We start from the raw sequence: 56,708 nt of genomic DNA on the forward strand, positions 1-56,708 counted from the left end.
TGCAGCAATGCCTTGTAATGTATACAGGTAGTCCTCGACTTACAATAATTCATTTAGTGACCATTCGAAGCTACAACGGGATTGGAAAAAGTGATCTAAGACCAAATTTCACACTTATGATCATTGCAGCATCACATGATTTACAGTCGGATGCTTGCTAATTGACTAACATTTATGACAGTTGCAGGGTCCCAAGCAAGGATGAAATGCTACCAGTTCTGCCCAGTTCACTGGAACCGGTAGTAAAAAAAAAAAAAGTTCCAATGATCGCGTGGCATAGCTGATTTTCACAGCTGATTATTATTATTATTATTATTATTATTATTATTATTATTATTATTATTATTATTATTATTATTTGCTTTTGTGAAAGCCTTTTTTACTACCTACTTGCTCAACTGGTAGTAAAAAAATGCTTTAATTTTTTTTAAAAAAAGGTTCCAACTATCAGCGGTTTGACAATGAGCTGTGCTGGGGGAAGTCAAAACCTTTTTCTATTTTTTTTTTTTACTTTTTAAAAGCATTTTCACTACCTATTAGCCCCAGCCGTGACTGTGTGAGGTTCCTGCTTGTTGCAGGGGCCATTTTGTGTGAAGTACAGCTGCTTCTGCATTGTGTGTGAGTCAGTTGTGTGGCTTTTGAGTTATATTTGTGTAAAGGGTGATAGTTGGTTTTTGAGCTCTTTGCGGCTCTGTGAGTTTCCTTCTTGCTGTTGCAGGGGCCATTTCGTCTGCTTTTGCATTGTGTGTGAGTCAGTTGTCTGCCTTTTTTGCTGTTTGTGTGTGAAGTGTGAAAGTTGGTATTTGAGCTCACCCGGTCACATGACCATGACCACCAAGCCATGCCCACCTAGTCACATGACCACCAAGTCATGACCACCTAACTCACCAAACCACGCCCACAGACCCAGTAAGGATTTCCTCACTGGTTCCAAGGCCATATAGTTTTATTAAATTAAATTTATTTATATATGATCCCTTCTGAACCAGCAAAGTCAATGGGGGAAACCAGATTCATTTAACAACCGTAATACTAATTTAAGAATTGCAATGATTCACTTAACAACACCAACTTTTGTGGTGGGAAAAGTTGTAAAATGGGGCAATAGCACTTAGACTTATATACTGCTTTACAATGCTTTATAGACATTCTCTGAGCGGTTTACAGAGTTAGCATATGGCCCCCAACAATCTGGGTCCTCATTTTACTGACCTCAGAAGGATGGAAGGCTGAGTCAACCTTGAGCCTCGTGAGATTCAAACTGCCAAATTTGCAGTCACCTGGCAATCAGCAGAGATAGACTGCAGTATAGCACTCTAACCACTGCACAACATAAATTTTGGGCTCAGTTCTGGTTATAAGTTGAGGACTAGCTGTACTCTGATTCTTTCATCAAAAAGCAAGATATAAATCTTTTAAAGGGGGCACAGTGACTCAGCAGTTGAAAACTCTGAGCTTATCAGCTGGAGAGATGACTGCCCAGTGTTCGGGACCCAAACACTGTGAAACAGACTGAGCTCCCCATTTCTTGCCTCAGTTCCTGCCAAACTAGCAGTGCAAAAGTATGCAAATGAGAGTAGATAAATAGGTACCACTTTGGTGGGAAAGTATCATCATTCCTTGCCCCTTAGTCAGAGGTGGTATGCTCCTGGTTCACACCAGTTCAGCCGAACTGGTAGTGGTGGTACAAGCTGGCACTCCGTGTATTTTTATGGTTCTGAGATCAGAGCTGGTATTCAGCCAGTTCGGATCAGTTTGCTTGAACCAGTAGTGTCAAACTGCAAGTGGGTCTGCCCACCCACCCACCAACCCCGGTTCGTGTAGCCTCGTTTTCAACACCGTGCACATGGGTGCATCAGGGGTGGGTTCTGGAAGTCACTACTGCCAGTTTGCTCATGGGCACCCTGTGCAGACATGTTTGAAGTGCATTGCGCATGCATGCATAGTCCAATGAAAATTGTTCTGTCCATGCACAGAAGCAAAAACCAAGATGGTGGCGCCTATGGCCAAACCAGCTGAACCGGACGAACCGGTCCCAACCAGTATGAACCCACCACTGGTGTGCATGCCATGCATGGGAGCAAAGCACATGCATGGAAAGCTGCACACATGTGCGGAAGGCACATGCACAATGCAAGCGTGGGCACACATTCTCACAGTTGTGAACCGGTGGTAAACCTAAGTGAATCCCACCACTGTCTGAGATGTAAAACAAAGGGGAGAGAGATTCATATGTTTATGGTTGCAATGAAAGCAGTTGTTTTCTAGAGTACTTCAAAGGAGCCCTGCGCTAGTGATTATGTGAAATGCAAAAAATCAGGTAGTAGTGGAATTTTTAAATCCCGGACACCGCAGCCAGAGCCTCCTTGTCAATCTGGCTGTAGTTCCTCTCCGCCGGGGAGAGGGTCTGGGAATAAAAAGCCACGGGGGCTTCTGAGCCATTTGGGAGGACATGGCTCAGAATTGCCCCCAGACCAACAAGGGAGGCGTCACATGCCAGAGTCAGCGGCAGCCTGTCACTATATTGGACTAGGACGGCCGCTGACATGAGCATGTCTTTGACAGCCACGAACGCATGCGCCTCGCGGCTGCCCCACCACCACACCGCGGATCGGTCAAGCAACCGATGAAGTGGCTCGGCTAGTGATGCCTTATGAGGTAAAAATGGCACGTAAAAGTTTAAGAGCCCCAGGAATGCCTGAAGCTCCGCCTTGGAGGCAGGCATGGGGGCGTTCCGGATGGCAGCAACCTTGGCAGGGGTAGGGTGGATGCCCTGGGCATCGACCAGGAAACCCAGGAATTCCACCCTTGGCACAGCAAAATCACATTTGCTGGGCTTCAATTTGAGACCCACGCCCCTGAAACGGTCGAGGACCTTCCATAAGACTTCGATGATCCCTGAGCGGCTGTTTGCAGTGATCAGGACGTCATCGAAGTACGGAACCACGCAAGGGAGCCCATGGAACAGGCGCTCCATGAGGCTCTGGAAGATCCCCAGGGCTACGGACACACCAAAATGGAGGAGGCGACAACGGAAAGCCCCTCGGTGGGTGACAATAGTTTGCACAGCCGCCGAATCATCATCCATCAGGAGCTGCTGGTAGGCCTGCGCCATATCCAGTTTGGCGAAAATACAGCCCTGCCCCAGAGAATGGAGCAGGTGGTGCACTACAGGGACTGGATAAGGGTTTGCCTGAAGGGCGAGGTTGATGGTCGACTTATAGTCGGCGCAGAGGCGAATAGACCCGTCGGCCTTGACGGGGACCACAATAGGGGTCTCCCATCTGGAGTGGTCGACGGGTTCTAGCATGCCCTGCGCCAACAATTTGTCCAACTCGGCATCTACCTTAGCCCTCAAGGCAAAAGGCACCCTGCGGGCCTTCAGCCTGATGGGAGCAACCTGGGGGTCGAGGTTAAGCGAAATGGGGGTGCCCTTATATCTCCCCAGTTCCCCACTAAACACATCTGCATAGGAAGCCAGAAGGCTTGCTATGTCAGGGAGGGTGTCAGAGACGAGATGCACCCCTTGCAGGGATAGGCCCAGGGCAGGGAACCAGTCTAAGCCCAGGAGGGCTGGAAGGGGCTTTTCCACTATTAGTGCAGACAAACGTCCAGTAAAATCCCCGTACCCCACCCTCATGGCATAACATCCCAAGGTGGGAATTATAGTCCCCTGGTAGTCCTGCAGGGTAGTGTCCGGGGGAGACAGCTAGCTCTTCTTGATGCCAGGGCAGAGGCGGGTGAAATCAGCCCATGATAGGAGGGAACAGGAAGACCCGGAGTCGACCTCCATGAGGCAGGGAGACCCCTCGATCAGGACGGAGACTCGGATCCTCGGTGCACCTGCGGCCGCATTGTAGACCGACTCTGCAGGGGTGGCAGGAAGGTTCGGCTCCATGGCGTAGCAGGCGTCTTGCGGTTTCTGCTGTCGGCGGGGCTATGGAACGGCTGGCTGCGACGACCAGCTGGAAGTCTGACCGATGACACTGGGGCGCTGTGGCAGCGGCAAAGTCACCCTGCATACCTGCGCAAGGTGCCCTTTCCTCTGGCAGCGGCAGCAGACTGAGGCCTTGAAGGGGCACTCAGCACGGCTGTGGTCTCCACCACAACCTAGGCAGGCGACCGAGGTCTGACGGGGATGTTGTTGCTGAGGCCGGTGCCTGGGAGTAGATGCAAGGCGGGCCACAAGTTCCTCTTCTTCCTGGTCAGTCAGGGGAACCAGGTCATCAATCAGGCAAGTGCGGACAGGAGGTGGAGGAATCTGAAGGCGAAACATCTCTGCCGTCGACTGCTCGGATAGCTCGGCCGCCCTAGCCTCAGCAATCGCCTCATTTAATGTCACCTCAGGCCAGGCTAGGAGGCGCCTCTTGAGGCAAGGGTCTTTGACGCCACATACGAATTGCTCGACCAGCGAGTCATCCAGGTCGAGGAATTCACAAGGAATTGCGGCAGTTTGCAAGGACTGGAGGAATTGGCTGACTGACTCCTCCGGCTTCTGAACGCACTGACGGAACGGGGTCGGCGCGTAGTGGTTCTGCAGTTTGGTAATTAGAGTATCCCAGTCCAAAGAGTGGACAGGCAACGGCGCAGCAAGTGCTCGAGCGGCATTAAACATCGCCGGGCCGCAGCAACTAAGAAAAAAACTACATTTTTCGTCCATTGGGATGTTGTGATTCCCATTTGTGATTAGAAAACACTCGAACCGCTCCAGGAACCCGGCCCAAGACTCGCCGGCGGTTCCAAATGGAGCGAACGGTGACATGGATGCCATGGCCGTAACGATTGCTGAAAATGAAGGTTGTGAGGGGGAAAAAAAATCTTTCCCTTCACGAGGTAGCCGCTTGTCGAGGTGGTGTGTCCGTGGCCTCAGAATCCCATCCTCGTCGCCAGTGTAAAAGATTGGCCGAAGGATGAGGCAGGACGCAATCTGAGGCAACTAACAGCCAACTTTATTACAGGCAAACAGTAACATATATACAGCAGTGAGTTCAGCACTTTTCCTGCCTGACAGCTATTTATACGGAGCTGTCAGGCAGGGCAACCAATCAGAGGTTCCTGACAGCCCGCGCTTAGCCAAGCCGCGTCTTAGCCAATCAGGCGCGGCTTGGCTGTTGCTGGCTGCCAGGACACAACACCCAACAATCTGGCTCCTCATTTTACTCACCTAGGAAGGATGGAAGGCTGAGTCAACCTTGAGCCTGGTGAGATTCAAACAACCCAATTGCAGTCAGCTGGCAGTCAGCAGAAGTATGCTGCAGCATTGCATTCTAACCACTGTGCAACTTCGGCTCTAGGTAGGCGCAGTGATTAGAATGGGTAGGCCCATGTGGAGGGAATTACAATAAACTAAAGAGTGGATGAACAGGGTGTCAATGACTGAGTGAAGAGCCTCCCTGTCCAGGAAAGGGCATAGCTGGTGACCAGACTTGGAGGAAGGAGATGAACCAACACAAGACTCTGCCACCCACCCAACTCCATACATCAGTCCAAAATGGTTGATTATATCAAAAGCCACTGAGATGTCAAGATCAAGAATAGATGTGGTACCTCCATCTTGTTTCTGCCAGATCATCTAAGAATGTGACCAATGTTGTTTCTATTCAGTATCCTTGTCTGAATCTTGACTGAATAGGATCCAGATAATCTGTTTCATCCAGGGCCCTCCATAGTTGCAGCGTCATCATCTTCTCCACCTCCTTCCCTTTATAGGGGTACTGAATGACAAGTATTCAGAATGGTGAGGTCCAAGATGGCTTATTGAGGAAGGAACAACCAACCAGCACTCCTGTGAAATGGCTGGGAATACCCCCTACATCAAAGATGAACTGATCATCACTTAGATCTGCCTACATATCATCTACCAGGCCACCTTGGCCAGCCAGGAAGGAGATGAATCTAACTTGAAGTTGGTGCTGGGAAGCACACAGCCTGGCCTGGAGGGAGGATCAAGGATGGAGGTAGAATGGAGTCCCTGCACAACCATTTAAGTGCTAGGACTGACCATCCTCTAAATTCCTAAGAGATTATCTACCATACTTTTCAGATTATAAAACACATTCCCCCCCTCTCCTAAAAGAGGATGGAAATGTTGGTGCGTCATATACACTGAATATACAGCCATTTTTGGCCTCCGGAAACACCGCCCTGCACATCCTCTTTTCACCAAAAACAGGCTTGTTTTTTTTCAAAAATGGGGCGTACAGAGGGTTTGAGAGGCCTGCAGAGTGCTCCTAGGAGTTGGGGAGGGCAGAAGCATGACGCCAGGGGAGGCGAAAAACAGGCCCGTTTTTTGCAAAAATACTGGCATTTTTGCCCTCCCCAGCCCCCAGGAGCACTCTGCAAGCCTCCCAAACCCTTTGTGCGAAAAACAGGCAAAAACAGGCCCATTTTTGCACACACACACACCCCCGAATGCTGTTTCTGAAGTCACTTTTTTCAGAAGCTGTTGTAACTTCAGTCACTAAACAAACAGTTTGTATAAATTTAATCACTTTTGCCCTCAATCTCCCACTTTCGGGGGGGGGGGGAAGGCTGCCAATACAGGCTGGCACTCCATGTATTTTTATGGCTTAATGGTTAAAATATCTACAGACCCCTCGCATCCTGGACATAAATTGTTTCAACTTGTACCCTTAAAACGAGGCTATAGGGCACTGGACACCAGAACAATTAATTAGAAACAAGGATTTTTTTCCCGAATGCCATCACTCTGCTAAACAACTAATTTCCACAATACTGTCAAATTATCTACTAAGACTGAATTACTATTCTTCTTCTCTTCCTTACTAGTAACCATCTCTTCCAACTTATTACTATAACCATGTTGCTTGTATCTTTCAATTTATATTATATTATTTGTTTCCTAGTACAATTTGATGGCTTATTACTAACCTTGACTATCACTAAGTGTTGTATCTTATAATTCTTGATGAATGTATTCTATTTTCTTTATGTACACTGAGAGCATAGGCACCAAAGACAAATTCCTTGTGTCCAATCACACTTGGCCAAAAAAGAATTCCATTCTATTCTATTCTATTCTATCCTATCCTATCCTTATAGAACAATTAGTCAGTGGAACAACTTGCTTCCAGAAGTTGTGTACAGGATTGCTTGTCTGAGCAGGGGGTTGGATTAGAAGACCTCCAAGGTCCCTTCCCACGCTGTTGTTCTGAGTTTATTACTGCGATCTCTACCACAAGAATCTAGCCAGCCCAAGGTCAAACTAAATTGGTGGTAGGAAAGGGTCAACAAAATGCTTTGTTATTGGAATGCCACCTAGTGGTTATTTTAGAGTTATATTTTTATATATACACTTGATTAGTTTTCTATATTATGTTGCTTATATGCCCTTTTTTTATTGGAAGCCAGGATCATTTGGAGTCAGGCTGCATCCAAATTGATTAAATCAATCAATAAATTTGGCTGATGAACAGGTGTGCTTGTAAGTCATCCGTGTAGGAGCTTAATCTGTTATTCTATTCAGCACACACTTGTTGTGTGGCATTTTGGCAAGCATTGTTTTTTTGTGAAATCAATTTATACCATAGGTAGAAGATTTCCACCTTCTTCAAAGAAAGTTCCTTGAATCAGGATGAGGGGAAATTAATGTCCGAATTTTGGGGTGATTGAATGACTGAAGGAGAAGATAGGAAAAAAAAAACAAAGTAAAGTTAGACAAGAAGGGTGGCTCAGTGGCTAAGACACTGAGCTTGTCAATCAGAAAAGTTGGCACTTTTGGCGGTTCGAATCCCTAGTGCCGCGTAACGGAGTGAGTACCCGTTACTTGTCCCAGCTTCTGCAAATCTAGAAGCTCGAAAGCATGTAAAAATGCAAATAGAAAAATAGGAACTGCGTTTGGTGGGGAGGTAACAGAGTTCTGTGCGCCTTCGGTGTTTAGTCATGCCAGTCATATGATCACGGAGAACAGCGCTGGCTCTCCAGCTTTGAAACGGAGATGAGAACCGCCCCCTAGAGTTGGGAATGACTAGCACATATGTGCAAAGGGAACCTTTAACCTTTACCCCCCCCCAAAAAAAAAACAAGAAGGAAAGTTGTGTATGTTTGACAGCAGGAGAGAGTCCCAGATCACTATCCAAGTAAATTAAGGCATCCAAGCACACAGACACACAATCAAGTGTTCTTACTGAGAATTAAAACAGCTCAGCTTGAATAGTTTAGAGTCCTCTATCATGACTCCATACCCAGCACAGATAATGGTATCAAGCTTTGTTGCTCTCCATGTGTTAAGCAAGATCAATTCAATTTCCTTCCCAAAATACCTCTGCAGAAGAAACTTGAAAAGCAGAACTTTCCTTAACATTGTATTTCCTGAGAAATTCAATGCCCTAAAGAGATTTGAGGCGAAAAAGGGGTTAATATACATAAATTACAGAATGAAGCAACTGGGAGGCTCTAACTTTTTTCACTTCCTCTTTCGGTTTCTTGCATACACAGCAAAACTCAGCAGAAATTCCAACGGGGAAAGGTTTTCGGGAAGAGGAGAAGGAAATTGGGCAGGAGAGGAAAAGAGACTTGGGAGCTAGAGTGTCTTGGAGTCTCAACTGCAGTTTAGAGCTTTGTTATTGAAAGTGATCAAAGCAGCAGAACAAGATCTTGGAAAGAGTTGAAAAGAAGGAATCTTGAAACACTTCTCCGTTCACTTTTTCAAGATCTTCCATCCAGTCTTGAGATGGATGTTGGATGTTACCTCCAACGGATTGGGTTCCAAAGTGCCCCTGCCACCCCTTCTTTGGAGACCCTCAAGTGCCTCCACCGTTGCCACCTCTTCTCCGTACCCTTTGAGAGCCTCAGCATCCACTGTCAAGAGCCTATCCGTCTGGAATTGCCTCGCTTGTATGAGAAGATTGTCCAAAACCAGCGGGGTGGTTTTTGTTATGAACTGAATGGACTTTTCCAGTGGCTGTTGAGAGAGTTAGGATTTCACACCCAAATCTTAGCCGCCCGTGTCTGCAACCGCTTCACGCAGTGCTATGGTCCTCCGTTGGACCACTTGGTTATTTTGGTAGACTTGGACGGACGGCAGTTCCTGTGTGATGTTGGGTTCGGAGAAGGTTTCCTGGAACCGTTAGAGCTGAAGCCAGAGGTGGAACAAATTCAAGGAGGAGGCATATTTTGGTTGAGCCTGGAAGGAGCCACCTGGTTCCTGGAACATCGGGAAATTTCTGGAGAGAGGGGGAGATTCCTCTATAAATTCACTCTAGAAGAAAAGAAACTGGAAGATTTTTATGACATGTGTCTTTACCACCAGACTTCACCCTGTTCCATCTTCGCCTGCAAATCCTTCTGTTCATTGCACAAAGCAGCTGGAGGACGTTTAACCTACATGGGTCACCGGCTCATTTCCACCATGGGAAAGGAGCGTACGGAAACGGTCTTGCAGGATTCCGAGATCCCAACCGTTCTCTTTGATAAATTTGGGATCAAACTGAAGAACTTTGAACCCAAGGATGAAAAAATCCTGCCACCTCCTCAACAAGATTAACTAGTGGGATAGGATCTCTTTTAGATTGTAATGAAATATGGAATTGGGCAGGTTGATCTATTAAGGATCTATGGCTATCTCTTTAGATTAATTCCTGTGGAAAACCAAGGGTGATCACTTTTATGTTTTAATGAAATATGGAATTGGGCAGGTTGATCTACTAAGGATCTATGGCTATCTCTTTAACTAGATTAATTCCTGGGGAAAGCCAAGGGTGATCACTTTTATGTTTTAATGAAATATGGAATTGGGCAGGTTGATCTATTAAGGATCTATGGCTATCTCTTTAACTAGATTAATTCCTGGGGAAAGCCAAGGGTGATCACTTTTATGTTTTAATAAAATACGGAATTGGGCAGGTTGATCTATTAAGGATCTATGGCTAAGGATTTGAACCCAAGGATGAAAAAATCCTGCCACCTCCTCAACAAGATTAACTGGTGGGATAAGATCTCTTTTAGATTGTAATGAAATATGGAATTGGGCAGGTTGATCTATTAAGGATCTATGGCTATCTCTTTAACTAGATTAATTCCTGGGGGAAGCCATGCGTGATCACTTTTATGTTTTAATGAAATATGGAATTGGACGGGCTGATCTATTAAGGATCTATTAAAGATAATGCCCAAGATCATGCTTGTGATCCTATAAAGGTTAAAAGACACTTCAACTGATTTAAGTTTGGATATCCTGCTGATTAGCACATCAGTGTTGCAGTATCTGCATGTGATTTTGCCAGTATTTGTACACTTATCAATGATTGCTACATAAAAGATGGACCAAGATGCATTGGTAGTCTGTCAGTCTATGCTTCTGTTCAGCTTTGAGAGAGGTGGGGGGGGAGGGAGAGGGAGAAACAGAAGGGCTTCAAAATCTTCATGCAAGCAGCTATGCAGATCCACACACGTTGGGAGAAAGGTCCGTCTGACGTTCCTTGCAAATTGAAAATCTTTCCAAATCTTTGTGCAAAGAGTGCTGCAGATTAGCATACGGTGTATCTGTGTAGCCCGGCCATCCTTGCAAATGAAAAGATCTCGTCCAAAAGTCCTTTTTCTGCCACCCATAAACTTCCCCCCCAGTCTGGCCAAAAGCCAGTGCCACATGCCAAGGCCAATAGCCACAATCATCTCCCTTGTCTCCTTCCTTCCTAACTACGTACCTACTTTCCTTCTTTTTTTCCTTTTCTACCTACCAACTTCTTATCTTCCTATCCTGCCTTTCTTTCCTTCCTTATTCCTTCCTCCCTTCCTAGCTACCTACTTTATTTCTTCCTTTCCTACCTACCTACTTATCTTCCTATCTTCTTCCTTCTTTCCTTTCCTTCCTCCCTTTCTACCTATCTACCTACTTTCCTTCTTTCTCTCTTCCTTCCTCCTTTCTTTCATACCTATCTTCCTATTTTCTTCCTTCCTTCCTTATTCCTTCCTATCTAACTACCTACTTTCCTTTTCTTCCTTCCTACCTTCCTTCCCTACCTACCTGCTTATCGTCCTTCCTTCTTCCTTCCTTCCTACATATGAGGAACGGTTGCAGGAACTGGGTATGTTTAGCTTAAGAGAAAGAAGGACTAGGGGAGACATGATAGCATTGTTCCAATATCTCAGGGGTTGCCACAAAGAAGAGGGAGTCAAACTATTCTCCAAGGCACCTGAGGGTAGAACAAGAAGCAATGGGTGGAAACTAATCAAGGAGAGAAGCAACTTAGAACTGAGGAGAAATTTCCTGACAGTTAGAACAATTAATCAGTGGAACAGAAGTTGCCTCCAGAAGTTGTGAATGCCCCAACACTGGAAGTCTTTAAGAAGATGTTGCATAGCCATTTGCCTGAAATGGTATAGGGTTTCCTGCCTAGGCAGGGGGTTGGACTAGAAGACCTCCAAGGTCCCTTCCAAATCTACTATTGTATTGTATTGTATTGTATTGTATATGTACCTAGCTTTTTCCATTCTTTTCTTTTGTCTTTTTCATTTTTTCTTTCCTTCCTACCTATCTTCTTTCTTTCTTTCTCTTCTTTTCCTTCCTTTTCTTTTCCTTCCTTTCCAACTTTCCTTCCTTCCTTTCCTTCCTACATATCTACCTGTTTTTCCTTTTTCTTCTTTCTTTCTTTCTCTTCCTACCTACCTACCTTTTCTTTCTTTTCCTTCCTTTCCAACTTTCCTTCCTTCCTTCCTACATATATACCTACCTATATTTTTCCATTTTCTTCTTTGTTTCTTTCTTTCTCTTCCTACCTACCTTTTCTTTCTTTCTCTTCTTTTCCTTCCTTTTCTTTTCCTTCCTTTCCAACTTTCCTTCCTTCCTTTCCTTCCTACATATCTTCTGCCTACCTACATTTTTTCCTTTTTCTTCTTTCTTTCTCTTTCCTTCCTACCTACCTACATTTTCTTTTTCTTTCTTCCTTTTCCTTCCTTTCCAACTTTCCTTCCTTCCTACATATCTACCTACCTATCTTTTTTTCTTCTTTCCTTCCTTCCTTCCTTCTTTCCTTTCTCTCTTTCCTTCCTTCCTTCCTTCTTTCCTTTCTCTCTTTCCTTCCTTCCTTCTTTCCCGCAGGTGAGCTTTTAGGGGTGCAGCGCTTGCCAGCCACGCTTCCCAACAACTCCCCCCCCCCTGCACCCCCACCTCCCCCGCGCACTCCTATCCAGTCCCCTCCTACTCCTGGGAAAGGAGGAGCCGAGCGCGGATGGCGCGCATGCCCACCTCACCCCGGAAGACTTTTGAGCTGCGTGGTTCCCCTGTCCTTGCGTTCTTGGCGCCGCCGTCGAGCAGGTGAGAGTCGGTTGGGTTTCCCCTTAGCCCTACAGCCTCTTTCTCCCCAAATCTCCTCTCCCTCGGGGCCTTTTCTGCCCCGCCGCTCCCCTTCCTGCCAGCGGGGCGGAATCAGGGCTTCTCCCGGAGCAGAGACAGGGAAAGCGCAACGCATTAGCGGTGTGTGTTTGCATTGAACAACATCAACAACAATGGCAATTTAGATTCATTGGGCAAGCATCCCGTATTGTTATTGCAAGGGGTCTCCAACTTTGGCCACTTTAAGACTTGCGGACTTCAACTCCCAGAATTCCCCAGTTTGGGGAATTCTGGGAGTTGAAGTCCGCAAGTTTTAAAGTGGTCAAAGTTGGAGACCCCTTTGGATTGGATAGTAAGTGGCCTCTTCTCAAGTCCTCCCCAAATGTTCTGCCAGTTTGGGAAGACTGGAAGTGTGGGTTGGCACCCAAAGAAGGTTGTCTAGTTTAATGGAAAAGAAGGACCAGGGGTGACATGACAACTGCAGAAAAAGCCATTGCTACCAATCTGCCTGACATTAAGGACTGCAGGAGTCAGAAAGAGGGTGATGAAAATATCTACAGATCCCTCGCATCCTGGACTTAAATTGTTTCTACTTCTACTCTCATAACGGTGCTATAGAGCACTGCGCACCAAGACAACTAGACACAAGAATAGTTTTTTCCCTCTGAACACTCTGCTAAACACATAATTCCCCCGTCCCTGTCAAACTAAGCCTGCACTACTATTAATCTTCTTATCGTTCCTATCAACCATCTCCTCCCACTTGGACTGCAACTTTGTGGCTTGTATCCTTACGATTTATATTGATAGTGTTTCCTGATTGCTTATTTGTACCCTATGACTATCATTAAGTGTTGTACCTTGGGATTCTTGATGAATGTATCTTGTCTTTTTATGTACACTGAGAGCCTATGCACCAAAGACAAATTCCTCGTGTGTCCGGTCACACTTGGCCAATAAAGAATTCTATTCTATGATAGCAGTCTTCCAATATCTCAGGGGCTGCAACAAAGAAGAGGGAGTCAAGCTATTCTTCAAAGCACCCCAGGGTAGGACGAGAAGCAATGGATGGAAATTAATCAAGGAGAGAAGCAACTTAGAACTGAGGAGAAATTTCCTGACAGTTAGAACAATTAATCAGTGGAACAGCTTGCCTCTAAAGTTGTGAATGCTCCAACACTGGAAGTCTTTAAGAAGATGTTGGATAGCCATTTGTCTGAAGTGTGGTATAGGGTTTCTTGCCTAAGCAGCGGGTTGGACTAGAAGACCTCCAAGGTCCCTTCCAACTCTGTTATTCTATTCTATATAATTCGGTAAGGGAGAGGGGGGAGGATTAATTGCCTGAAAAGGGAATAGAGGAGAGTCACAAGTTTGGAGTGGGCCCATGATGAGAGGTTGGCAATGGATCCACATTCCCGTTTTGGAAAGAAAAAGAAATAAACATCATAAACCTTTGTGAGGCTTGTCAGTTGCAGTCTGGGTTAGAAAAGGAAGGAAGGGAAGGGAAGAGGGGGAGGAAAGGAAGGAAGGAAGGAAGGAAGGAAGGAAGGAAGGAAGGAAGGAAGGAAGGAAGGAAGGAAGGAAGGAAATATGTGTGTGCATAAACAGCTCTACACAAACAGTATGAGTGTGTGTAAACACACACATACAAAATCACACATACAATATACACACATACTAATAAACACACATATATACAGACACCTAAACAAATACACATAAACATCTGTAGACCTATATATGTTTATGTGCAAAATGTTCATACACCAAATAGAACTCTAGTAATTAAATATTTAGTTTATTGATTACTGATCAAATTGAGGATAATATCTAATCGTGTTTCCCAATCTTGGCAATTTTTAGATGTGTGGTCTTCCCAGAATCCCCTTGTCGGTCAGCATTGTGATTTCCAAACAAGGGTTTACGTTTTAGTGTTTGGGCCCAGGCAGTTGTGGCTTAGTCAATTAATCATAGTTTCCGTGTGTACCTATTGGGTGGCTCTCCAATTACTCGATCATGGCTCTGTGAGCCTAAACTAGAATGGTCTGTTAAGGGGTCTTATAAGGGGCTAGAGCAGCGATGGCTAACCTTTTTGCCGTTGCGTGCCAAAAGTGCACTCACACCCATAATGCAATGTGTGCATGACACACACACATGTGCTCCCCACCCCATGCTTCCCTGCAGCCTCCTGGGAACAAAAACAGACCGCGGGATGGGGGGCGCACTACACGCACCCTGTGTCCTGTTTTGGGCCTGGTAGGTCCTAGCTATCTGCGGGATCTCATCCTGCCCCATACATCCCTGCGACCAATTCGCTCTCACAGAGAGGGACTCCTCCGGGTGCCGTCCACCAGGCAGTGTCAGAGGGCGGCGCCCAGGAGTAGGGCCTTCTCTGAACGACCGATCTCCGCTCCTTCCGCACGAAACTCAAGACCCACCTGTTCCAACTAGCCGGCCTGGCTTAACTAGAACCTTCTAACCTCCCTGGCAATTTTAATATTTTAATATTTTTAACACAAATCTTGGGGTTTTAAATTGTCTTAACTGTTTTAATTTATTGCTATTTATTTTAACCTAGTGGCTCTCACTTGTATTTGACTGTTAAATATTGATGTCACCTCCTCCATGCCACACTTGTATTTTTGATTTAATTGTACGTTGCCCCGAGTCCCTTTGCGGAGAGGGGGTGACTGATAAATCGAAACAAATAAATAAATAATAAATAGGTCTCCCTGCGGCCTCCTAGGAGCAAAACCAAGCCACAAGGGGGGGGCCTCCCCCTTCCCCTTCCCACCTCATGTTGGGCCTGGTAGGCCCCCCTGCAGCATCCTGGGACCAAAAATGGGCCATGCAGGGGCCACGCTGCACACCCCCATGCCCTGTTTCAGGCATGGTAGGCCTCCTTGCGGCCTCCTGGACAAAAAATGGGCCATGGGGAGAGCCACTCCCACAGGTGACGCCCCCCGCGCCCATGCGTCTCCTGCATGCACAGCAGAAACCCAAAAATCAGCTGGATCAGCGGAAGGTATGCATTCATGCACGGTGGAGCTGAGCTGGTGAGATGGCTCGCGTGCCTTCGCCATCACAGAGCTAGAGTGTAACAGTATCAAGAAGGTGGTACAAATGTTTAAAACAGTTTTTCATTAAACTGTAATTTTTAATCCACAGTCTCCTCCATGGCTTCCATCGTTCCCCCGGCGGCTTCCCCAGGCTCAGCGGTCCTCGTGACTTGCCACGGCGCTTTCGTGATCCGCTCTGATTTGGGTTATTTCCTTCAAACGGCTGACTTCAGCTCAGGACAAGATCTCAAAATACAGCCCCTCCACCCTGCTTGCTGCGGAAAAGACCACTATGTAGGAGACCCCAGCGGTCCAGCCATCTATCTCCTCCACGGGGACTCCTTCTGCCAAGTGCCGGACCTGAACTCCGAGCCGCCCTCGGACGTCTTCCCGTTGCACCCCAGCTGCCGCGGAGCAGACCATTACACGTTCTGCGAGGGATGTTTTTTCATCTTCTTCCTGTCGCGAGGGGTGGTCCTGTGTGTGGCTGATCTGGCCACGGGGTCCTTGATTAAGGAGATCCACTTGGAACCCACCCTCCGCAATGGGCTGTACTACTACGGTGCTGATTCTGCCCATCTGGCTTGCTTCAGGATGGACGAGGAGCAGCGGCTTTGCGGCACCCGTTTTGCCACCACTGCAGGACCCAAGGAGGAGTCCTTCGCAATTCACCCGGATGTGGTCTCGTTCCTCCCAGGCGGGCTGTCCGTCACCCACGGCGCTGCCTTCGGTCAGTGGCAGTGCCTCAAGCTTCTCTCCAACGCAACCGACCTGCCCATGCCCAGCAGCAATGAAATATCCCGCAAGGTCGGCTACGCTAAGTTGGAACTTGGGATAAAAGCTCACGTCGACCCGTCGGTGAATCCAGAATCCCTGGCGATGTCTCTGCTCCAGCGCCACTTTGCACTCCCCACAAACTACGGAGGGCTGGGACTTCAGACCAAACAAGAAGAATGGGAAGACGCAGTGGAGGAGGAAGAGCCTCTCCGGGTGATCCTGCAGCCCAGGCAGAAGCTTTACTGGTGGCATTACTGCCTGGGGTTGGGCAAGACGCCCGTCTTGTATTGCCGGTCACTGAAGATCACCCGCAATCCTTCACCCCCTACAAACATACCTTTGCCAAGGGCCGAGGTTTGAAGCCAGACTTCAGGACGGAAGCTTTTAACAGGGCTAAAAAGAAATAAATAAACGAATATATTTATGTACTCCCTCTTCTTGTTATCTTTCAATCGCAAGAAAAACTCCTTGTTGGGCAACTGAAGTTGTGAAGGTGCTGAAGAAGAGGTGGGGGGTTTACAACAGGTCGTTGTGTAGTTGCGGCCATTGCGACATCCCTGGCGTCATGTAAAGAGTGTTCCCAACTTGCAACAGCACTATAAAAAAGTGACATGTGACCCTTTTTTTGCACTTAACGGCCATCGCAAATCATACCCACATGATCAAAATTCATACACTTGGCAACTGACTCGTAACTGTTGCAGTGTCCCGGGGTCACGTGATTGCCTTTTTGTGTCAAAGGGGGAAGCCGGAATCACTTAACAACTGCATTCCTAATTTTAACAACTGCAGATTCACTTAACGACTGTGGTAAGAAAGGTCGTAAAGTGGGGCAAAATCACTTAGCAGTGGAAATTTGGGGCTCATTAGTTTCAAGTCAAGGACTACCCGTATGTGCGATTTAAGAGCTGGACAACTGGCTTGCAGTGACAATATTGCAAGCATTCCAGCCATGTGATGCCCCTTTGCAAACTTCCACTACCGGCTTCTACCAAGCAAAGTCATTGGGGAAGCCAGCAGATCATAGATGATGATCACGTGAGTACGGGAACTGCATGAGATTTACCTAATGACAGGAACTGGGACTGCCACAACTGTTGTTAAGTTGGCGGTCATGGGATGTTACATTTTACGAATATGTCACGTAGCGATGGAATTCCTGGTCCCAATTACCATCATTAAGCAATGATTACCGTATTTTTCAGACTATAACGCTCAGGACCATAAGCCGCGCCTAGCTTTTGCAGAGGAAATCAAGAAAATATCTGCCTCTGCCTCCCAGCATCCATCCGGTATTCATCTGACACATTCACCTCGACCCGTTCGCTGCCGCCTCTTCGCAGCGGCCCTTTTGCTACCACCATAGCTCATTCACTGCTGCTGCGGCCCATTCTACCAACAGCTGATCAGCACCGCACCAACACACACACTGCAATATTTGCTGTTTATGGGGGGAAGGGGAGGACAGATAGTTACCGTATTTTTCGGAGTATAAGACGCACCAAGGTTTTGAAGAGGCAAAATTTTTAAAAAACGTTTTTGCACTCTGCAGGCCTTCTAGAGGCTCTGCACGGCCATTTTGGTGAAGGGGCAAGGTTTCAGGAGGCAAAAAATGCTGTATTCAGTGTATAAGATGCACCCAGACTTTCAGCCTCTTGGGGGGAAAAGGTGTGTCTTATACTCTGAAAAATACGGTATCTAGGGGTCTGTAATGGAGTAAGACTGCTCAAGGGATGAGGAGATAGATTAGCTTAGTCAAGGCACGCAAGTCTCCTAATAAGGATAATTAGGTAACTATTTCCTCTGTCCAGAAGGACAGCAAGTTAGAACTCTCTAGCTTGGGGAGGGGGGAAAAAAACCTCAATCGCTTTACATCAAGAGAAACTATCTTAGATGTTTGCCGATTTTTGGGTTTGTTCACATGAAATGGGACAACTCCCCGTGGTCAACTCAACTCAGCCAATTTGCCACGGCAGAACTCGCCAGGGGGAAGGGAGGGCAATTCCACAATTTAAAATAATTTTTGTCATGCACATTTCGTTTTGTATCCTTTCCTTAATATTTCCATCGCTCCTTCAATATTAGTGTAGCTTCTGCCCCACAGTGAGTTTGTCCTACAGCAAGTTGGTCATGCCAATTCCTAGACCAGTGATGGCTAACCTTTTCCGGACCAAGTGCCCAAAGAGTGCAGGTGCAAATGCGCTAGAACTCCCAAAATGCTGTGCATGTGCGGCCCACGCGCATGCGCCCTGCCTCTTCGTGCGTATTCACACCCTTCGCACGTGCCCCAGCCCCACACATGCGTACATGCCTCCCACCCACCCCGTGCGTGCACGCGTATCCCTCTGTATGCGCCCTGCGCATCCGCGCCAGAGACCCAATGACTAGGTTTGCCATAACGTTTCAAGGCCCTTCCTTGTTCATAGAATCTAAAAAAGCACAGAATCCTGAGATTAGCTTTGCCTATGAGTTGTGGACATGAAAAACGCTTCGGTGGACATGAGAGGTTTTGTGATTTTCCACATTTCCAATTTGACCAACACAAAGAGGGTTGTCCTTCACACGACGAAGTTGTAAAAAAAAAAAAGGTACCGTATTTTCGGGAGTATAAAACGTACTTTTTTCCCTCAGAAAAGGGTGAAAATCTGGGTGTGTCTTAGACACTGAATACAGCAGTTTTGGCCTACCGAAGTAAGTAAGTAAGTAAACTTTTATTTATAAACCGCATCCTTTCCTAAACAGGACTCGGGGCGGTGTACAGACATATTAAAAACCATATAGATACAAAATATAAATGTGCATAAATATATAAACATATAAACATATAAATGGAGGAGGTAGAATGTGCTGTACAAAATTTAAATTAAAATACAAATATAATTAAAATTCCCTTAAAAATTACACAGTAAGATGTTTGCCAGGAGGTTAAAAATGGGACTATACATAAGTCAAGCCAGCTAATTGGAACAGGTGGGTCTTAAGCTTCTGTCGGAAGGAGCGGAGGTCATTAGTAGTTCTAATATCGGGAGGGAGGTCATTCCATAGGGTTGGGCCCATCACAGAGAAGGCTCTACTCCTAGGCGCCGCCCTCTGGCTCAGCTTGGCGGATGGCACCTGGAGGAGTCCCTCCCTGTGAGAGCGGATTGGTTGTGAGGATGTATGAGGTAAGATGCGATCCCGCAGATAACTAGGTCCCATGCCATGGAGCGCTTTGAAGATAGTAACCAACACCTTGAAACGCACCCAAAAAACCACAGGCAGCCAGTGCAGCTCGCGCAGGAGAGGTGTTATATGGGAGTATCTTGTCCCTCCCATGATGGCCCACGCGGCCGCATTCTGAACTAGCTGTAGTCTTCGGGTGCATCTCAAGGGGAGCCCCATGTAGAGAGCATTGCAGTAGTCCAGGCGAGACGTCACCAGCGCATGAGTGACTGTGTGTAAGGCATCCCGATCCAACAGGGGGCGCAATTGGCGCACCAGGCGAACCTGGTGGAACGCCCCCCTCGCCACGGCTGCCACATGGTCATCCATCGACAGCCGGGCATCAAGGAGGATGCCCAAATTGCGCACCCGTTCCACGGGGGGCAGTTGTTCGCCCCCTATGGCCAGCGATGGCATCCACTGGTTGAACCGGGGCGCCGGTAGCCACAGCCACTCAGTCTTGGAGGGGTTGAGTCTGAGTCTGTTGTCCCCCATCCAGACCCGGACGGCTTCCAAACACCGGGACATCATTTCGACGGCCTCGTTGGGGTGGTTTGGGGTGGAAATGTACAGCTGCGTGTCATCAGCGTACAGATGGTATCTAACCCCAAAACCACGGATGATCTCACCCAGCAGCTTCATGTATGTGTTGAACAGGAGGGGCGAGAGGACCGACCCCTGTAGCACCCCACAAGTGAGTGGCCTCAGGGTCGACCTCTGCTCCCCTGCCAACACACACTGCATCCGGTCGGAGAGGTAGGAACAGAACCACCGCAAAACGGTGCCCCCCACTCCCACCTCCTCCAGCCGGCGCAATAAGATACCATGGTCGATGGTATCGAAAGCCGCTGATAGATCTAATAGGACCAGGATAGAGGAACAACCCCTATCTCTGGCCCTCCAGAGATCATCTACCAATGCGACCAAGGCCGTCTCCGTGCTGTGACCGGGTCGGAAGCCGGACTGGCGCGGGTCTAGATAGTCAGTTTCCTCCAGGTGACGTGGGAACTGTTGTGCCACCACACTCTCTACAACCTTCGCTAAAAAGGGAAGGTTGGAGACGGGACGTAAATTAGCTAGCTCCACCGGATCCAGGGAAGGCCTCTTGAGCAGGGGCCTCACCACCGCCTCTTTCAAGGCGGCCGGCAATGACCCCTCCTCAAGTGAAGCGTTCACCAGACCCAGGAGCCAGCCTCGTGTAACCTCCCAGGATGCCAGTACAAGCCAGGAGGGACACGGGTCCAATAAACATGTGGTGGCTCGCAGTCGCCCACGCAACCTGTCCAAATCCTCGGGGGCAACAGAGTCAAACTCCTCCCAGCATGGTGTCTCAGGACTTGCTTCTGACGTCTCCCCTGGTCCGCTGAAGGGGGCCCACCCACTCCGGATCTGAGCGATTTTGTCCTGCAGATATTCCCCAAACTCCTCTGCTCTACCCTGCAAAGGGGCTTCCCGCAGCCTCTGAGATAAGAGGGAGCGAGTCACCCGAAACAGGGTGGCAGGGCGGTTATCTGCGGACGCAATGAGAGCGGCACAGTATCTACGTTTGGCCGCTCTCAGTGCCACAAGGTAGGTCCGTAAATAGGCTCTTACCTGTGTTCGGTCAGATTCGGAGCGTGAGGACCTCCACCTGCTTTCTAGCCGTCCCTTTGCAAAAATGGAAGTGCAGAGGGTTTGGGAGGCTTGCAAAGTGCTCCTGAGGGCTGGGGAGAGCTGTTTTTGCACCACCACCCCAGCTCCCAGGAGCACTCTACAAGCCTTCCAAAGCTCTGCATGCCCCCCCCCTTTTTTTTTTTGGCAAAATACCAGGCGTGCAGAGGGTTTAGGAAGCCTGTAGAGTGCAAAAACTGTTTTTTTTATTTATCTCTTCAAAATCATGCTGAGTCTTATACTCCGGTGCGGCTTATAGTCTGAAAAATACGGTAATTCAGAGTGCTGTGATTTTTTTTTCAAGGAGTTGTCATCAAAACATCAGTTAGGAAACAGAATAATATGGAAACAACGTTAGTCCCAAAATAACTCTCCTCTACTACAGGTAGTCCTTAACTTACAACTATTTGTTTAGTGACCATTTGAAGTTACAACGGCATTGAAAAAAAGTGACTTATGACTGTTTTTCACATGGCTACATGAAGTCCTCAAGTTACAACAGTTCATTGAGTGACCGCTCAAAGTTACAGCAGCATTGAAAAATGTGACTTACAGGCGCTTTTCATAGTTACAACCTTTGCTGTCTCCCAAGTGATGGTCACTTTTTGAGCCAGATTCACTTAACAACCGTGTTACTTAACAACGGCAGTGATTCACTTAATAATTGTATCAAAAAAGGTTGTGAAATGGGGGGGCAAAAATCAACAAATGTCTCACTTAACAGAAAATTTGGCCTGTTGTAAGTCAAGGGTTATCTTATTGCAGCATTCCTCCTGGTCACGTGATTCAAATTTGGGTGCTTGGCAACGGGTTCATATTTATGATGGTTGTGGTGTCCTTGTGGGGATCATGTGACCATCATTTCCAAGTTTCTGAGAAGCAAAGTCAGTTGGGAAAACCAGATTCACTTAACAGCCGGTTACTAACTTAACAACTGCAGGGATTCACTTAACAGTGGCAAGAAAACTTAAGAACTGTCTCGCTTAGCAACAGAAATTTTTGGCTCAATTATGGTCGCATGTCGGGAACTACCTGCATTACATAACTTCGGCTTTCCTCAACCTGAGGCCCTCTAGCAGCAACAGCATACCAATTCTAAGATATTATTCTGACCGAGGCTTCCCAAGAGCACGAAGCAAACTCCATGTCCAGACAAAAACCCTTTTATTAATTTACTGTGAATTCTGCTCATTCACATCTAGCAAAGTCTTTCAAGGGAGGATTTACAGTCATAGTCCTTCTCTGGCTTGGAGAGCTGACAGGATGATATCTGCAAAACTTGGAAAGGAGTCTCTGAGAATCAGGAACCAATTAAGCGAACTAATTGTCTCCTGCCAACTCCACTCCCCTTTTGCTCCTCATTTTTTTCCTCTGGGAGGGGCCATTCATGGTCCACCTATGGCCTTACTCCCAAGTCGACCCCTGTTCTTTAACTGTTCCCTTCGCCTGGCAACTCTGCACACGCGCACACTGGGAACAGGCTCCAGCTGTTCTTCTGCCTCACTGATGTCTGGCTCTGAAGGCAGCTGATAACTGGCATACAGCTCTGGCCCTCATCTCTTCCTCTGACACATCAGAGCCTTCCCCAGACCCCAGGACCCGTCCATGTTCTTCCCCAACCTCCTCACTGTCCGAATCTGGCAAGTCGAATCTGGCAGACCACAACAAGATACTTCGATAAACACACAATACTGTTTTCACAAAACAAAATTTATTTTTAGCTTTCAAAAAATAGTTGGGAGGAACAGTGCAATATTTTTTTCCCTCTCTCTGTCCTACAAAAGTATAATTTTAAATATATATATATATATTTTAATAAAAATTAACCCTATTATTTATAAGAGACTGTATAAGAACTGAGCCCCCACAAAACGTACTTGAATTGCGTGTGGGAAATTTAAAAATCTCTGCATAAAATTGATTTTGGCACCCTACTCAAAAGATACAAAATAGGATTTATGCAGTCGGTGTTGGAGGTTCAGATTTTTCTTCGAACCATTTGACTTGGATGACTGATTCCCATCCTTTTTCGAACAGCAAAATGGATAACTGCACCTTTAGACACTGAATACATTTGGAGGTTGAAAGCTATTGTAGAAGTATAAAACAGGTTTTTTTTTATCAAGCCAGAAACCTAATCTGCAATGCGTGTTAATAATAAACTGGACTCCAATCAAACTGGGTGAATGCTGAGAATACATAACGGTGGTCCTTTAGCTAAGCCTAAAATAGAGGTTCTGTGTAAGCATCTCTACCAATAAAGGAGAAGAGTGATAGCTCAGGGTTAAAGTAAGAGGTTCTTGATGCTCCCTGAGCTTGGTTGTTATCTTGTAGACATTTCACTACCCAACTAGGTAACATCATCAGCACTAACACCAGTGACCTAGTTTGGGTAGCAAAACAACTGCAAGAAAACATCCAAGCTCAAGAGAGCACCAAGGACCCCTCAACTCTCTACCCTTTTAAAGCAAAAGCTTACAAAAGTCGTGATTTTTTTTTTATCACAGAATTCGCTGATTTGGTTAAAACAGAGCCAAGACTGGATGTTGGGAATTGGACCTCTAAGAGTGAGAAATCCTGCAAGGAATTTCTCCTCGCAAAGGACCAATTTATTTGGAGTCATTCCATCTCAAAAGTCTTCCGCTCTCCCGTAGCTTAGGTCTGCCATACTGCGTGTAGGGAGTCAACTTCCTGCAAGCAACTTCACATTTCCAGAATGGAGCGAGAGAGAGAGAGAGAGAGCGCTCCGATTATTGAAGAGAAGAAAATCTGATGGAAAGGTGAGATTCATCTGATATTAAGGAAACGGGGGGGGGGGGGGGGGGAAACAACAACAACAGTGCCGTCTTCATTCCTGAAGAATTTTCTCCACAAAGGCCATGCCAATCATTTGAAGTTCAATATCTAAAGGCACCTCGTTTTGGCAACAGGACACAGAAGGAATCGCCCACCAGCTGGCTCAGAAAGTAAAACTGAGAATGGCCTCTGAGAGCTTATTCAGGTCTTGACAGCAAGGCTCTCTGATGAGCACGAAGTCCACTTTTCTGTCTTGTCCCTCAAAAATCTCCAAAAGCTTGCTCCTCAGCCACTCCGTCTCCTCCGTGGAGCGGAGTTTCTCCTTCTCAACCGGGCTGTCCTGCCAACCTCTACTGTAGTCCCCTCCTGAACCTGAAGGGGGCCTCCTGTCCCGGAGGTGAAGGACCTCCGTCTGCGAGATAGGATGGGATGGCGTGAACAGCGGGGCAGGCTTGCCGTTGAAAGAGTGGCAGTCAGAATACTTGGTTCTGCAATGGGAAAAGAGAGAGAGAGAAAAAGCAGAAAAATTCAAATGGTGTCCTGGTTTTGCAAGAAATGGATTGGGATGACTTTTTTTTTTTATCATTCTCTATTTGAAGTAGCAATTTGCTTATTTTAAAACCAACTGTTTTCATTGGAGGGTGTTAGATTGATGGCAGACTCCGGCTTCCTTCCCCCACTTGCTCTCTGCCCTCCACCCATCCGTCTCTTTAGCAATAGCACTTAGACTTATATACCTCTTCACGGTGCTTTTACAGCCCTCTCTAAGCAGTTTACAAAGTCAGCCTATTGCCCCCAACAATCTGGGTCCTCATTTTACCCACCTCGGAAGGATGGAAGGCTGAGTCAACTTTGAGCCTGGTGAGATTTAAATGATCAAACTGCAGTCAGCCAGTGATCAGCAGAAGTAGCCTGCAGTACTGCACTCTAACCACTGCGCCACCTGGCTCTTGGTTATCATATTGATATATTTATTCTTGTTTTGTTCCTTTGTCGTTGTTTATTGTTCTAATCTTTTACTTCTGTTTATCCAGCTATTCCTTTTTCTACCTTTTTATTGTCGTAAGCTGCCTAGAGTAGATAGCGAGTTAGGCGGCAAATAGATTTGACAAAATAAATTTTAAAAAGAAGTTTTCACCCAATAAGATAAACCAGTGGGGTTTATGCACCACTGGGGATATATCAGGGTAATCTAAAAGAATTTAAGATTGCTTGCCAAATTACCAGATTAACAGAGTTGGAAGGGACCTTTGTGGTCTTCTAGTCCAACCCCCAGCCCGAGCAAGAGACCCTACACCATTTCTGACAGATGGCAGTCCAATCTCTTCTTGAAAGCCTCCAGTGATGAAGCTCCCACAACTTCTGAAGGCAACTTCTGTTCCATTGATTTTCATTAAAAGTTATCCTCAATTAACATTTCTCAGATATACCGTATTTTTCAGAGTATAAGACACAAAAAGAAGGGTGAAAATTTGGGTGCTTATACTCTGATTATAGCATTTCTGGCCTCCCGAAACCCGCCCCTTTGCAAAAATGGCCGTGCATAGCTTTTAAGAGGCTTCCAGAGTGCTGCTGGGGAGGGCAAAAATGAGCGAAGAACGGGCCATTTTTGGCTCGTTTTTACCGCTCCAGCCATCAGGACCACTCTACAAACCACCTAAAGGCTATTCATGCCCCCCCTTTTTTTTTACAAAAAGCGGGCCCGTTTTCACGAAAAATGGCCCGTGTTTGGGAGGTCTGCAGAGTGCAAAAACTTTTTTTTTTTAATTTGCCTCTTCAAAATCTTGGTGCGTCTTGTACTCTGAAAAATACGGTAATAAAGAGAGCAACGGAATTCCGTAATGGAAGTTGGGTGCTTTGGACTGAGCAATAATTGGAAGGTGAGAGATACAAAGGATTGATGACAAAGGATTGGTTGTGGCAACTAAAAAATCAGGCTCTTCCCACTCCTGGCCACAAGATGGAGCTCTGACACTGTTCATCAACGTAGCTCCCAAAGCCAGAAGTCCTTCAAAATGGTTGCAACCAAGAATTCCAGGAACTGTAATTTCCGTAGAATTAGAAAAAGGTCAAAGGTGGCAATTGGGAAATGTCTGGCAGCCGCCACCATCCGGTCCCCTGGCATGTTTTGCTATCCTGCCATTCCAGATCTGTTTCTCAGCACCAGGCTGTAAGTCTTTAGAGTTAAGGCACAACTATCATGGTAGCAACCAAGAGTAGCCTATATTCTGACCCAGGCTTCCTGGGAGCATGAAGCAAACTCCTGGTCCCGACGAAAACCCCTTTTTATTCATTTACTGTGAATTCTGCTCATTCGCATCCAGCAAAGTCTTTCAAGGGAGGATTCACAGTCGCAGACCTTCCATTCCAGGAATGGAACATTTGTGTTGGTTTGGACAATTTTTAAAAAAAGAAAAAATAGTCCTTGAATAATATGGGAACATTTCAAGAAAAAGTAAATAAGGAATTTTCCAATAATCCCAAACTCTGTCTTCTTGTTTTCCACCACAGCTATATTTCAATCTGTTCTGACCTACGCCTCCCAAGAGCATGAACAAACTCCTTGTCCCGACAAAAAACCTTTTATTAATTTACTGTAAATTCTGCTCATTCTCTTCCAGCAAAGTTTTTCAATGGAGTATTTACAGTCACAGACCTTATCTGGCTTAGAGAACTGACAGGCCGATATCTGCAAAACCTGGCAAGGAGTCTAAGAAAGTCACGAACCAATTAAACGAGACTAATTGTCTCCTGCAAACTCCACTCCCCTTTCGCTCCTCTTTTATTTCCTTTGGGAGGGGCCATTCATTGTCCACCTGTGGCCTTCCTCCCAAGTCGACCCCTGTTCTTTAGCTGTTCCCTTCATCTGGAAACTGTGCATGCGCACACTGGGAAGAGGCTCCAGCTGTTCCTCTGCCTCACTGATGCCCGACTCTGAAGGCAGCTGATAACTGGCATACGGCTCTGGCACCATCTCTGCCTCCGACACAGAGCCCTCATCAGAGCCTTCCCCAGACTCCAAGACTGGCCCATGTTCCTTCTCAACCCCCTCACTGTCCGAATCTGCTGCCAGCTCCACTGGTGGGCCACAACAGCCTATGACTCTCAGTTGCTATCAAAAGCTAAGCCTGGTTAATACTTAGATTATGAAGGGAATGTCCTGCTTCAGAGAAATTGCTGACCCAAAGCTGACTAAAGGCCATTTCATCGGCCACCCCAAGATTGAAAGCTAGACCAGGAAGTTGAAATTCGTCATGAACAAACCGCTTCCTTGTGGCTGTCGAAGAAACCATAGAAACCACAAAGGAAATTTTAGCTTTAGCCTCAGCCAATGGCAGACTTAACCATTGCATAGAGGAACAGGAAAAAGTCCCAGATTATGAAGTTGGACAGAAACTACGTGGGCATTCCTCGCCAAGAAACCTGAAATAATTTTTGAAAGATTTAAAATTGATTCTTTTTTTTTAAAAAAAGTTTTATTTTCACAGGAGTTAAATCTGAATTCGATATCGATTTAGGTTCTGGAGATTGATTGCTAAAGTATATACAATATTACTTAAGATGAAATCTGGTAGATGAATGTGTAAAAAAAACCTCTACGGTAAAACGGGCGAAACATTTTGAGTATAATGCTAGATAAATGGGAGAACGTATGCACTAATGGATTAAAATTTGCTTTGAATCATAGTTTGAAAGAAACATGCCTTACCATAAAACCCCCAAGACTTAAATTCAAGGAGCCAAGATAACGCACTGGTTAAAACACAGTATTGCAGGTGAACTCTGCCGACTGCCAGGAGTTCGATCCTGACTGGCTCCAGGCTGACTCAGCCTTCCGTCTGTCCGAGGTCCGTAAAATGAGGACCCAGATTGTTGGGGGCAAGGGGATGACTCTGTAAACCGCTTAGAGAGGGGCTGTAAAGCACTACGAAGTGGTATATAAATCTAAGTGTTATTGCTATTAAATCACCCAGAATGGAACTATTTTTATTTCCATCCATCTATAAGACGTTGGTTTTTAAATCTAATGTTTTGACCCAGGCTTCTTTAACAAGCAAGAAGCGAAGTCTTGGTCTCGGCAAAACCCCTTTTATATACACGACTGTGAATTCCTTTCATTTATAGTCCACGAGGCTTGGCAAACAGTCTTTCAGAGAGTTGTTTATCAAATACGAACCTTATCTCGTTTGGCGAGCTGCCAAATAATTAGTTCCAAAGGCAAAACTTGGCACAGAACTTTTCTCTCTTGACACGACCAAATGAATGAATTGTTTCCTGCAAAAGCCTCCTCCCCATTAACTCTCTTTCGTTTCCTGTGGGGGGGACCAATCACCTCCAACATGTGGCTTTACTCCCAAGTCGACCCTGATTTCTGAGTTGTTCTTGTTTTCTTGAAGCTCTGCGCATGCGCACCCTGGGAACAGGCTCCAGCTGTTCTTCTGCCTCGCTGCTGTCTAGGTCCCTCTCTGCCTCCGACGCAGAACCCTCCTCTGAGCTTTCTTCAACCCCCAGGCCTGGCCCATGTTCCTCCCCAATCTCCTCACTGCTGCCAGCTCCGCAGGCTGCCGGCGGCCACAACATCTAAACCTAACCCAGCCAGAGTAACTCAAGGGATACACTTGTTAGAAGAGGATCAGAAATACTCACCTTGTTTTTTTCTTCAGGAACTCTGCTAAGGTCGGGCCACTCCGTCCTAAGGGGTCATCCGGCACCATAAATATGTTCCCCACGAAGGTGTACTGCAACAAGCTGCACAACAGAAAACCAGAGAAAAGGGTTCACATGTTCTGCAAAGCCACAGTCTGTTTCGCAAGCTCAAATGGGTCAGGTCCACCGATGGCGCCAAGGTCCAAAGGATGGCTTGCGAGCCACTCAACACACTAAACCAGCGGTCACCAACTGGTGGTCCATGAGAAAATTTTGGTGGTCCTCGGAAAAATTATTTGCATTTTTTTCATATTGCGCTAAATCAGGGGTCCTCAAACTACGCCCCCTGTGCTGGATACGTGCAATGGATGCTTGTGTTGCTGCAGAGAGTCTCCCCCTTTGGGGTCTTTTTGTGTGGGGGAAGAAATTCTGACTCAGGAGCTGCTTCAGTCTCCTGGTGTGGGGCTTTGGATGAAGGCTGGAGGGAAGCTCCACTGATGGCAAAGAGCCGGAGGGCCTTGTTCCAGTGGGACTGCATCATGGCCTGGAACTGGCTGAGCATCTCAGCCCGCTGAGCCTCCAGGCGCCGGCACCTGGCACTCCTGCAGGTCTTCCCTCTGCTTGAAAGGCCTATGCTTATAGTCCTCATTGAGGTGCTTCTGCTGAGCCTCCTTCTCGGTCAGATCCAACTTGAACTGAGCTGTTTTGCCAACTCTTTCTCATGGTGGCTGCTTAGCTCCAACAACTGCTTCCTATTGGGATCCTAAGGAGCCCAGGCAGGTGAGGATTGGCTGGGAGGGGAGGGCCGGATAGAGGCCAGCGAGGCGCCCCTCGACGTGAGTGACATCGAGTTCACCACACCCATTCAGTCACATGACCATCTACCCACGCCCACCCAGGCAGTCATTAGGTAGATCATATTATTGGTCCGTGGGATTTAAAATTATGAATTTAGTGGCCCCTGAGGTCCAAAAGATTGGGGACTAAGCCACAAACAAGTAAACCAGCTTAGATTTCCTGCAATTTGCAAATGCAACCAGAAAGGAAGATTTTTAAAGAAAAAAAATTATCCACTGGACTTTCCTCCCCCCCCCCCCCCAAGGATTTAGCTGAGGTATTAGCTTAGCACTGCTGAGAAACACTGCATTCTAGCCTCCTTACGATCTTGAATAGCCGAGGCTAAATGTATACGCATAGGTTCTCCTGCTTGAGCAGGGGGCTAGACTAGAAGACCTCTAGGGGTCCCTTCCAGCTTACTCTAAAAATGTTAATTTTTCGGCAACCTCCTGAAAGCAGCCATTTTAGGAGCAATAACACACATTCAGAGGTAGCCAATTTTCACAGAACTCCTCAGCGCCTGAAGATTAAGCCCTAAAATTCAGTCACTGGATTTCAACAGCAGAGTTTTCTCTGCTTTACATTCCAGATTAAGAGGGGCCCTGAGAGCAGTTATGGGCCCTGGGAGCGGTTATGGGGGCCGTTCCCATCGCCAAAAGGGCCGTGCGGGTGGTCCGCAACTTACGACCATAATTGAGCCACAAATTTCCGTCGCCGAGCAAGACAGTTTTTAAGCTGGATTCTGCCCCATTTTACGTCCTTTCTTGCCACGGTTATTAAGTGAACCACTGCAGTTGTTAAAGTTAGTGACACAGTTGTTAAGTGGAACAGGGAGTCTGGCCTCCCTGTTAGCTTGTTTTGTCAGAAGGTCGCAAAAGGGGATCGTGTGCAACTGTCATAAATATGAATCAGTTGCCAAGCATCTGGATTTTGATCCCTTAACCAGGGGGGGAATCAATGGTAATAGTTATGTCATTTTTCTTTCAGTACTATTGTACCTCTGATCGGTCACTAAGTGAACTCTTGTAAGTTGAGGACTAACTGTAATGTATGGAGTTGGTTTGGCCTCTTTTTCCTCCTTGAAATTGAATAACTGTGCCCATCCCTATCAAAAAACAAACCACTGAAAACACTCCCCTCGGGGCTTATTAGGGACCCGGTGGCTCAGTGGCTAAGACACTGAGCTTGTCGATCAGAAAGGTCAGCAGTTCAGCGGTTCAAATCCCTAGTGCTGCATAATGGAATGAGCTCCCGTTACTTGTCCCAGCTTCTGCCAACCTAGCAGTTCAAAAGCATGTAAAAATGCAAGTAGAAAAATAGGAGCCACCTTTGGTGGGAAGGTAACAGCGTTCTGTGTGCCTTCAATGTTTAGTCATGCAGGCCACATGACCACGGAGACGTCTTCGGACAGCGCTGGCTCTTTGGCTTTGAAACGGAGATGAGCACTGCCCCCTACAGTTGGGAACGACTAGCACATATGTGTGAGGGGAAATTTTATCTTTACCTTTAAGGGCTTATTTCTGGGAAGGAAATGGTGGGCGTATCAGGGGGAATATGCAGGTTGACTGAGGTAAGGAGCAGCTACTTAAGTGTGAGGGATGAAACAAGAAAATCAAGAATGGCTGATTGTTGAATGACTCATCATTTTAACAACCCCATAATCTCTTGTGGGGTGGAGTCTGGCCAACTGAAGCTGAGTTATGTACTGGCCGGATGCCCTTCCTGTCACCGATGACTGGTTGTTGAATCAATGTGGACTGACTACGTCTTAACCACAACTCATTCAGAGACTGTTCAAAGTTATGACAGCGCTAAATAAGCGGCACTCACAACCTGTCCTGCATGCTGCTAAGACACTGAGCTTGTCGATCAGAAAGGTCGGCAGTTCAGCGGTTTGAATCCCTAGTCCAGGTCTCCTGTGTGAGCAGGGAGCTGGACTAGATGACCGCCAAGGTCCCTTCCAATTCTGTCACTGTTTACTGTTCCGGCCATCCCAGCACTACTTGAGAGAGGACTCTGTTGGGATCACCAGAGTACCAGGTGCGTAGGTGCGCTTGGAGAAAGATCTGCCTTGTGTGGGAAAGGAGATATGTATGAGCGAGGGAGTGAAGCAGCTGTCAAGCTCCACTGGTCAAGGAGAAAGAGGTTTGGACTTCACCAAACCAGGGCAGGCCAGTCGAAAGAGGAAGCAGATCCCAAGGGCTTCACGCTCCAGGAAGAAATGTTGAGCAGCTACAGCCAGCCAGGCAGCTGTGAGACACCTTTCTTCTCCAGACCCCAGCATAAAATGAGGAACCATCTGTCAATCCTGAAGTGGTCATAGCTGAGGCCATCTTGGAGGTGTCACACCACAGGGGGTGGGGGGGAGATACCATATTTTGGGAGTATAAAACGCACTGGAGTATGAGACGCACCAAGATTTTGAAGAGGTAAATTCAAAAAAAAAAAGTTTTTGCACTCTGCAGGCCTCCCAAACCCTCTGCACGCCTCATTTTTTTGTGAAAAACAGGGCATGTAGAGAATTTGAGAGGCCTGCAAAGCGCACCTGGGGGCTGGGGGAGGCAAAAATGAGAAACAAAAGCATTTGTATATGCTTTGGGAGGCTTGTAGAATGCTCCTGGGGGCTGAGGGTCAAAAACGAGCAAAAAACGGCCCGTTTTTTTGCAAAAAAACCCAAAACAAAACCGCATGGAGAACTTTGGGAGGCTCTTAGAGTGCTCCTGGGGTCTCTGGGGGCACAATTTTCGCTCATTTTTGCCCTCCCCAGCCCCTAGGAGCACTTTGAAGGCCTCCCAAAACATCTGCATGTCCATTTTTGCAAAGGGGGCGGGGTTTCGGGAGGCCAAAAATGCTGTACTCAGTGTATAAGACGCGCCCAGATTTTCACCCTCTTCTTTTGGCCAAAAAGGTGCATCTTATAACTCCAAAAAATACGGTAGATACCCTGTTTCCCCAAAAATAAGACCTCCCCGGATAATAAGCCCAATCAGACTTTTGAATGCATGAACTAAAATAAGCCATCCCCTGAAAATAAGTCCTCCCCAAAAATATTCCAACAGAGAGCAGCAGACATGAGGTAGCCACCTTCACCTCCACCTGCACTTCAAAAATAATAAGACATCCCTGAAAATAAGGCCAAGTGCTTATTTCAGGGTTCAAAAGAAAATAAGACCCTGTCTTATTTTGGGGGGAAACACGGTATTTGGATGATATTTGTAGCCAAAATAATAAAGCTTATCCTGTGGGAACCAAGGACAGTCCCCACAGCTGGCTGGCCAGAGGAGGGGCAAAGTAACTAAGCAACCGACCATCTCCTCGATTGGGCAGCGTGACCAGTGACTTGTGGGGTTGGGGGGGAGGAGGGGAAACCTTTAATTAGTGAAAGCTGCGAGTTTGTTTAGAGTCACCTTTCACTAGTGCCAATATCATCATCATCTTTTAACAAGCCTTTGCAAAATTCGAATGCTTGGTGACTGACATATTTATGACAATTGCAGTGTCCTCTCGCTCACATGATCATTTTTTTTGCAGAGTCAAGGGGGGGGGGGAGCCAGATTCACTTAAACACCATAACCTGGCAACCGCACTGATTCACTTAACTGTGACAAGAAACGTCGTAAAACAGGGCAGAGGTCTCTTAGCAATTGCCTTGCTCAGCAATAGAAATTTGGGGCTCAACTGTGGTCATAGGTCGAAGACTAGCTGTACATAAAGCCACACGGCTGGGAGGGAACCCAGAGGTCTTCTAGTCCAACCCACTGCTCAAAATAGGAGACCTTTTACCAGTGAGGGCTAACCTTTCTCTCCTCGCGTGCCGCCCCTGTGCATGCATAGGTGGTATTTTGCCTGTTCCCCCCAGTTCGGGCAAACCGGTAGTTGTGCCAGCGGGAGGCTCCGCTCACCTGCCCAGACATCAACACGGACTCTCTGCACATGCGCAGAAGCACGCACTCCCAGTTCCAAACCAGTAACAAAGGTAAGAGAAAACTATTACTGATGCACGCGTGTCTCCCACATGCGCGGCAGAGACCCGAAATCAGCTGGCCGGAGGGAGGCCCCCCCACGCGCATGCCTGGTAGAGCAGAGCTGGGCAACAGCTCAGGTGCCCTCAGGTTGACCATCACGGCCAAATATCGCCCAAATCAACTGATTACCCAGTCTATTTTTAAAAACCTCCAGTGATGAAGTACCCACAATTCCAGAACAGGAAGCAGGTCATTGATTGTTTTTCTCCTTTAAGGCCTCCCAGGAGAAACGCAGGAAGATGAAAACTAACTGTCTGCCTGTGGTTTTCTATCACTTCTCAAAAGAAACCCCCACCCAAAAACCTTGGAAATTTCAAATGTAGAAATAAAAGGACTTCCGCAAGAAACTCAAGACCCACCTGTTCCAATTAGCCGGCCTGGCCCATTTATAGTCCTATTCTTTAATCCTCCTGGCAGTTATTTTAATTTTGGGGTAGATTTTGGGGTAGATTTTAATGTTGTTTCTAATTTTATCATTACTGTACAGTTTGTATAACGCCTCCTCTATGTATATGTATGTATATGGTGTTTTAACTCTGACTGTACACCGCCCCGAGTCCCTTCGGGGAGAGGGAGTGGTTTATAAATCTAAATAAATAAATAAATAAATTCCTGGAACTGGCCTCGTTAACATCTTCAGTTCTCAATGAGTGGCATGAGAACCAGTGGGAAGGCATTGAAATGTGCCATTTCCCTCAGACCACACCAGATAGTTATGTCAAATGCCTTTTTCTTCAAAACTGACTCTCGAGGACAAATCTTCAGCTTCCTTGACTCCCTCAACCGAGTCTCACTCTATTTCTCCCCACCTCATTCAAGAAAGGAAAACCCAGCACTGTCTAGAATGGGGAGGGTGGAACAATGGCCCCTTTACGACGTGTGGACTTCAACTCCCAGAATTCCTGAGCCGGCATGCTGGTTCAGGAATTCTGGGTGTTGAAGTCCACACGTCATAAAGGGGCCCCGTTTCCCCCCCCCCACCTCAAATCTAGAAACTCCTTTAAAAAAAGGGGGGGGTGATTGCCTCTTTCTCCACCCCACTGAGCTCCCAAATTTAAGAATCTATCTTCACCTCTCTTTGATGATCTTGATCCATCTCTTGGATTCTTTGGCAAGGTCCCGGAACTGGTCGTTGGTGACAATCACCCCGTTGGTCTGCTCCGCTAGATTCAGCATCATTCTGCAGTCCAATGAAAAACATGTAAAAGGAGAGCCACAGAGAAATTTTGCCTCTCCTGTGTCAAAGGTCTCAAGCTTCCTTTGAGGAGTGGTCCACATCCATCATGGATACTTGCCCCATTGCAAAAGATCCGGAAGGGCAAAGGTCTTGCCTAGGAAACACTTGTTCGTTTTTAGGGGGCCCCCAGTCCCCAGGAGCACTCTACAAGCCTCCCAAAGCACTTAGACTTACCGTGTTTTTCAGAGTATAAGACGCACCCTTTTCCCTCAAAAAAGAGGGTGAAAATCTGGGTGCGTCTTATACACTGAATACAGAATTTTTGGCCAACTTAAACCCCACCTCCTTTGCAAAAATGGATGTGCAGAGGATTTGGGTGGCTTGCAAAGTGTTCCTGAGGGCTGGAGAGAGCAAAAACGAGCAAAAAACAGGCCGTTTTTGCTTGTTTTTGTCCCCCCCATCCCACAGGAACACTCTAAGAGCCTCCCAAAGCTTTGCATGCCATTTTATGTGTAAAAAACGAGGCGTAAAGAGGGTTTGGGAGGCCTGCAGAGTGCAAAAACTTTTTTTAAAAAAATTACCTCTTCAAAATCATGGTGTGTCTTATACTCTGATGCATTTTATAGTCCGAAAAATATGGTACTTAGTGATGGAGTTGATGCTATTGTAAAAGATTAGTGATATTGTTTATGTACCAAGAAACCCCAACCCCTTTGCAAAAATGGATGTGCATTGCCTTTAGGAGGCTTCCAGAGTGCTTCTGAGGGCTGGGGAGGGCAACAATGAGCAAAAAACGTGCCCTTTTTTGCTCGTTTCTGCCCCTCCCCCAACCCCCAGGAGCACTCTACAAGCCTCCGAAAGCTCTGCATGCCCGGTTTGTTTTGCAAAAAAACGAGGAGTGTGTAGGGTTTGGGAGGCCTGCAGAGTGCAAAAACTTTTTAAAAAAAATTTACTTCAAAATCTCTTCAAAATCATGACGCATCTTATACTCCGGTGCGTCTTATAGTCCGAAAAATACAGTAAGTTATGCTTCTTTCAACTAGTTCAACTAGACAGTTAGTACACACTAAACTAAACCACAATAGAGCTTAGCAAGATATGGGCTCTACCACAAGCAAACACAAGTTAGCTTCCAACTTCTTTTCAAAGGCACTGTAGGAAGTTAGCCTCCACCCCTCTCCGAGGAAAATGAGATATTTTAGGAAATATTAAAAGGGCAGAATATTTCCCATAAAAGGGAGGCACAAATTCACACACACACACACACCCTTTGTCAATGGACCATTAAGACCTGGGTCAGTGTATTCTTCATCACAAAGATCTACCTCTTTCAGGCAAAGCCATGGTAGGAATTGCACAAAGCCCTTTCATTACATCATCACCCAGCAAGGCTCAACCAAACATGGGATTCAATAAACAACCTACAAAGTTATCCCTGCGTGGCTCCATGGGATTCTGACAACCAAGCAGAATACTAGCTCAAATTCAAAAGCCCAGAGAGGGCATAAAACCCAGGGACTCTCAACATCTCTTCCCCTTTTTTTGCCCAGGACCACAAACCATGCGGTCCTCTTCATCATTAAACCACCTTTCCAAACAGCAAATCATTCTATTTCCAGTATCTTTCTCCCCACTTGGAACTAAACGCAGAAGGGCATTTCTTCCAACAGACCTTTAGAGTTAGAAGAGGCCGTCAAAGCCAAAAAAAAAAAAAATACAAACTCTGCACAAAATTCCAAATTTATATTTCTAAGATTATTTGCGGGGCAGGAGGGACATAAAGCACTGGTACTCATCGTTAATTGGTTCCAGGAGGCACGGTGAGAATCAAAAATGCTGATTGCCAAACAAATTATTTTCCCATAAGGAATAATGTACCTCGGTTACATTAATAACGTACCTCGATTCTAATTTACATGAAAGCTGGGGCGATGACCACTGAAGTAAAGACAAGGATAGAGAAAGCTCGAACAGCATTCTTTAAAATGAAAAAGTCATGACATAAACCTAAGGCTGAAAATCAGGCTTGTCGGATGCTACATCTTTTCTATCCTGTTCTACAGACTGGAGAATTGGTCTCTTGACACAAAACCACTTAAAGAGACTAGAAGCATTTAAAAATGTGGATTTACAGGTGGTTGTTACGTATAAGCTGGGCTGACAAAATCAGAAAGGAGGAGGTGATAAGTCGCCTGGGAAAGTCAAGGGAAAATCATCAAAATCATTAAAAAGCGGAAGTTGGAATATTTGGGGCATGTGATGTGACACCCGGAAAAACACACCATACTTCACTCCAGGGAAATACTGAAGGCAAATGAGGACCAGGCAGAATAAGAATATCACGGCATCAAAATCTAAGGGACCGGTTTGGACAAAACTCAGCAGCACTTTTTCATGCGGCTGTCGATAAAAATAGAATCGCCAACATGATTGTCAATGTCCGATGACAGAAATGGCAGAAGAAGGAGAAGGAGAGGAGGAGGAGAAGGAGGAGGAAAAAGAAGAAGAGGGGGAGGGGGAAGGGGAAGAAGGAGAAGGAGAAGAAGAAGAAGAGGAGGAGGAGGAAGAGGAGGAAAAAATAATAATAATGTAGTGAGTCACAAGGCAGCCAACATCGACAAGATCTAGCTTGTGCATTGAGTACCAAACAAACAACGAGTACCAGGACAAAAATGTCCATGTCAAAATGCATGGAGTACCAAATCGGATGAGTTTCAAAGCAGTTGAGTACCAAAGTACCACTTAGTAAACTTAATACGGTATTTAACTGCAATAAATCCTGCTGTCTGTTTTAATGCCTGCAACAGGTTTCTGTTTCTTAGTACAACAGGGAATTTGACTCCAACATTACATTTGCATTATGTGTGTAATTGGTTGGCAGAATCATTTCCTGCTTCTGTTCGGTGTCTAAGGCTCATGTGACCTAAAAAAAAAAATGAACAAAGCCATTCACTGCCTTGAAACTGGGAAAGCCCCGGGGGAAATCCCATTACCAGGCCCTGTAAAAGAATGACTTCATTATCACCCATCAGTCTGCTCAGAAAATGTTGAAATAACTGGGCAATTCTCAAAAAAGAACACCCCCCCCCCCCAAAAAAAAAGCTATCTTTGCCTGTTCATCTCAATTTCCCCAAATTTGGCCACAAGCAATATTTCCTACCCAAAGAAGCGATTTGAAATGTTTTCAAGGTGGAACAAATACCTTAGGGCGCTGATGGTCTCTGGACTTGTTTTCTTGCAAACGTTTCATTAACCAAACTAGGTAACCTCATCAGTGCTATTGATCCATTCCTTACGAGAACTGATGAGGTTACCTAGTTTGGGTAAGAAAAACATCTGCAGGAAAACTGCCAAGTTTGGAGAAGACCAAAGACCCTTCATTTCAACCCTAAGCTACAGACAAGATACAGTCTTTTTTATTTTACTGCATTCAGTTCTGGTCGCCACGATGTGGAAAAGATGTGGAGACTCTAGAAAGAGTGCAGAGAAGAGCAACAAAGATGATTAGGGGACTGGAGACTAAAACATATGAAGAACGGTTGCAGGAACTGGGTATGTTTAGCTTAAGAGAAAGAAGGACTAGGGGAGACATGATAGCAGTCTTCCAATATCTCAGGGGTTGCCACAAAGAAGAGGGAGTCAAGCTATTCTCCAAGGCACCTGAGGGTAGAACAAGAAGCAATGGGTGGAAACTAATCAAGAAGAGAAGCAACTTAGAACTGAGGAGAAATTTCCTGACAGTGAGAACAATTAATCAGTGGAACAGCTTGTCTCCAGAAGTGGTGAATGCCCCAACACTGGAAGTCTTTAAGAAGATGTTGGATAGCCATTTGCCTGAAATGGTATAGGGTTTCCTGCCTAGGCAGGGGGTTGGACTAGAAGACCTCCAAGGTCCCTTCCAACTCTACTATTGTATTGTATTGTATATTGTATTGTATTGTATTGTATTGTATTATGATTAATGTTTACGAAAAATTAATCCCTTTATTCTTAGCCAAGAAATAAAAAGACGCTTGCTCCTGGGGAGGAAAGCTATGGCAAATCTAGACAGCATACTAAAAAGGCAGAGACATCACCCTGCCAACAAAAGTGCGTATAGTCAAAGCTATGGTTTTCCCAGTTGCAATGTAAGGCTGTGAAGGTTGGATCACAAGAAAGGCTGAGCGCCAAAGAACTGAGGCCTTTGAACTGTGGTGCTGGAGAAGACTCCTGCGAGTCCCTTGGACTGCAAGGCCATCAAACCGGTCAGTCCTAGAGGAGATCAACCCTGACTGCTCTTTAGAAGGACAGATCCTGAAGATGAAACTCAAGTACTTAATAGCCACCTAATAAGAAGGAAGGACTCACTGGAGAAGAGCCTAATGCTGGGAAAGATGGAGGGCAAAAGAAGAAAGGGACAACAGAGAATGAGGTGGCTGGATGGAGCCACCGAAGCAGTAGGCATGAGCTTAAATGGACTCCCGAGGATGGTAGAGGATGGGAAGGTCTGGAGGAACTTTATCCATGGGGTCGCAATGGGTCGGACATAACTTTGTAACTAACAACAACAATCCCTTAATATGGGGTAGAATTGGAGCGACTGGATGGAGCTGAGCGTTTACCAGCCAGATGCCCTTCCTGATGCCATACAGAGTTCACAGCAAGTATTTTTTCCTTGCACCCTAAGAAAGAAACATTTGTTGCTACCTAGGATCGAACTCTCAACCTTCCGAGTGGGAGGTGAGTGTCTTCAAGACAACCTGCGCTCATTCCACAGCTACAAATATTCTCCTTTTATTGGTATCTTAGGTATCATAAAAGCTTGCTCCTTGGCAAGGGTTTACTTGTTTAGGCCAGTGATGGCTAACATTTTTGACAGCAAGTGCTGAACCGTAATGCAATGGGCAAGCGCACACATGGGGGGGGGGTATGGGGGGGCACGTGCGTTGCATTATGGTTGTGGCATTGCATTATGGTTCAGCACTCGCTGCTGAAAAGATAGCCATCACTGGCCTAAGTGGTCTTAGGCACCTCCTCTAGAAGAACAAGAAGCAGATTTTGAAAGTTATCTAATAATACCGTATTTTTCAGAGTATAAGACGCATCGGAGTACAAGATGCACCAAAAGGCAATTTTTTTAAAAAAAAACTTTTTGCACTCTGCAAACCTCCCCAAAAGGGTTCTGTTTTTTGTCCAAAAAAAAGTGGGGGCATGGCATGGGTAACCTTTAGGAAGCTTATAGAGTGCTCCTGAGGACTGGGGTGGGTGGGTGGCAAAATTGAGCAAAAAATGGCCTGTTTTTTGCTCATTTCTGCCTTCCCCCCAGCCCCCAGGAGCACTCTATAACCTAACCCTCCCAAAGGCTCTGCACGGCCATTTTGGTGAAGGGGGTGGGGTTTCAGGAGGCAAAAAATGCTGTACTCAGGGTATAAGACACATCCAGATTTTCAGCCTCTATTTTTGACGGAAAAAGGTGCGTCTTATACTCTGAAAAATACGGTAACTAAAAAATCTACGAAGATGATTTCGAACAGGTGCTATGCAATGCTAGCTAGCATGGAGGGTGTCGATTCCATTCCAAACAGAATTGCTCCATACCCGCTCTGAGGTGCACTGATATCTATGTTTGATTGGTGGATCTACCCCCTTAAATTAAACAAGCAGCATCCAACCTGCGCAGGCACAGAAAACATTTACTCCAGTAGAAGAGAATCTCACAATGGGGCAAACTCAAACATAGTTTCAAGTGGAAGCTTGGCGTTCAGACAAATCAGCCATCAATAGACAACCAGTGATATGCCATGCTTATGCACCATTCAAAAGAGACAGTAAAAAGCTAAGAAGGGGGTAAAAGAACCACTATGCATCCTTTCCAACAAGCAAAACCCAGAGAAGCAGGGATTAACACCAGACAAACAAGCAGAAAACAATATCGCAATCAGGAAGAAAGCACGTTCCCACCAACACTGACGGGGTAATCTAATGGATGCAAACAGGGACCAACCCCCACACTTACTAGCACTGAAGACATTACCTGATTGGGCAATGAAACGTCTGCAGGCAAACAACCAAGCTTTGAAAGCACCAAAAATGCCAGAAAACACCCGACTGTTTTTTAGTAACCAATCCAACAATGGAGCTCACCTATCATCATATGGGACAATGCCTCTCCCGTCGATTTTCCGGGATGGTGTAAGGGACAGGATACTTAGGACATTCAGCTCGGTCAAAAAGTGCCTCTCTGTGATTGGGGAAGGGATAGGAAGCAGGAAAAAAATATACAATGGTCAAAATACACTAGCAGATTTGCTCATTGTTTGCAGCTCAACGCAAATAAAGTACCACTAGATATCAACAAGATGTCTTCCTTAAGGCATCCATGAAGGACTGTAGCAGAATCCACCAGAATGGTTGAAGAATTAGGAAGGTTCAGATCGAAATCTTTAGCCACCCTCAATTTGTGAATCTGATTGGTTGGTAAGTTCCACTCTCAATCTATGCTGATGAGTTCCACCCTCAGTCTAACCATCTGATGGGTTGATGAGTTCTACAATCTAGGCATCTGATTAGTTAATGAATTCCACCCTCAATCTACACATCTGATAGGCTGTTGAGTTTCAATCTAGGCATCTGGTTGGTTGATAAGTTCCACCTTCAGCCTAGGCATCCAATGAGCTGATGAGTTCCACCTTCAATCTATGCATCTGATTGGCTGATGAGTTCTAGCCTCAATCTAGGCATCTGATTGGTTGATGAGTGCCACCATCAATCTAGGCATCTGATAGGCTGTTGAGTTTCAATCTAGGCATTTGGTTGGTTGATAAGTTCCATCTTCAGTCTAGGCATCCAATGAGCTGATGAGTTCCACCTTCAATCTAGCATCTGATTGGCTGATGAGCTCCACTCTCAGTCTAGGCATCCGATTGGCTCCTTGATCTCACAAGAAAATGGAAAAGGGCATGGGGAGAGAGGAGCTCATTCAAGGTATAAACATGCTTGAACCACATTCCACATTGTAACAAATCAGTGAGCAACTATTTTTAATATTAATATTTACTAGAAAAGCCAGGATAGGAACATCTAGCTTCCCTTTCCTATTAAACCGGTACAAATGCCTCTCTTTCGATCATGCTGGTGGAAGTCCTCCATTACGACGTTTTAAAAAAAAACACCGTCCCCATTTTTATTCACTCGCACATATGTAGATCTGATAGGTTTTTCAGCTATCACGGTTGATTAAAATTCCTGCAGGGAATCAACCTAAAGGTGGCTCAGCTGTTTGCTCTGGAAAACAAAACAAAAACGCAAAAACTCCCCACCTCTCACATTAGAATCTTTTTCCATTCGGTAAGCGGGCACTAAGACATTCACTTCGCGGTGGCCTCGGTCCCAGAAATATTGTACAGCTAGGGCAATTCCTCGGCACGAGAAGAACTGGTTCAGACCGTGCCTGAGAACAGAAACCAGGTAGAGATTTAGATCTATGAAAGTCTAAGGACAGGGGACACGGTGGCTCAGTGGCTAAGGCACTGAGCTTGTTGATCAGAAAGTTCAGCAGTTCGAATCCCTAGCGCCATGTAACGGAATGAGTTCCCATTAAGTATTCCATTTTCTGCCAACCCAGCAGTTCGAAAGCATGTAAAAATGCAAGTAGAAAAAGAGGAACCACCTTTGGTGGGAAGATAAGTGTGTTCTGTGCACTTCGGCGTTTAGTCATGCCAGCCACATGACCATGGAGACATCTTTGGACAGCACTGGTTCTTCGGCTTTGAAATGGAGATGAGCACTGCCCCCTAGAGTTGGGAACGATTAGTGCATATGTGCGAGGGGACATAAATGCTGAAATCGCACAGAACGCTGTTACTTTCCCACCAAAGATGGTTCCTATTTTTCTACTTGCATTTTTTAACGTGCTTTGGAACTGCTAAGATGGCAGAAGCTGAGAGAAGTAATGGGAGCTCACTCCGTTACACAGTGCTAGGGATTTGAACCCCCGAACTGCCAATCTTTTGATCGACAAGTTCAGCATCTTAGCCATAAGGTATAATATATAATAGATATAAAAAGGATATCATCTGGTGCACACTTTCATCCCAAATTTCTCCCTTTTTTGGGGGGGGGGGCAAGTGAATTGACCTCATCTCATTAGCAGCGAGAACAGTTTACTCCTCAACCCAGCTACCGGGGTTAACCACAACGTTCTTCATAAAGTACGATTTGATATCGCACCTTGAAAATGCAATTCAGATTGCGTGATTTCAAAAGGGACGCGGTTAACTCAGATCAGAATAGGGCCAAATCTACTTCTAACTTCGGCCCAAGGGCACAGAAACAAACCTGGCCAGCAAGGAGAAATGGGATACAGAAGTCACTGAGGCCTCCATGGAGATCTTATTATGCTGTATGCAAACTCTCAAGATCTGCATGCTTCCTTCCCCTATCCAGGTTAGATGAATCAGTTAGTTTTGTCTTGAACGGAGACCAGGGTTGGGAGCATCAAAGCCAGGTGAAAGTGCTGAGACAGGGGACGAGGGAGCCAGCAATTTCCACTTCAGCTGATCAGGATAGGGACATGACATATGACACTGGTAAGCTTACCTATAGAAAGCTATACATGACCTAGGGAAGTGATGGCTAACCTTTCTGGTGCCGAGTGACCAAAGCGAAACCCCAAAATGCAATGCGAGCGCCCCAGCGTATGTGCTGTTCTCCTACACACGCGCAGGTGCCCCCCCCCCACTGCATGCACCCCACCCTCCTCATCCATTTTTGGCTTCCAGGCTGGTTCAGGCTTTCCAGGCCCAAAACAGGCGGGGGGGGGCCTCACACGTCATCCGCGGACTCCATTTTGACTTCCAGGTTGGTGCAGGAGACCTTCCAGACCTAAAAGGGGGCAGGGAGGCGCATGTGCACAAACCCTCAAAATGCAATGTGAGCACCTCCGCACATGCGCCCTGCCGCCCCGCAAACATACAAATTTACATCCCCCGCATGTGAACCGCCCCCCCAGCGCATGCACGGCAGAGACCCAAAGACCAGCTGGCTGGCTGTAGGCGCGTGTGCATGTGCGATGGAACTGGGCTGGGGTGAACACTAGCATGCCATAAGTTCACCATCACGGACCTAGGATCTGGTTGATGGCACCATCTCTCCTGATCTTATCAGCATTCTCACACACTATCTCCTATCTATTAAACAATATCAACCAATAGGATTTAAGAAATATGCCTTCTTAGCCACAGTACTTACAATTCTGAAGACCTGGATCTTTCTCTAGGCTTGGATGGGATGGGGGTAGCAGGCTCTTATATCTTATTCCCTCACAGTATAGCCATCATCCTTGTCTGATGTCTTTCTATCACTCTTGAGTTTCAATTTGTACACACCCCGGAGAGTGGTTCAGAAATTGGGCAGCTTTAGAAAGCTGAACAGTAACCTTAATTAATCAAATCAAACTAAAATAGGGATATCCCCCTATCAAAACAACTTGCCTTAAGTGTAGCCAGAACCAGAAAATAACATTTAACACAGCACTTAAATAAAATAGTTCGGTTGAGATCTGCACGTATGGGACTGATTGGGGTAGATTGCAGGGATGACACCCAAATATGACTTTACCATATTTTATCTATATCTTAAATTATTGTATCCTATTCCAATTTCATTTTAGACTGTATTTTGTTCCAATTCCATCTTAGATATATTTTATTCCAATTCCATTTTAAATTGTGTTTTATCAAATTTCATATTGTATTGCCTTTTATCAAATTTTAGTAATAATTTGCTTCTGGAACTTTGCACTTTGATATGGCCCAAGGGCTAATCAATAAAGACTCAATGTCTGTATCATTCCGGACCAATCAAACTAAAATAGAATAAAAAGTGACTGGGGAATTCTGGGAGTTGAAGCCCACGTGTCTTAAAAGTTCCCAAGGATGAAAAACCATGGTCTAGGACAGGGGTGTCCAAACTTGGCAACTTTAAGACTTGTGGACTTCAACTCCCAGAATTCCCCAGCCAGGCTGGGGAATTCTGGGAGTTGAAGTCCACAAGTCTTAAAGTTGCCAAGTTTGGACACCCCTGGTCTAGGACAATGGCGTTCCCTAAGCTTCAGAAGAGATTCGAACTCTGGATACATCTCCCTTTGGAGGCATTTCAAAGTTGCTTTTTTTGGCTGGTTTGAAGAATATGGGTTGTCCTCAACCTATGACCCCAAATTTATGTTGCTATGGGAGACAGTTGCTAAGTGGGCTTTGACCCGTTTTACAACCTTTCTTGCCACAGTTGTTAAGTGAACCACTGCAGCTGTTAGGTTAGTCACACGATGGTTAAGTGCACCTGGCTTTCCCATTGAATTGGCTTGTCAGAAGGTGGCAGGAGATTACTGCAACCGTCATAAATATGAACCCGTGGCGATGCACCTAAATTTTGATCACGTGACCATGGGGATGTTGCAACGGTCGTACGTGTGAAAAGTGATCACAAATCTTTGAACGGTCACTAAATGAACTGCTGAAGTCAAGGACTGATTGTATTCTGAAAAACTTGTACGATCTGGTGATTTTTTTGCAGGGTATTAAGACAGTCTTGGTGCCCAGCAATGTACATTTCTAATGAAATCTACAGAAGAATGGGAAGGGGATGGACATCGTAGTGATCAAAATTGGATTTTTTTAAATCAGAATTTCTTCCCCAAACCCAACTCACATCATGGCCACGTTGCTACCATCGATAATGACCATCCGCAAATTCTTCTTCCCAGGTGTGTTGGCCAACGTGAGCTTGAACTCCGTCTGGAGAGCTTCCTCAAAGCGCTGAGCTCCCGTTACCGTGGAAACAGAGGCCTGGTGAAGAGCTTCCATGCTGGTGATTTCAGCTGACTGGGTCCCCTCAGGATCCAATAGGGAGGATAAAAAACTAGCCGTGGGAGAAACTCCAGGATGACTTGCTGAAACATGGACACCCTTGTGATTCGAAAAGGCACTATTCCACCTTTTCTCCGGAGGAGTCCTCGGCGGAGAAGATTCCCCGTGATTCAAAATGGTCGCCCTCTGGACGCCAAACTGACCTCCATGTTCTGGCTTCATTGATGATCCCCCTGCTTCACTCTCACCTTCGTCGTGGCATTCCCCTTTCTTGTTGAGCTGCCTCAGGAGACTCTCCAATGGGGCTCCTGCTTGTATCTCTGTGGGAATCTTGCTGGGACAATGGCCGCAGTTGACCGCTGCCGTTTTGATCAGTTCCTGGACATAAATGTTTTCATCGTACGTGTCTTCCAGAGACAGAGCAGCGAGAGCTTGCCGTTCAGGCTCTCCCTGAGATGGGGAGGTATCTTCGTTTTGAGACAAGCTGGCCGCCATCATCTGGACTCTATCCAAGATGGTTGAAGGGGCTTCTTGAACTCCACCCTCCAGTAGTATTTTTTTGACCACGCGCTCTTCGTAGCCCATCGTTTTGAAGAAGTTTAGCCTCATTTTGAACTCTTTTTCGCTCCATGATGACAGCAAAATGTCAGACGTTGCCTCTCCCTCCCCCTCCTCTTCCTCCTCCATGGTTTCCTCAGGCAAACTAACGGGACTCGATCCTGTTGTCCAAAAGGGATTCTTCTCTCCTGCCTCATGATCTTCCAAGCTTTCTGGGAATCCAGGTAGAATCTGACTCTCGGAGTTAGCTGGAATCGGTTTGGAGGAACTCTTGGGAATCCCAGAATTCTTAGTGGCCGTGGCCTCAAGCCAATGCCGAGGACCATTCAAGTCTGATAGATGTGCCTGTGGCTTGGGGTGCAATTGGGATTTCTCATCGGAATTTCTGAAAAAGTCATCCCGTGGGACGTGAAGATGTTTTGGGTCTTGAGATTTCGCATCCACAGTACGCAAGTCCACTGTGGCATCCCAAGGCTTAGCCGAGTACGGTAGTTGCATCAAATGAGCAGTTTTGTGAAGAGATTCTTGTGGCCTGGTAAATTCCACAGGCCAATCATGACCAGAGCCTCTAGTTCTATTCTCTTCCTGGATTTGACTGAATTCTTCGGGTATGTCAAAGGCAGGTTGAGCTGGATCTGGGACTCCAGATCGTCCACTGTTCACAGTGTTGGCTTCCCACCGCAGTGAACAATCTCTCCCAAAACCGAACGGTGTCCTGTAGCCATTCCTTTGCCCCTGTGTGTCGTCTTCCTGAATCTCCTTGACCAAACCCAGCAACTCCTCTTTGACCGAGGTGGGCAAGATCAAAAGATCCATAGCATGTTTGTCATCATATTTCTCCACCAATTCCCGAAAGGACCGCTTCACTTGAGCTTCCCGTTCCTCTGGAAGCCTGGGGTTCTTCTGGTGTTTCCCCACAAATTCTTGGATCCTGCTCTGAGCCATGACAAAGGCTTCTGCCAACCCTGAGATCAGCAGCGTACCCGGGTGGAGGAAGGTGAGGCTCGCTGACGTCCCTCGAATAAGACAATCCAGAAATAACCCATGGGCACCTAAGAAGATGCATTGCATATCTTTAGGGTACTGTACTTCCTCCTGAAGCTCTGGGCCACAAAGACCTTTAATGTATTCCTGGAAAACACAAGAACGTACAATATAGTCATTCTACATAGGTCTGAAACCAGAATAGTTTTTGACAGAAAGTTACATCGGAAAAGAACTTTTTCCAACACCACAAAAAATAAAATAAATCCATTTCTGGAAACAGGCAATTTATTCCTAAATTTGTGCTATATGGATTACTGCGAGCCAGTTCTGTATTTTGGGTTCATAAGCAGATGTATAAACAATGTACCATGTTTTTCAGAGTATAAGACGCCCCAAAGTATAAGACACACCTAGCTTTTGTGGAGGAAAACAAGAAAAAAAACTGCCTCTGCCTCCCAGCAATTTGCCTCCTTGCAGCAAACAGCCAGTTTCAATTTCAGCACAGCAGCTGATTGTCAGGCCTCCTTGTTTCAGGCTGCAGGGATTGCCATCACTTATTGCCGCATGCCCCACTTTTGGCCTCCACATTCTGTTTTCAGCCTCTGCATTCCCCGTTTTTGGCCTTCGCGTGCTCCATTTTCCACCCATTCCGAGCGGCAGGGAATAGGCGGAAAATGAGGATGAAAACAGAGTGCATGGATGCCAAATATGGGATGCGGAGGCCGAAACTGGGACACACGGAGGAGGCAATAGGCAATCACTGCAGCCTGAAACAGCTGATGGTCGGGAGGCTGATCCGACCAATAATCAGCTGCTTGTGATAATCAGGCTGTGCAGCTTGTTTGCTGCAAAAAGGCTTATTTGCTGCAAAGAGGCTTGTTTGCTGCAAATTGCTGGGAGACAGAGGCCAAAAAGTGGAGGCCGGCGGGTGGGTGTGGCTACATTCGGTGTATAAGATGCACCCAAATTTTCACCCTCTTTTAGGGAGGGAAAAGTGTGTCTTATACTCTGAAAAGTACGGTAATTGTATTATTTCTTGAGTTTGCTAAAAATTGGCATAGTCATAGCTCACAGCACCACTATTTTGCTTGCACTTTGAATAATGCAGTTAAATAAATCATTTTATATTATACGCATATGCATATTTATAATATACGTGTATGTGTGCACATAGATATACATATGCAATACAATATAATACAATATGGATTGTATGCATTGTATAAATCTATATGCATATAGATTTAACATAACTCTGGAGGTGGCTGCTAGTTTAATAATACATAATCCCCCTGCCAACCTGGTTCTATGTGTCCCAATTTTCCATCTTTTTTTACAAATCATATTGATGTATTTTCTTTGGTGGTTTTTTTTACTGTTTTCTTTTTTTCTTTAGTTGTTTTATTGTTGTTTTACTTTTACTCAGTTTAAACTTTCTTTTTATATTTTCATTTTTTAAGTGTGAGCCACTTAGAGTAGGCCTATGGCAAGATAGCTAGAAAATAAATTGTAATAACAACAATAACAATAATACTGTAGTAGTAGTGACAACAACAGTTTCTGAGTCAAGCTTTGAATCTATTCACGTGTATTATTTCAACTACTTCAAATAAGCAATATTCGCTTAAAATCAGGATTGGAATTCAGTCGGTTCGTACCTGTTCAGGCAAACCGGATCTTAATTTTGCATCCGGTTCGTCGAACTGGTTGTTGCAAGGATCAGCTGGCCCCTCCCACCTCACCCCGCCCCTCCCAGGAGTCTCCACACAGCCCATTCATCATGCCAGATAAGTTCAGGGCCCATGTGGAGGGTCTGGGAGGGCAAAAAACGAAAAAAATATTTTATGCCTCCGGAGGGCAGGTGAGGCTGTTTTCATGCTTCCTTAAGCCTCCAGAGAGTGAAAAACAGGCCTTCCAGATGCCCAGAAACAGGCTCATTTCTGTCTTCTGGAGGGCTTCCGAAGCCGGGGAGGCCCTTTTTGCCCTCCTGGAGGTTCAGGGAAGCCTCCAGACGGCGAACAATGGGCCTACCAAAAGTTCCAGAAGTCTGAAAACGAGCCAGTTTCCAGCCTCCGGAGGGCCTCCAGAGTCCGGGGGATGCCGTTTTCGCCCTCCAGGAGGCTCGGAGAAAGTCTCCACAGCCTAGGGAAGGCGAAAATTTTCCTCCCCAGCCGGGATGGGCAGGATGCCGCGTAGGCTACGCCCAGCTAGCAACCAGGCAGAGAACCGGTTCCTAAAATTTTTGAATCCCACCGCTGCTTAAAAATGTTTTTGGAAAACTAAGGAAAACATAAAACAACATTGAAGCAGTCCCTGCACTGTGTCAAGTGATCCTAGGAATCCTTGCATAAGCCAATTTTTGTCCACACTGCACTGCACAGAATGAAAAAGTACAGCATTACGTAAATAAGGAAGTGCCTCTGTTTATGCAGCAAAGATAAAGCAAGTGGTGTAAGTAAGGAAATACAGTTCATCAAATTGAGAGCATTGGAAGCTCTTCTATTCCCCCACCCCACCCCCAGAAAATGCTCACCAAACGTTTTGCCCCCTTTTCCTGCAGTGAAAAAACAAGATGAAAATTGTTCAATCTGAAGACTCTTTGGTGAAGCAGATTGGAAACTATGCTTTGAGGGCGTGATTCTAACCTGCTTGACCGAGGAGGAAATTTATTGGAATTAAATGAGATTTCTCAAAAGGCCAGAATAAGATGCTCTGTTAATAAATCTGGATAATATTAATCCACCTTGGGCTTTCACATTAATCATTTGTTCCCAAAGTTGGAGGAAAACACACCAATCAGTACTGTCCTAAAAGTTCTTTTCAAAAGGCAACTGGACTTTTTTTTTTGGGGGGGGGGGGGTTGTCGTGAAAATGTTTTGCTTCTTATCCAATAAGCTTTTTCAGTTCTGACTGAACGGTGGGGAATAGAAGGATTTATATTCTTTGTTGTGGCCGAGCTGGCAGCAGATTCAGACAGTGCTGAGTTTGGCGAAAGACATGGGCCAGTCCTGGAGTCTGGGGAAGGCTCTGATGAGGGCTCTGTGTCAGAGGCAGAGATGGGACCAGAGCCGTATGCCAGTTATCAGCTGCCTTCAGAGTCAGACATCAGTGAGGCAGACGAACAGCTGGAGCCTATTCCCAGTGTGCGCATGCGCAGAGTTGCCAGAGGAAGGGAACAGCTAAAGAATAGACTTGGGAGTAAGGCCACAGGTGGATGATGAATGGCCCCTCCCAGAGGAAATAAAAGAGGAGCGAAAGGGGAGGGGAGTTTGCAGGAGACAATTAGTCCGCTTAATTGGTTCTTGACTCTCTGAGACTCCTTTCCAAGTTTTGCAGGTAGCTCTCCAAGACAGATAAGGTCTGTGACTGTAAATCCTCCCTCGAAAGACTTTGGTGGGAAGGTAAATTAATAAAAGAGTTTTTTTTGTTGGGATGAGGAGTTTGCTTCATGCTCTGGTGAAGCCTAGGTCAGAACACATCTGGTCGTGAGCACTAAGTCACGTTTGCTATTTGGCTCTGTTATGGAGGACAGAACCCTTAAGTGGAATCTCCTTCAAGTCACCTCAATTCATAGTGAATTCATGGCTGAACCCATGTCATTTCCTTGGTAAAGCAGCTTTTCCAACACCCCAACCTAATTTACAGACCTCGGGTTTCCAAAAAGTATCCAAGTTTTTTCCAACTTTAGATTCAGACCACGGTTAGCTAGGCAACAGAAGTTAGGAAACAAAACCACCAATCAAGGCCTTGGGAAAAGCGCTGCTCATCAGACTGAATAACGTCTTCTCATGAAATAACACTGGCCTGCACTTAGAGAGGACTACATGTACCTCCAGGTGGCCTGGAGACTTTGTTTCCCAAATGGCAAGCGAGACAAGACCATGATAAACTGCTTTATAGGCATTGAGCCTGGATCGAGGATCAGAGCTTGCCTCACCTTTGCCCTGTGAAGATTCTCTTGGCTTCCTTGCAGCTGCAACCAGATCTTCCTTGCTCCTTTGGGGTCCAATCCCAGCACCCCCATGACATTCAGCTCCACCTGAAAGAGGCGCTCAATCTGGGGACGGTGTTGCATCAACATCTCCTGGGCCTCCTCGGCCACCGCAAATTCGTCCAGGATCCTGCTGTTCGGCATGACAGAAGCCTGTGTCTGGCAGCTGTTCAAGACACAAGTTGCTAAGTGGCTAATAAGCTGCGGGAAAGAGAAAACAGGCTGATTAAAAGGATTGTGGGTGAGAGATGAATAGAGTAGAGTAGAGTAGAGTAGAGTAGAGTAGAGTAGAGTAGAGTAGGGTAGGGTAGGGTAGGGTAGGGTAGGGTAGGGTAGGGTAGGGTAGGGTAGGGCAGAGCAGAGCAGAGCAGGGCAGAATATTAAGTAGAGTATTGTGGAGTGGAGTGGAGTGGAGTGGAGTTGAAGGGAATAGAATAGAATAGAATAGAATAGAATAGAATAGAATAGAATTATTCATTGTTAAAATGTGATTGGACATGCAAGAAATTTGTCTTTGGTGCAAATGCTCCCAGTGTACGTAAGGAGATTAAAATACATTTATAAAGAATAAAAAGATACAATGCTTAGTGATAGTCAACTAATGAGCTATCAAATCATACTAATAAACAAATAAAACAACATAAATTGAAAGATACAAGCGACATGGCTATAGTCATAAATGGGAAGAGATAGATACTAGGAATAATTTGCAGGCTGAGTAAATTATTTGAGCGTGTTGTGGGAATTGTGGTTAAGCAAAGTGATGGCATTCGGAGAAAAACTGTCCTTGTGTCTAATTGTTCTGGTGTGCAGTGCCCTATAGTGTCGTTTTGAGGGCAGAGGTTGAAGCAATTTATGTCCAGGATGTGAGGGGGTCTGTGGATATTTTCACAGTCCTCTTTTTGACTCGTGCAGTATACAAGGGAAGGCAGATTGGCAGCAACTGTTTTTTCTACAGATCTAATTATTAGCGAAGTGAAAACAAGGGAGCAAACGCACGCTGGATACAGCTGTTTGAAAGCTATTCCAACCTCACAGGAGCCATGAGACGTCAACATCTGCCTATTCAGCGGCATTGGGAAGGACACAGTAGGCTGATAAAAAGTGCCAAATCCAGTCAAAACATCTGGCTGAATGTGCAAAGCAGCCTAATAATGTTTGGTTTTCACCAGGATCAAGGTTGGCTCAGCCTTCCATCCTTCCGAGGCGGGTAAAATAAGGTATCCAGATTGTTGGGGGGCAATAGGCTGACCCTGTAAACAGCTTAGAGAGGGCTGGAAAACACTACATAAGTCTAAGTGCTATTGTTATTCAAGGTCCCATGATTGAAAAAACTAAAGGAGGAGGTACCTGGAAATGGAGGGGTTGGCAATATTCAGAAGAACTGAGCCAGTTTTGATGAAAAGAAGTTTGACGAAAAGAAGGACTAGAGGGGGGTGACATGATAGCAGTGTTCCAATATCTCGGGCCGCAAAGAAGAGGGAGCCAAGCTATTCTCCAAAGCACGGGTCACCAACCTTTCGGACCTCAGGGACCGCTACATTCATAATTTTAAATCCCGCGGACCACCAGCGTGATTTTTTTTTAAAAAAAAGATAAATAGCATTTAGTGCAATGTAAAAATGCAAATAATTTGACCACTGCTCCAAAGCACCTGAGGGCAGGTCAAGAAGCAATGGGTGGAAATTAATCAGGGAGAGAAGCAACTTAGAACTGAGGATAAATTTCCTGACGGATAGAACAGTTAATCAGTGGAACAGCTTGCCTCCAGAAGTTGTGAATGCTCCAACACTTGAAGTTTTTAAGAAGAGACTGGACAACCATTTGTCTGAAGTGGTGTAGGGTTTCCTGCCTAAGCAGTGGGTTGGACTAGAAGACCTCCAAGGTCCCTTTCAACTCTGTTACTCTAACCAGCTGCCCCCTCCCATAAGGATGCATTAAATTTCTTCTCTCTCTATTTGCAAACTGCAACTGGATAGGACGATTTGCAAAGTCCGGCTCCTGCACCGATAAGGGGCTCCTGCGAAATAAAGCTGCACGTATCATAAAAAGTGACCCCTTGGAGTTGAAAGAAACCCGCCAATGGCGCTGACCTGCAACCCTCATTTGCATACAATAGCAAAGGACATGCAAATGAGAAATAAACTTCTGCAGAAGTCAGGTTAGGGATCTTTTCCACATGCATAGTCTAAATCCGCGATGGCGAACCTATGCCAGAGGTGGCACGCAGCGCCTTATCTGATGTCACACGAGCCATTGCCCCAGTTCAGCTCCGCCGTGCATAAACGCACACCTCCCGCTGGCCAGTTGGTCTTTGGGTCTCTGCTGCGCATGCACAGGGTTTGGGGCGTGTGTGGGAGGCGTGCTTGCTTGTGTAAGGTGCGTGCGGGGTGTGTGTGCATGAGGGGGCCACATCCAGGGGCCCCTCGTGCATGCAAAGGGAGGTGCGCACATGGAGGGGAGCCCGTGCATGCACTGGAGGAGGGTGCATGCATGGGGGGCATGTGGGGGGAGGGGGCTGCACAAACATGTGCACCTATTCCACACTCAGTCCGGAAAAAGTTCCCCCATCCCTGGTCTAAACACTCGAATTCATCCATGTGAAGTGTGTCCAACTTATGGCCCGTGGACCCTACGTGGCCCAGGACAGCTAGCAATAAAGCCCCACAATAATTTGAAAATTATTAGGCTATTTGTATAACATTAACTATTGTAGATATTTTATATGCAGCCGAAGACAAGCGAAAAAAAATTGGGTGCCGGTGTTTCTAAATGTTTAGCTTGAAGAAATAAGTTTCGATTCCCAAAGCCTACAAAATGCTGATCTCATCTTCCAGGAAGAGTGAGGGAGGGGGGGGGGGAAGCTTGACTTCAAAGACAAATGCAATAATTACATTATACAGGTAGAGCTCGGCTTGCAACCGTTCATTTAGTAACCGTTCAAAGTTACAACGGCACTGGAAAAAAAAGTGGCTTACGACCGTTTTTCAGATTTAAGACCGCCGCTGCATCCCCACGTGATCAAAATTCAGATGCTTGGCAACTGGTTCATATTTACGACCGTCGCTGTGTCCCAAGGTCCTGCGATCACCTTCTTTTGAGACCTTCTAACAAGCAAAGTCAGTGAGGAAGCCAGATTGACTTCACAACTGGGTTGCTAATTTGTCAACTTTAACATCTGTGGCAAAAAAAAAAAGGTCATAAAATGGGGCAAAGCTCACCTAACAAATGTCTCGCTTAGCAACAGAATTTTTAGGCTCCATCATGGTCGTAAGTCGAGGACTACATGTATAATATAGTGATCGCAAAGCAAGGAAAAGGATATGGGCATAAAAGCATTGCCAGGGCCTATGTGAAATAATCTTCCAAGCACAGAATCAGATAAAATAAAAACGCCCCGCTGGAGACTTGGGGCGAATCATTTCCACTCATGCCAACTTCTCTCACAGAGGTTGTTTTTTAAGCTTAAAATTTTGGTATACTTGTCAGATTTATAATCTTGCCTTTCCTCAGAGAGATCAAAGGAGGAGGTAGACTCCACGCCTCAGTTAAACGATTAGCTGGGGATTCAAAGTTTAAAAGATCAGCAGATTGTAAAAAGGAAAGCAAATGTAAACACCAAGGCCTCCCTCAATTCACAGACTAACATAAAACAACATAGTTGGAGTAGTGCAGATTTTATTTCCCTGGGCTCCAAGATCACCGCAAATGGGGACTGCAGCTCCTGGGCAGGAAAGCTATGGCAAATCTAGACAGCATACTAAAAAGCAGAGACATCACCCTGCCAACAAAACAGCCTAATAGTCAAGGCTATGGTTTTCCCAGTTGCAATGTAAGGCTGTGGAAGTTGGACCACAAGAAAGGCTAAGCACCAAAGAATGGAGGCCTTTTGAACTCTGGTGCTGGAGAAGACTCCTGTGAGTCCCTTGGATCACACCAGTCAGTCCTAGAGGAGATCAACCCTGACTGCTCTTTAGAAGGTCCTAGATCCTGAAGATGAAACTCAAATACTTTGGCCCCCGAATGAGAAGGAAGGACTCACTGGAGAAGAGCTTAATACTGGGAAAGACTGAGGGCAAAAGAAGAAGGGGACAACAGAGAATGAGGTGGCTGGATGGAGTAACTGAAGCAGTCAGCGTGAGCTTAAATGGACTCCAGAGGATGGCAGAGGACATGAAGGCCTGGAGGAATATTGTCCATGGGGTAGCGATGGATCGGACATGACTTTGCAACTAACAACAACAACAGAGTTGGAAGGGACCTTGAAGGTCTTATGGTCCAATTCATGGTAGGGGAAAGATCCGTCAAGGAGAGCTTCCCTTCATCCCACTGGACTGGGTACCTACCCAGAAAGTGTGGGGGTGGAGAAATGCTGGCCAACTGGACACCTACAAAACTACATGTAAAACACGCCACTTCCCTTGCCAAGGGGATTTCTCACTTATTTTCATACTGTGTGGTAAAGGAGAAACCAAAACAACAACAACAAAAAGTTTGCCTGGGCATTTTCATGGAAAGGACAGGCTGTAAATATCCTCAGAGCCAAAGTCGGGTCCGCCCAGGGATCTCCTACCAGAGAGGGGACCAGCGTCACAAAAGGAAAGACCACCACCACCACCCAAAAAAAGAAAGGAAGGGAGAAAAGAACAACCAGAGGGAACCTCAACCCCTCAAAACTTTTAACTTTAAACTGTCTACTATTGACCTCCCCCCATTCCTAAAAGATCAGTAGGGGGCGTACATAAGTGCACCAACGTACCTAATACCCTTGTCCTACTGTCCCCATTTATTTGTATCTATTTCCTGTGTTCTTATACATGTTTATTCTCATTCCTGTTATCTTCTACATGAGTGACAAACTAGACAAAACAAAAACAAACAAAAATGAAATGAAATCCTTCACAATCACAATGTCTTCTTGGCAAAGGAGCCTTGGCTAAACGATGTGCCACCACCACCACACCCCACTCTACGGTGAAAGGGGGGGCATTCCCCTCTCTGCCCCGACGATCTGACCGAAGAGCCCCCCGCAACTCGGGCGCGCCAAACTGACCCCATTCGGTTCTCTTTGGATCCTCGGCATCGCCAACTCTGCGTCCCACGCCCGAGATCCACCACGAGCCCAGGGGGCGGTTGGAGACCCTGCCCGGTCGCCGCCCCGATGACCTGGTAGTGGTGGCCAGGGGGCACGGGATTGCCCAAGCGCTCCTATTCCTCCCTCCCTCCCTCCCTCCCCCAGCACGACCATCCCCCATTTGCAACAAAAGGGGGAAGGGGTGAAGTCCCCCGAAAGAGAACGCGCGCCCCCCAACGTGCGCCTTACCCGCTGGAGTCGCCAAGGGAGTCCCCACAACGCCCAGATGAACCACTACTCCCATCGCTGCTGCTGCTGCTGCTTTCGTGGGCCGTGGGTGTGGAGAGACAGAAAAGGAGGGGGGGTCTTTTCCCTGCCCCGGCCCCTCCCGCGAAAGACCACCACACCCCCAAAACTCAGCAAACTTAGCGCTCAAGTTTCAGCTTCCATCTTAGTGCCAAGCGGAAGCACCCGATGGCTTGTTGCAGAGCCGGAGTTTCCCAGCTGGGCGGCGCGCCTGGAGGGGCGGTTCCTGTGGGGCGGTGACTTGCTGCGAGGAAGAAGAGGTTTCTGAACTTGGACAGAGTGCCACCTCCCCCCCCCCCTCTCTCTCTGTGTCTATCATCTATCTATCTATCTATCTATCTATCTATCATCTATCTATCTATCTATCTATCTATCTATCTATCTATCTATCTATCTATCACCTATCCTATCTATCTATCTATCTATCTATCTATCTAGCTAGCTAGCTAGCTAGCTAGCTATCATCTATGTATGTATGTGTGTGTGT

The 56,708-nt window shown here is 46.2% G+C and overlaps 3 protein-coding genes across 5 annotated transcripts; 2 read left to right on the forward strand and 1 right to left on the reverse strand.

Moving 5' to 3' along the window:
- Positions 1-8,450: 8,450 nt before the first annotated feature.
- LOC309381846 (arylamine N-acetyltransferase 2-like) lies at positions 8,451-10,274 on the forward strand. 2 transcript variants are annotated; one of them, XM_081933132.1, is made up of 2 exons: positions 8,451-9,556; positions 9,657-10,274. In XM_081933132.1, exon 1 carries the CDS (start codon positions 8,693-8,695, stop codon positions 9,503-9,505), a length of 813 nt encoding a protein of 270 aa, XP_081789258.1. In that variant the 5' UTR covers positions 8,451-8,692; the 3' UTR covers positions 9,506-9,556; positions 9,657-10,274. The 2 variants fall into 2 exon arrangements, with proteins under 2 accessions (XP_081789258.1, XP_081789259.1); XM_081933133.1 differs by having other exon boundaries at positions 9,761-10,274.
- Positions 10,275-12,159: 1,885 nt separating this feature from the next.
- On the forward strand, positions 12,160-16,556 carry LOC309382037 (uncharacterized protein). Its single transcript, XM_081933483.1, has 2 exons — positions 12,160-12,274; positions 15,461-16,556. Exon 2 carries the CDS (start codon positions 15,469-15,471, stop codon positions 16,486-16,488), a length of 1,020 nt encoding a protein of 339 aa, XP_081789609.1. The 5' UTR covers positions 12,160-12,274; positions 15,461-15,468; the 3' UTR covers positions 16,489-16,556.
- Positions 16,557-22,669: 6,113 nt separating this feature from the next.
- KHNYN (KH and NYN domain containing) lies at positions 22,670-56,334 on the reverse strand. 2 transcript variants are annotated; one of them, XM_081971744.1, is made up of 8 exons: positions 56,165-56,334; positions 50,788-51,042; positions 45,148-46,994; positions 41,760-41,890; positions 40,585-40,681; positions 34,357-34,464; positions 28,423-28,524; positions 22,670-24,263 (listed from the first exon to the last, which is right to left on the reverse strand). In XM_081971744.1, the coding sequence occupies exons 2-8, from the start codon at positions 50,983-50,985 to the stop codon at positions 23,939-23,941; spliced, it is 2,808 nt and encodes a 935-aa protein (XP_081827870.1). In that variant the 5' UTR covers positions 50,986-51,042; positions 56,165-56,334; the 3' UTR covers positions 22,670-23,938. The 2 variants fall into 2 exon arrangements, with proteins under 2 accessions (XP_081827870.1, XP_081827871.1); XM_081971745.1 differs by lacking the exon at positions 34,357-34,464.
- Between the last annotated feature and the right edge of the window lie 374 nt (positions 56,335-56,708).

Source organism: Natrix helvetica (genome assembly GCF_964273705.1).
Source record: "Natrix helvetica genome assembly, chromosome: Z".
Taxonomy (NCBI): domain Eukaryota; kingdom Metazoa; phylum Chordata; class Lepidosauria; order Squamata; family Natricidae; genus Natrix; species Natrix helvetica.

Excerpts from the sequence above, each read along its gene's own strand:
- LOC309381846 (XM_081933132.1), top strand. The coding sequence starts at position 8,693 with ATGGATGTTGGATGTTACCTCCAACGGATTGGGTTCCAAAGTGCCCCT.
- LOC309382037 (XM_081933483.1), top strand. The coding sequence starts at position 15,469 with ATGGCTTCCATCGTTCCCCCGGCGGCTTCCCCAGGCTCAGCGGTCCTC.
- KHNYN (XM_081971744.1), bottom strand. The coding sequence starts at position 50,985 with ATGCCGAACAGCAGGATCCTGGACGAATTTGCGGTGGCCGAGGAGGCC. Across the intron at positions 41,891-45,147 it reads GGTAGCAACGTGGCCATGAT|GCACGGTCTGAACCAGTTCT; the intron begins GTGAGTTGGGTT and ends TTCTGTTCTCAG. Across the intron at positions 34,465-40,584 it reads ATTGTCCCATATGATGATAG|AATGATGCTGAATCTAGCGG; the intron begins GTGAGCTCCATT and ends ATTGGACTGCAG.